This window comes from Arachis stenosperma, chromosome 10, assembly GCF_014773155.1.
Source record: "Arachis stenosperma cultivar V10309 chromosome 10, arast.V10309.gnm1.PFL2, whole genome shotgun sequence".
Classification (NCBI taxonomy): domain Eukaryota; kingdom Viridiplantae; phylum Streptophyta; class Magnoliopsida; order Fabales; family Fabaceae; genus Arachis; species Arachis stenosperma.
In genome coordinates, this window is record NC_080386.1 from 114,039,680 (window position 1) to 114,111,768 (window position 72,089).

General features: G+C 41.5%; 1 non-coding gene across 1 annotated transcript; it reads right to left on the minus strand.

Moving 5' to 3' along the window:
* Nucleotides 1-37,067: 37,067 nt before the first annotated feature.
* On the minus strand, nucleotides 37,068-37,171 carry LOC130958411 (small nucleolar RNA R71). Its single transcript, XR_009077534.1, has one exon. It is a non-coding gene; the product is annotated as a small nucleolar RNA R71 (small nucleolar RNA).
* Nucleotides 37,172-72,089: the final 34,918 nt, after the last annotated feature.

Below are 72,089 nucleotides of genomic sequence, written 5' to 3' on the forward strand. Positions count from 1 at the left end.
TAATATACTCAATCAACTAAAAAAGAAGAAATTATCACTATATATTTGAATGATAAGTAGAATCTACTACACTACAACAAATTTAAACAACAATAATCCAAAAAGGCAGACATGATTTACTTATACAAATCAAATAATTTCAAAACAGAACACTTATACTGATCTAGGTAGAATATTTGAAATTGATACTTCATTGACCAAAGAATCCTTATCAAAAGCATTTGATGTTGGCTCTTCTTTGATTTCTCTTCCAACTGAAAATACAGGATGATTAGGAATAGGAGGTGTCATTGTTTCACTTGCTAGCATAACAACTACTGTGGACATTGTTGGCCGATCTACTGCATCTTCTTGTACACACAATAAACCAATATGTAACCTTAGATTTTCAAAACCAACTAAGCTCTCAATCCACATCTATAATCTAATTATATTACAAACTCTACATGAACATAAAAGTTTTCTTCTTTTCCTCCTAAATCCATCTGAATTCTGAAGCATTCATCTTTCATAAAATTCTCCTTCTTTTTCTCCTAAATCCATTGACTCCCCAGGGACATCCTCATGCTTAGAAGGCTTCTCCTTCCCACCCACCAACCTCCCCGGGTTCCCAACTGCGGTAGTCTATGGTGGCAATCACTGCAGTCTCTCTAACCACCAAATTTAAACACAAGCAGAAAACTGGAATATAAATATATATACCAAATTTGAATAATTGATGATAAAAATAGAAAACTCTAAAAGTAAAGCAGAAATGAAGAACAAATTCACAATTTGAGAAACAAATAGAAGTTGCAAACAATTAAGCAAAATTGAAACTGAACTACAAATTCACACAACTTAAGAATTCACAGCTTGAGGGACGGGAGCTGAAAACAACTAAAAAAAACTGAAAAAAAATACAATACGAATAGAACATCCTTAAAATATTTAGCTTTCCCTTATTCCCAATCTCAGTCAATCAATTCTACCTCAAATTCAACTCTCTTCATCACAAGTTCAACTCTCTTCATCACATTCTGTTTTACATTTTTCTTGGAGTAAACAAATTTGCCAAAGTTTATTTTGTCACAACAAGCTCATGGATAAGATGGATGTTATAGAAACTAGTGGTTCAAAAAGTTCAATACGTTCAATAATGGTAAGATTAAAATGTTTCTATGCAGAAAAAGCTCAAAACTATATAAGCATACAAAATTGACATATAAACTCATTTCGCACAACCTCACAAACTGTCCCCTTTCAAAAACCAAGAGATTAAAATGGGACGCCAAGATGAAGAGGCAAGGTTAGAATATCATCATATCTAAAATATCATTAACTATGTTGATCAATTAACAGGCTACTTAAAAGATAAGAAAATATAACAAACACCACAAATAATAAGCAATTACAGCTAATTCTTAAATACTTGATATTAGTCCTTTGAAGATCTTACCTGTTCTCTGACCCATCAGCCAAATAAGCTCCATAGCTCCCCACTGAACCTGAGATTAGAATAGGGTGTTTTTCTTGAGGATTCTACCATCAGCATCGATACCCGAAGAGCAGAGCAGCAAGGTAAGGTGCGGCCATACGAGGTGTGGTGCGGCAACGCGATGCGCGGCACGGCGATCCACGGCGAGGGAACGTGACGGAAGCGATGGCTAGGGACGACGACAAACAAGAGCTGCCTAGCTAGGGTTCTTCAGTTTTGGAACAAAATGCTAAGGGTTAGTTTTGGTATTTTAAAAAAATGGGGGTGGATTTAATTAGTAATTCTAATCTAGTTAGGAGAATATTCAATTTTTAAACAAAATATTCTGTTATCTCAAACGTTTTTGTCACGGCAGGGACTAAGTTGAAAAAAAATTAACGTCTAAGGACCCAATTGAAAAGAAAAAATGTATAGGGACCTAATTAAAAATTCGATGAAACTATAGGGACCTGCAGAGTAATTAAACCTTGTTGTTGTTGTTGTTGTTGTTATTATCATCATAGCCCAAAATAATTTTTTATCAATGGTTCACCTTTCGAATAACTTGGTCCAACTACAAAATAAAAACAGCATGTCCATGTCCAATGACAACAAAAAATAACAAAAAAGCTATTTTTATTAAACTATTAACAACTACTTAATATTTCCAACACAACTTCTGCCACCACTGTTACTCCACAGTTTGTGTCTACTCCTACAACAATAATGCCAACACATGTCCAACTCTTCTTGTTACCACCTCGATTCAGTAGGTGCTGAAAAAATCTTATTTTAGCACCGTAGCACCGCCTTTGTTTAAAAGTGGGTGCAAGAACTAAAAGAAAACAGTTATTTTATTAGGCTCATTAGGCATGAGCCTCTGATCACAAGAGAAGTAGTTGATGAAATGAAAATTAATTCTTTGTGTTTTTATGTATTTAATTTAAAAAAAAATAAATTGAAAACAATCCTTTTTTATTGGAGTTATCCACGGTTTTTTTAAAAGAAGAGATTCATTTAGTAATTTCATCTATTACCAATAATTAAAAGAATTGATTTTCATTAATTAGAATATGTAAAATATATCTTTTTTGTGGTTTTTAATTGAAATGATTGGTTGCAATATAAGATAAGGTTATCAATATTAGAATATCATAATTAGGGAACAAAATCAGGAAAATATCAAAGAGGATCATATAAAATCAATGTAATTTATTAGGATATTATTTCATAATTAGCGTACTCATTAGCGTACTCTTGGTCTATATATTGGTAAGAACCTTGTAATCACAAAAGAAATATAACAAATGATACTTTTTTAAATAATTCTTCTTTTCTTTCCTAAACCCTTTGTACCATGATAACATGGTATCAGACCAGAGTTAGGTTCTAGGAACTGAAAATCAACCATTTCTGACGAATTGACATTACAAATTGCAAATATGCTACGCAATATGATAATCACAAACCAATTCTAACAATTTTTCAATTGGTTTCAAATGAAATGGAGATAATTATCCATTATGGGCAATTCTGATGTAAAAAGTAATTGGTGGAAGAAGAAAGAAGAAACACATCAAAGAAAACTGTTTTAAGATTGTGTGTTATCCAGATTGGTGGAAAAACAATCCCAAGTCATCGAGAAATCAGAGTAAGAGAGTTGCCGCTGTGAGCATCCCAGAGGTTACCAGCAGCAGTGGCGAGGCCAGAAGAGAGGAAGCAAGTCACGATGGCAAGGCAACAACGGTGGTAAGGACAAGGACTATTGAACTCCTTGGCTGCTCAACCAGGCCACGACTCAATATGAAAGGGAGATCCAAAATCAGAATCCAATTAAAAAAAATAAATGAATGATTTTTTATTGTGGGGCTACCGATACTATGACTCGTGACTTCCATGATTTTAACAGCTTGACTATACCCTCAAAAGCCCATATTGAAATAATTAGTGGAGAATTAATTGATGTTAAAGGAGGATGCTCCATTACTTTTTTAGAAAAATTGAAACTAAAAAATTGCCTCTATGTCCTTGTACTATCATCAAAATTATTGTCTGTTAGTCAAGTAAAAAAGGAACTAAATTGTGTGGTACTCATGTACTCTACCTTTTTCTTTTACAGGACATTCTTACGAAGGAGATCATTGGGTGTGGTACTAAGCGAGAAAGCTTTTACTAGGTTGATGAAGTAGCACACCAGGGTCATGCCATGCTCGCTCACGAAACGGTGACTAGGCAACTTTGGTTATGGCACAGGCATCTCGAACATCCTTTATTTGGGTACCTCAAGTTTTTATTTCCTAGTCTTTTTACAAGTAGCACTGAACCCCTCAAATGTGAAATTTGTATTCGTGCAAAAAATCATAGAGTTTCTTTTACTCCAACCAACACTAGAGTCAATTCTAGTTTTTCTCTAATACACTCTGATGTGTGGGGTCCAGCCCCTATTTCCCATAATAATTTTCATATTTTGTGTTATTTGTGGATGATTTCTCTTGCATGACTTGGGTATATTTTTTAAAACACAAATCTGAAGTGCCTGGTAAATTTTTTGCTTTCTACCAAATGATCCAAACTCAACTTAACAAGAAAATCCAAGTACTTCGCTCAGATAATGGTGAAAAATATATAAACCAATCAATGCGCGATATTTTTATACAAAATGGTCTTATCCATCAAACTTTCTACCCAAATACATCCCAACAAAATGGTGTGGCTGAGCGGCAAAATCGTAAGTTATTTAAGATAACCCGAGTCATGCTTTTTGATGCACAAGTTCCAAAAACTTTTTGGCCTGAAACTATAGCGACCTCTGCCTACTTACTGAATCACCTACCTACCCAAGTTCTCCACCACAAAATACCCTTACAAGTCTTGGCTACTCAGACTCCAATCCCGCCTATTCTAACCTTACCACCTCGAGTATTTAGATGTTCCGTCTTTGTCCATATCCCCAAATTCAATAAAACCAAACTTGATGCTTGTGCAGAAAAATGTATTTTTTGTTGCGTATGCTACACACTAAAAGGGGTATAGGTACTACAATCCAATCACTCGTCGTATTCATGTGACCATGGATTGTGATTTTTTAGAATCCAAATTTTACTTCAGCCACCAACATGGGATTTAGGGGGAGAGCAATAATAAACCACCAAGTTGGCTAAATAACCTTTGTTGCCCAGAAACTGTTCAAATAGAGCAAGTAGATGGAGCCTGATGAGCGGATAATTTATACGCTTTTTGACATTATTTTTACATAGTTTTTAGTATGTTTTAGTTAGTTTTTATTATATTTTTATTAGTTTTTATGCAAAATTCACATTTATGGACTTTACTATGAGTTTGTGTGTTTTTCTGTGATTTCAAATATTTTCTGGCTGAAATTGAGGGACCTGAGCAAAAATCTGATTCAGAGGCTGAAAAAGGACTGCAGATGCTGTTGGATTCTGACCCTTCTGTACGCGAAATGGATTTTCTGGAGCTACAGAAGCCCAATCGGCACGCGCTCAATTGCGTTGGAAAGTAGACATCTTGGGCTTTCCAGCAATGGATAATAGTCCATACTTTGCCTGATATTTGATGGTACCAAAGCTGGAGTAAAACGCCCAAACTGGCACCAAATTTGGCGTTTAACTCCAAGAAAAGCCTATGCACGTGAAAGCTTCAATGCTCAGCCCAAGCACACACCAAATGGGCCCCGAAAGTGGATTTCTGCACTATCTACTTATTTTTGTAAACCCTAGTAACTAGTACTATAAATAGGACTTTTTACTATTGTATTCATATCTTTACATCACTTTTGAAACTATCTTTGGATCATTTTTGATCTCTTGATCACGTTTTGGGGGCTGGCCATTCGACCATTCCTGGACCTTCATCACTTTTGTATTTTTAACGGTAGAGTTTCTACACCTCATAGATTAAGGTGTGGAGCTCTACTGTTCCTCATGAATCAATGCAAAGTACTATTATTTTTCTATTCAATTCACGCTTATTCTTATTCTAAGATATTCACTCGTACTTCAACCTGATGGATGTGATGATCCGTGACACTCATCATCATTCTCCCTTATGAACTCGTGCCTGACAATCACTTCCGTTCTATCTATGAGAGCTTGAGTGTGTATCTCTTGGGTTCCTGGTTCACGACGCATGATTGCCTCTCCTGACAACAGAGCCTTTCAATTTCGTGAAATCAAAGTCTTCGTGGTATAAGCTAGAACCAATTGGCAGCATTCTTGAGATTCGGAAAGTCTAAACCTTGTCTGTGGTATTCCGAGTAGAATCTAGGATGGAATGATTGTGACGAGCTTCAAACTCATGACTATTGGGCGCAGTGACAGTGCGCAAAAGGATCATTGGATTTTATTCTAACACAAGTGAGAACCGACAGATGATTAGCCTTACGTAACCCGTAGCCAGACCATTTTCACTGAGAGGACGGACGGTAGCCATTGACAACGGTGATCCCCAACATACAGCTTGCCATGGAAAGGAGTATGAATGATTGGATGAAGACAATAGGAAAGCAGAAGTTCAGGAGCAACAAAGCATCTCCATATGCTTATCTGAAATTCCCACCAATGAATTACATAAGTATCCCTATCTTATTTTCCGCTTTATTTATCTTTTAATTATCAAAACCTCATAACCATTTGAATCCGCCTGACTGAGATTTACAAGATGATCATAGCTTGCTTGAAGCCGACAATCTCCGTGGGATCGACCCTTACTTACGTAAGGTATTACTTGGACGACTGGTGCACGAAAATCACACTCACACTATGTAATTCTGCTCAACTAAGCAGCAAGTGCACTGGGTCGTCCAAGTAATACCTTACGTGAGTAAGGGTCGTTCCCACGGAGATTGTTGGCTTGAAGCAAGCTATGGTTATCTTATTATTCTTAGTCAGGATACCAATAGGGTTCTTTAGTTTCAATTGTAAGAAGTAAAAGAGCATGAAATTAGTAATTGTTACGCAATAATGGAGAATGTGTTGGAGTTTTGGAGATGCTTTGTCTTCTGAATCTCTGCTTTCCTACTGTCATCTTCTTCACGCACGCAAGGTTCCTTCTATGGCAAGCTGTGTGTTGGTGGATCACTGTTGTCAATGGCTACCATCCGTCCTCTCAGTGAAAATGGTCCAAATGCTCTGTCACAACACAGCTAATCATCTGTCAGTTCTCGATCATATCGGAATAGAAAACAGTGATTCTTTTGTGTCTGTCACTACGCCCAACACTCGCGAGTTTGAAGCTCGTCACAGTCATTCAATCCCTGAATCATACTCGGAATACCACAGACAAAGTTTAGACTTTCCGGATTCTCAAGAATGCTGCCAATGGATTCTAGCTTATACCACGAAGATTCTGATTAAGGAATCCAAGAGATATTCATTCAATCGAAGGTAGAATAGAGGTGGTTGTCAGGCACACGTTCATAGATTGAGAATGGTGATGAGTGTCACGGATCATCACCTTCATCATGGTTAAGTACGAATGAACATCTTAGAGAGAAACAAGCCTGTTTGAATAGAAAACAGAAATAATTGCATTAATTCATCGAGACGCTGCAGAGCTCCTCACCCCCAACAATGGAGTTTAGAGATTCATGTCATCAGAAAATACAAAGTTCAGATCTAAAATGTCATGAGGTATAAAATAAGTCTCTAAAAGTTGTTTAAATACTAAACTAGTAACCTAGGTTTATAGAAAATGAGTAAACTAAGATAGATAGTGCAGAAATCCACTTCTGGGGACCACTTGGTGTGTGCTGGGGCTGAGACTTGAGCTTCTCACGTGCCTGGGCTGTTTCTGGGGTTAAACGTCAGGTTGTAACCTGTTTCTGGCGTTTAACTCCAACTTGCAACCTGTTTCTGGCGTTCAATGCCAGAATGCAACATGGAACTGGCGTTAACCGCCAATTTACGTCATTTATCTTCAAGAAAAGTATAGACTATTATATATTGCTGGAAAGCCCTGGATGTCTACTTTTCAACCCAATTGAAAGCGTGCCAATTGGACTTCTATAGCTCCAAAAAATCCATTCCGAGTACAGGGAGGTCAGAATCCAACAACATCAGCAGTCCTTTTTCAACCTGAATCAGATTTTTGCTCAGCTCCCTCAATTTCAGCCAAAAAATACCTGAAATAAAAAAAATACACAAACTCATAGTAAAATCCAGAAATATGAATTTTGCCTAAAAACTAATAAAAATATACTAAAAACTAACTAAAACATACTAAAAACTACATGAAATTACCCCCAAAAAGCGTATAAAATATCTGCTCATCACAACACCAAACTCAAACTATTGCTTGTCCCCAAGCAACTAGATAAATAAAATAGGATAAAAAGAAATCAAGAAGCAATAGTATCTCAGAGTTTTAAGTGAAGCTCAGATTCTAATTAGATAAGCGGGACTAGTAGCTTTTTGCTTCCGAATAGTTTTGGCATCTTACTTTATCCTTTGAAAATTAGAATGATTGGCATCCATAGGAACTCAGAATTCAGATAGTATTATTGATTCTTCTAGTTTAGTATGTTGATTCTTGAACACAGCTACTTTATGAGTCTTGGCCGTGGCCATAAGCACTTTGTTTTCCAGTATTACCACCGGATACATAAATGCCACAGACACATAACTGGGTGAACCTTTTCATATTGTGACTTAGCTTTGCTAAAGTCCCCAATTAGAGGTGTCCAGAGTTCTTAAGCACACTCTTTTGCTTTGGATCATGACTTTAACCACTCAGTCTCAAGCTTTTCACTTGGACCTGCATGCTACAAGCACATGGTTAGGGACAGCTTGATTTAGCCGCTTAGGCCTGGATTTATTTCCTTGGGCCCTCCTATCCATTGATGCTCAAAGCCTTGGATCCTTTTTACCCTTGCCTTTTGGTTTAAAGGGCTATTAGCTTTTTCTACTGCTCCTTCTCTCTTTTTTTCACTACTTTTTCTTGCTTCAAGAATCAATTTCATGATTTTTCAGATCAACAATAATATTTCTCTTGTTCATCATTCTTTCAAGAGCCAACAATTTTAACATTGATAAAATTCAATATAAAAAATACGCACTGTTCAGGCATTCATTCAGAAGACAAAAAGTATTGCCACCACATATAAATAATTAGAATTTTCCTTATTAAAAGCTCGAAAAAAATTATCGCCTCCTTATTCTAAAAATCTGCTATTTTATTTATGTTTAATGATGATAAGAAAAATAAATTATAGCTTAATTGGAGATAAAATCAAAATAGATATACTAATTACTACTACTAATATATAACTTCTAAGGTAAATTCCTAATAAGAACAATTATCACAGAGTTAAGACAAAGATTAGGACTCAACAACCTTTAATCTGTGGAATGCTTGGCCCTTCAAGAGACAGCTTCTGATGCTTCAGTTGATTCAGTTCACACCCTTGCTCTTCTTGTTCCCTAAGCAGTTTGCAAAGCATGCTACTTTGATTTTGCTGTTCTTCCTTTAGTTGCTCCATAGCTTCTTGTAACTTGGTGATAGATACTTCAAGATGCTCCCAGTATTCAATTTGAGGGATTTCCGGGAGGAACTCCCGTGCTTTCCTCTTGATGGGGTCGTCCTGCACTTGTTGTCCTTCCATTGACTTTTTGGTGATTAGTCGCTCAACTGAGATATACTCAGTTACTCCCATCTTCACCCCAGCATCTTTACATAGCATAGAGATTAAGCTTGGATAAGCCAATTTGGCATCTTTGGAGTTCTTGTTTGCAATTGTGTAAAGTTCACAAGAGATCAGCTGATGAACTTCCATTTCTTTTCCCAACATAATGCAATGGATCATTACTGCTCTTTTGATGGTGACTTCAGAGCGGTTGCTAGTGGGTAGTATAGAACGCCCAATGAAGTCCAGCCAGCCTCTGGCGACTAGTTTGAGATCTTCTCTCTTGAGTTGATTTGGGACACCCTTCGTGCTGGCTGTCCACTTGGTTCCAGAGAGGCATATGTCCTCTAGAATTTCGTCCAAGCCCTTATTTGTTCTCATCATTCTCCTATTAAAGGAGTCTGGGTCATCTTTCATCTGAGGTAGCTTAAAGATCTCCCTGATTTTGTTAGGGTGGAGGTGAACAATTTTCCCTCTGACCAAAGTCTGATAGTCATAGAAGGTGGTTCCAGTTATTCTCTTCCTGTCTATTTGCCACAGATTAGAGTAAAATTTCTGAACCATGTTTCTTTCCTCCTTTGTTTCAGGATTAGCTAGGATTTCCCAGCTCCTGTTTTGAATTTGCTCTTGGATCTCCGGATATTCGTCTTCTTTTAGATCGAATTTAACTTCCAAGATCACTGACCTTAGACCCATTATTTTGTAGTAATGGTCTGAATGTTCTTTGGTTAAGAACTTCCCTTGATTCCAAAGTGGTTTTGGAATATTCTCTTTCTTGCCTCTTGGAGTGGTTTGTTTTCCCTTAGGAGCCATGATCTTAGTGGGTATTAGTTTAGTGATCACGGATAAACACACCAAACTTAGAGGTTTGCTTGTCCTCAAGCAAAAGAAAGGAAATGAGAGGGATAGAAGGAGAGCCAATTTTGAATTGTGGAGGAAAGGAGGGAGGCCGAACGTGGATTTAAAGGGAAGGGGGGTGGGTTTTCGAAAATTTTGAAAAAGATAAGATAGAAGATATGATTTGTAAAAGATAAGTATGATAGGAAAAAGATGTAATTTAAAATTGAAAAGTTAAGAAAGATATTTGAAAAAGATAAATCTGAATTTTGGAAAGAAGATATGATGAGTTTAAAAAGATTTGAGAAGAAATTAAAAAGATTTGAAAAGAATTCAAAAAGATAATTGAGTTTTGAAAAAGGTTTGAAAAGATTTTGAAAAAATTAAGAAACATGTTTAGGATTAAAAATTTTTGGAATTGAAGTTGAAAGATGAGAGTTTGTAACATGTTTATGCAAGAAATCATGAATTGAAACATGAAAAATAGAAAAAATTTAAAGTGAAAACGAATTTACCTCCTCCCCACAATCCTGGCGTTAAACGCCCAAACGCTGCATGTTTTGGGCGTTTAACGCCCATTTGTAGCTTCTCCTGGGCGTTTAATGCCCAGCTGTATCAACTGGCTGGCCTTAAACGCCAGAAAATCCTTTATCATTGGGCATTTTTCTGAACGCCCAGGATGCTGCAAATCTGGCATTAAACGCCCAGAAGTTGCTTCTTTCTGGCGTTTAACGCCCAGATGGCTATCTCTACTGGCGTCAAACGCCCAGTATATGCTTCTTTTGGGCGTTTAACGCCCAAAACAGCTCTTACTGGCTTTTTCGCACCATTGAGCTTCTTTTTGCTGTTTTATCCTCTGAATCCTTCTGTAACTCTGTGAACTCATGCAATTGTTATTTTACTTTGAAGATATTTAATATGAACCAGTAAAATTCAATTAATTAACAAATAAGCTTTGTTAATGGCTAGGTTGCCTCCCAGCAAGCACTTCTTTATTGTCTTTAGCTGGACTATTACTGAGCTTTAATCAAGTCTCAGTTTTGAGAATTCTTGCTCAAAATTGCTTTCAAGATAATGTTTGACTCTCTATCCATTAACAATGAACTTTTTGTTAGAATCATTATCCTGAAGCTCTACGTATCCATATGGTGACACACCTGTAATCACATATGGTCCTCTCCACTGGGATTTCAATTTTCTGGGGAATAATCTGAGCCTAGAATTAAACAGCAGAACTTTCTGTCCTAGCTCAAAGACTCTGGATGACAGCTTCTTATCATGCCATCTTTTTGCTTTCTCTTTGTAAATTTTTGCATTTTCGAAAGCATTGAGTCTGAATTCCTCTAGCTCATTTAACTGGAGCAATCGTTTTTCTCCAGCTAACTTGGCATCAAGGTTTAGGAATCTGGTTGCCCAGTAGGCCTTATGTTCCAGTTCCAGTGGCAAGTGACAGGCTTTTCCATATACAAGCTGGTATGGAGAGGTCCCTATTAGGAGTCTTGAATGCCGTTCTGTATGCCCACAGAGCATCATCCAAGCTTCTTGCCCAATCCCTTCTACAGTTAATCACAGTCCATTTCAGGATTCTTTTAAGTTCTCTATTAGAGACTTCAGCTTGCCCATTTGTCTGTGGATGATATGGAGTTGCCACCCTGTGGCTGACTCCATATCAAACCATAGCAGAGTAAAGCTGTTTATTACAGAAATGAGCGCCCCCATCACTGATTAGTACTCTAGGGACACTAAATCTGTTGAAGATATGTTTCTGGAGGAATTTCAGTACTGTCTTAGTATCATTAGTGGGTGTTGCAATAGCTTCCACCCATTTGGATACATAATCCACTGCCACCAGAATATTAGTGTTTGAGTATGATGGTGGGAAAGGCCCCATGAAGTTAATACCCCATACATCAAACAACTCAATCTCTAAGATCCCTTGTTAAGGCATGGCATAACTATGAGGCAGATTGCCAGATCTTTGGCAACTGTCACAATTAAGTACAAACTCTCGGGAGTCTTTATGGAGAGTAGGCCAATAGAAGCCACATTGGAGGACTCTTGTGGCTGTTCGCTCACTTCCAAAATGTCCTCCATATTGTGATCCATGGCAATGCCATAGGATCTTCTGTGCTTCTTCTTTAGGCACACATCTACGGATTACTCCGTCCGCACATCTCTTGAAGAGATATGGTTCATCCCAAAGATAGTACTTTGCATCTGTGATTAATTTCTTTGATTGCTGCCTACTATACTCTTTGGGTATTGTTCCGAGGGTTACCTGAAACTAGAGGTCGATCTCTAACGAGATCTTCTGTACTGGTCGGTGCTAACGTGTCCGGCTGGTGGAAGACGGCCGGAGCTGTCGTGTTCGACTTGTTGGACTGGCTGCACTGCTGATCCCTTGTCACCGAAGGGTGGGGGGTACCTGCAAGGGACTCCGATGCTAAAGTTAGCAAGGGTATTAAACAGGTATTGAGTAGAATCAGAGTATGAGTTATACCTGGGTGCTCCAGTGTATTTATAATGGTGTGGAGTGACCTTTTTAGATAAGATAAGTTAGTTATCTTATCTTCTAGGTGAGGTCAGCTTATCTTTTATGGGAACCGCCCTTCCCTCTGTAGGCTTGAGCTGCCTTAGGATTTGGGGCGTGTTCCTCTATTTGGGCCCTTCTTTGGGCTTTTCTGATGACTTGGCCGAGCTCTTTGGAAAGAAGTTAGGTTGTCCTGTCCTGAAGAGGTCGGTCGCTTTGTCTGTCGAACATCCCGGGTCGGATAGCTCGACCCAGGGTATGAACAGTGCCCCTGCTTGAGCTCGGTCTTCTTTTTTGAGGTCGAGTCCTTGACTTCGGTCCTTCTTTGGTGAAGCCGAACTCAAGCATCTTGTCGATTCCTTTGTAGTAGTTTTTGAATGTAGAACGTTTCCTCTAAAAGAGCGCGCTTTTATATCGGCACTTTTTGGGAACGTGCGAGGGTTTAATGTTTTCATTAATTTTAGCATTAATTGCCCCGTTTCCCTTTGGCTCTTTACTTTGATTTTGAAAACCCAGAAACGGTTTCTCTCCTTCGCCCTTTTCGTAACTTCTTTTCTCCGCTCCCTTCGCTCTCTGTTTTTCGTTTGCGCTTCTACTTTCTCGTGTTGCGGTGTCGCTTGGCGTTTTTTCTGGAGCTTCTATTTTAGCCTGGAGTTTTGCAGTTTTGCATTTCTCCCTGTGACATTGCTCTTGTTCGCGTTCTTTCTTTTGCTTGTGAGAGGGCGTTTCCAGATTTCGTCTTCCATCTTCAATTTCTTTGAAGCTTGCCGCTTTTTCAGGTTGGTACTAGCTTTCTTGCTTCTTTTATAGCTTCGTCTTCAGTTTTTAGGTGAAGCTTTGATTTTGCATGTTTGAAAGTTTGAATCTTTTCGTGGTCTTGTATTTGCTTGTCACTGTAACATGTTTTTCCTGTCTTTCTTTTATGCATTCTCTTGGCATTTCCGTCGAGGCTTTCTAGGATTTTATTGTTACTTCTGGTTGTTTCCTGTCTGATACTGATAGAAAATCTGCATCTGTTCTTCGCTTTGTTTGGAGATTACTTTTTGTCTGATTCTAAAAAAGTTCGCACCTTTGATGATTTCTACTTGGCGTGCTTTGATTTTTGGGAATGCTTTTTGCTTGCTAGACTGTAATGATGCTTGGTTTGCTGTTTTGAATTCTTTTTGAGAAATGCTAGGGTGTGAGCTGTAGATCTTGCCTGGAAACCTTGCTTTGTTACTGCCTCCAAAGGATACCCCAGGACTTTTGGTTTGAGTCTTGGGGTTTTTCTTTTCTTGTTTCTTCGCCTGTATCGTACTGACCGGGTTGTTTTCTCCCTTTGTCTGGGATGTTTTTAGTAACCCCATCTTCTTTTTTTACTTGTAGAATTAGTTGGCCTCATGTCTTCTCGCAATAACATTGTAGAGATGTCTTCCAGAGTTCCCGAGGGGATGTCCGATTGGCTGGACTCCCTTGTTTTGTTGTGTGTTTCTGTTGTGGATGCTGAATTTTGTACAGAGCTGAGGAAGCGCCATAGGATTTGTGGTAATAATGCCCGTGAGGAGGATTACGAGCTTGTTGCTCCTAATTCTGATGAGAGAGTTTGTTTTCCGACTTCCATTGAGAGGGAGCGTCCCTTGTTCTATGACTATGAATACTTCTTCAGCCAGTTGAACGTTACTTTTCTTTTTACTGCTTTTGAGACCGACCTGTTGTGGTCGTGTAATATTGCCCCATCCCAGCTTCACCCAAATTTCTGGGGTTTTATTAAAATTTTTCAACTTCTCTGCCGAGAATTAGATGTAACACCCTCCCAGACTCTTTTCCTTTATTTGTTTGTTTCCGCAAGCCTGGCGGTTCTTCAAAAAAGAAAGCTTCCTGGGTTTCCTTCAGGTCCGCCCAAGGCCACAAAGTTTTTGCTATGTATGATGAGTCCTTTAAGGACTTCAAGAATGACTTCTTTAAGGTTCGTGCTGTCGAGGGGGCCCGCCCCTTTTTTCTTGATGAAAATGATGAGCCTTCTTTCCCTCTAGAGTGGCAGAGGGATGTGAGAGTGTCTCGCTATACATGGGAGATGCTTGATGATGTTGAGCGTGCCTTTGTTGTTGTTCTTGAGGATCTATGGGGGAAACCACCCCATCTTGATATAAAAAGGCTTTTGAATGACCCGTCCTTGGTTTGGACTATTTTGGGTACTTATCTGACTTGTCTCTTATACTTGTTTCTTAATTTTTTCTTCCTCTTATTGAGATTGTAACTCTTTGCTGTGGCTGATTCTGTATTTGTAGAGATGTCAAAGAACAATGACCCTATGACCTCCTTTAAAGGGCAAAGAAGGCAACTGCTGCTCTGAACATCTCGGCCAAGGTGGCCGGCGAGAGATCTTCACAGATCCCAGTGAAGCCTCCTGTGCCGAGTTCCCTTGGGCCGAGGAAAGTAATTCCTACTCCTCGGTTTCATCAGGTCGATCCTCCTCAGACTTCTGCCGTTGCTTCTAGTGTCCCTCCCTTGAAAAAGCAAAAAACATCTGAACCTTTTAACCTAGATGCCCCGGACTTTGATGCTATCGAGTTTGTTGACCAGCAAATTGCCCCCTATGGTGGGCTTTCCATGGACGACGTGTCTCTTCTTCAGCATTTGGATTTTATCACCAAAAGTAGTGTGAAGATGGCTCATATGGGTGCGGCTATTTTCCGAACAGTTCAGGGGATTCCGATTCATGCCACAAAATCCTTCATGGAAGAGGCCAAGTCAGAATTTGATCGTATCAAGGGTCTGAAGGAGGAGTTGGAGGTGAAGTTGGCAAAGGTGGAGAAGGAGCTTGAGGGTGAGAAGGCCAGTTCTATTGCCTTGGCTGCTTCTTTGAAGTTGGCTGAGGACATGGCACTGAAACATAAGGATAGCTATGTCTCGGCTTATAGGGAGTTGATGCATCTCTGGGCTGATTTGGAAGCTGCTCGGGTTAATTATGGTGAGCTTCAGGGTCACCTTGTGGGCAGCGTAACTGCCGCCTCCGAGAACCTGATGGAGCAGTTCCGAATTGTTGCTCCTGATGCCGACTTGACTTTCATCAGCCTGGACAATGTTGTGAGGGATGGTAAGATTGTCCCTGATGACCAGGATGATGATGAGGCTGATCCTCCCCCAGTGCCTTCTCTTAAAGTGTCGACCTCCTCGGTTCCTCCCGTTACGTCTGATCCGGATTGCCAGATTCTGAACCGGAATGATGGAACTGTAGATGCTGTGCCCCTTCAGACTCGCCCTCCTTCTCCCGGTACTGATGTTGCCGGGAACGCTCCCGATCTTAGCTGATCTTCTTTCTGAATATTTGTGTAAATAGCTCAATTTGTGGGCTTTTGAACTTGTTTTATTTGTTCTTCTTTAACTACTGACGCTTTTAGTTGTCTGCCTGGCAACTTTTATTTTGAAAAACAAAGGTAGCTTTCTGAGGTTGATTTTGGTGGCCTCTTGAAGCTTTTATCGTACTATGCTTTTATTATGGTATCCGTTGAGATCTTGCTACTTTGGCCTCTTTAGATTGCTTTCGTATTTATTGTTTATAGCTTGGATCCTTTTGAGGCCGTGACTGTGGGGGGCCCGACTTGTTTCTCGGTTTCCTCGCTTTTTGTTCGTATTTTTAGCGCCTCATAACTGATTTCTATATGTTGGTCCCCTTCTAAGTTATTTCTATAATCCTCTTTTTGGACCATTGTTAGGTCTTCTTTTAGGGATTACTTTTATAACTTATCTTCGTAGGAGACCGACTTTGTTAGGTCGGTCTCTTCAAAGTTATTTTTGTAATCCTCTTTTTTGGACCTTTGTTAGGTCTCTTTCAGGGATTATTTTTGCAACTTGTCTTTGTAGGAGACCGACTTCGTTAGGTCGATCTCTTCTAAGTTGTTTTTGTAATCCTCTTTCTTGGACCTTTATTAGGTCTCCTTCAGGGATTATTTTTACAACTTGTCTTTGTAGGAGACCGACTTCGTTAGGTCGATCTCTTCTAAGTTGTTTTTGTAATCCTCTTTCTTGGACCCTTATTAGGTCTCTTTCAGGGATTATTTTTACAACTAGTCTTTGTAGGAGACCGACTTCATTAGGTCGATCTCTTCAAAGTTGTTTTTGTAATCCTCTTTCTTGGACTTTGTCGGGTCTCTTTCAGGGATTACTTTTACAACTTGTCTTTGTAGGAGACCGACTTCGTTAGGTCGATCTCTTCTAAGTTGTTTTTGTAAACCTCTTTCTTGGACCTTTGTCAGGTCTCTTTCAGGGATTACTTTTACAACTTGTTTTGTAGGAGATCGACTTCGTTAGGTCGATCTCTTCTAAGTTGTTTTTGTAATCCTCTTTCTTGGACCTTTGTCAGGTCTCTTTCAGGAATTACTTTTACAACTTGCTTTGTAGGAGACCGACTTCGTTAGGTCAATCTCTTCTAAGTTATAGCAATTCCTCTTTAATAGGGTTGGCCAGACCTCTTTCCAGGAATTTGCTGATAACTTGGGTTGACTTGGTCCGACTTTTTGGTGTCGGCCAGTCTTTTTAAGTTATTATATAGCAATCCATAAGACCTCGTCAGGTTCTTTTTGGGATCACTTTCGATAACTTATTGCATTATTCTGTGTTCATCTTTTGCCGATTTGTATATGGTGGTTTCTGTCCTGGTTTAATCGACTTTTAGGAGAATCGTGTTTTCACCTTTGTTGGTCGATTATTCCTATCAAGATCATACAGTGAATCTATTTTTCACTTTCTGTTCGACCCGTTGCTTTATAATCGGACGATGAATGCTTTAGATTAATGCATTTTGAGAACTTGTAGAATATCTGAAATGCATTTTATTTAAAAGAAGTGCAAATATATACAGGTGGGAGTTTTTCATACCCTTAAGTCGGATTAAATCTCAATGTTGACGCCTCATTAAAAAACCTTTTCAAGAAAAAGAGTGCATCTTGAGATCTTTTACCTTTTCTAGCTATAGTACCTTCTTAGGTTACAGGCGTGCCATGATCTGGGGAGTTCTCGTCCCTCGAGTTTGGACAGTCTGTAGTAGCCCTTCCCAAGTACTTCTGTGACTCGATAGGGTCCTTTCCAGTTAGCTGCCAGCTTTCCTTCTCCAGGTCGAGTTGTTCTAATATCATTTCGAATTAAGATGAGATCGTTCTCCATGAAATCTCTTGGCACTACCTTTTGATTATACCTAGAAGCCATTCGCCGCTTTAGTGCTTCTTCTCTGATCCGAGCTCTTTCTTGGATTCCCGGAAGTAGGTCAAGCTCTTCTCTTTGAAGTTGAGAGTTGGTTTGTTCATTGTAGTGGACTACTCGGGGAGACCTGATGAGCGGATAATTTATACGCTTTTTGGCATTATTTTTAGTATGTTTTAGTTAGTTTTTATTATGTTTTTATTAGTTTTTAATTAAAAATCACATTTCTAGACTTTACTATCAGTTTGTGTGTTTTTCTGTGATTTCAGGTATTTTCTGGCTGAAATTGAGGGACTTGAGCAAAAATCTGATTCAGAGGCTGAAAAAGGACTGCAGATGTTGTTGGATTCAGACCTCCCTGAACTCGAAGTGAATTTTCTGGAGCTACAGAAGCCCAATTGGCGCGCTCTTAATTGTGTTGGAAAGTAGACATCCTAAGCTTTCCAGCAATATATAATAGTCCATATTTTTCCCAAGAATTGATGGCCCAAACCGGCGTTCCAAATCAGCTTAAGAATTCCCGGCGTTTAACGCCGGAACTGGCACAAAAGTTGGAGTTAAACGCCCAAACTGGCACAAAAGCTGGCATTTAACTCCAGGAAAAGTCTCTACACATGAAAGCTTCAATGCTCAGCCCAAGCACACACCAAGTGGACCCCGGAAGTGGATTTTTACGTCATTTACTCATTCTTGTAAACCCTAGGTCACTAGTTCACTATAAATAGGACTTTTTGCTATTGTATCTTCACCTCATGACACTTTACACGTTTCATATTGTATCTTCTATGGCATGAGTCTCTAAACCCCATGGTTGGGGGTGAGGAGCTCTGTTGTGTCTTGATGAATTAATGCAATTACTACTGTTTTTCATTCAATCACGCTTGCTTCTATTCTAAGATACCACTTGTTCTTCAACCTGATGAATGTGATGATCCGTGACACTCATCACCATTCTCACCTATGAACGTGTGCCTGACAACCACCTTCGTTCTACCTTCGATTGAGTGTGTATCTCTTGGATTCCTTAATCAGAATCTTCGTGGTATAAGCTAGAATCCATTGGCGGCCATTCTTGAGAATCCGGAAAGTCTAAACCTTGTCTGTGGTATTCCGAGTAGGATTCAGGGATTGAATGGCTGTGACGAGCTTCAAACTCGTGAGTGTTGGGCGTAGTGACAGACGCAAAAGGATCAATGGATCCTATTCCAGCATGATCGAGAACCGATAGATGATTAGCCGTGCGGTGACAGCGTGCGTTGAACATTTTCACTGAGAGGACGGGAGGTAGCCATTGACAACGGTGAAACCCAACATACAGCTTGCCATGGAAGGAGCCTTGCGTGCATGAAGAAGAAGATAGTAGGAAAGCAGAGATTCAGAAGATAGAACATCTCCAAAACCTCAACCTGTTCTCCATTACTGCAAAACAAGTATTTATTTCATGTTCTTTTACTTTTTACAATTAAATCTGAGAATTATTGATATCCTAACTAAGAGTTACAAGATAACCATAGCTTGCTTCAAGCCGACAATCTCCGTGGGATCGACCCTTACTCACGTAAGGTATTACTTGGACGACCCAGTGCACTTGCTGGTTAGTTGTGCGGAATTACAAAAGTTTTCTTGTTTGTTCTCTTTGTTTTGATCTAAAATTTCTAAGTTTAGTGTCGTTTTGTTGTTTTTCTCTTTCCTCATTAAAATTTAAAAATAAAAAATATCCTTTCCTTATTTTACTCATAATTTTCAAAATTTTGCATTAAATTAGTCAAAGATTTTTAAAATCATATCTTTTTTTTAGTCAAGTCAAAATTCTAATTTCAAAAATTGATCTTTTCAAATCTTTTTAATTTCTTCAATCATATCTTTTCAATCATTTTTTTAATTGCAATCATATCTTCTCAATCATATCTTTTTCAAAATAATTTTTCAATCATATCTTTTTAATTGCTAATTCCAAAATCTTTTTAATTAATTAATTAATTTAGTTTTCAATTTGCTTTGATTTTATTTTCTTTTAGTTTTCAAAATTTTATTTTATTTTATATTTATTTTATTTTATTATTTTCGGTCACTTTTAATTAAATAAAATAAAAAAATAAAAAATAAAAATATAATTTTCTTGCAATCCACATCATCTTCCTTTCTCCATCATGGACCTAAGTGGAATTGAGCAGTCCAGAAGGACTCTGGGGTCATATGCTAACCCCATTACAGCTGCATATGGGAGTAGCATCTATATACCTCCCATCAAAGCTAGCAGTTTTGAGCTAAATCCTCAACTCATTATCATGGTGCAGCAAAATTGCTAGTATTCCGGTCTTCCACAGGAAGAACCTACTGAGTTTCTGGCACAGTTCTTACAAATTGCTGACACAGTACGTGATAAAGAAGTGGATTAGGATGTCTACAGATTATTACTGTTTCCATTTGCTGTAAAAGATCAAGCTAAGAGGTGGTTAAATAACCAACCCACAGCAAGCATAAAAACATGGAGACAGTTATCAGACAAATTCCTGAATCAATTTTACCCTCCAAAAAGGATGACACAGCTGAGGCTGGACATCCAAGGCTTTAGACAAGAGGATAATGAATCCCTTTATAATGCCTGGGAGAGGTACAGAGGTATGCTAAGGAAATGCCCCTCTGAAATGTTTTCAGAGTGGGTACAGTTAGACATCTTCTACTATGGGCTTACAGAAAAAGCTCAGATATCTTTAGACCACTCAGCTGGTGGATCTATACACATGAGAAAGACAATTGAAGAGGCTCAAGAACTCATAGATACTGTTGCTAGAAATCAACATTTGTACTCTAGCAGTGAGTCCTACATAAAGGAAGAGGACAGGGCAGTAATTACTGATCCTAATCCTCAAGAATAGATTATTGAGATTAATCAACAATTACTCCTTATGACAAAATAATTAGCAGAATTTAAAGAGATGCTCCAAGACTCTAAAAATGCTAACAAGAATATGGAAGCACAATTGAATCAGACAAGACAGCAACTATCTAAACAGATAACAGAAGAATGCCAAGCTGTTAAATTAAGGAGTGGGAAGACATTGAATGTATCAACTCAAAGCAGCAGAAAGCTAAGAAAGGAACAACTGACAGAGGATGACCAACCAACTACCCAAAATCCCTCTGAGGACAGTAAGAGCCCAGAGAGGAATGATTCTGGCGTTCAAACGCCAGAAAAGGGTAAGAAAGTGGCGTTAAACGCCTAATGGGTAGCCAATTCTGGCGTTCAAATGCGAGAAAAGGGTTGCAATCTGGCGTTAAACGCCCAAAAAGCACCCAATCCTGGCGTTCAAACGCCACAAAGGGGTCAGACACTTGCAAGTGCTGATAACAACCCCCTTAAGCAGGCTTCTCCAACCACTTCTGTAGGAAATAAACCTGCAGCAACTAAGGTTGAAGAGTATAAAGCCAAGATGCCTTATCCTCAGAAACTCCGCCAAGCGGAACAAGACAAACAATTTACCCGCTTTGCAAACTATATCAGGACTCTTGAAATAAAGATTCCGTTTGCAGAGGCACTTGAGCAAATACCCTCTTATGCTAAGTTCATGAAAGAGATCTTAAGTCCTAAGAAGGATTGGAGAAAAACTGAAAAAGTTTTCCTCACTGAAGAATGCAGTGCAGTCATTTTAAAGAGCTTACCAGAGAAGCTTAAAGATCCTGGAAGCTTTATGATACCATGCACATTAGAGGCTACTTGTACCAAGAAAGCTCTATGTGATCTTGGGGCAAGTATCAACCTAATACCTGCATCCACTATCAGAAAGCTTGGCTTGGCTGAAGAAGTCAAACCAACCCGAATATGCCTCCAACTTGCTGATGGCTCCATTAAATATCCATCAGGCATAATTGAGGACATGATTGTCAAGGTTGGGCCATTTGCCTTTCCCACTGACTTTGTAGTACTGGAAATGGAGGAGCACAAGAGTGCAACTCTCATTCTAGGAAGACCTTTCCTAGCAACTGGACGAACCCTCATTGACGTCCAAAAAGGGGAATTGACCCTGAGAGTCAATGAGGATGAGTTTAAGTTGAATGTTGTCAAAGCTATGCAGCATCCAGACACCTCAAATGACTGCATGAGCGCTGATATCATTGACTCTTTGGTGGAGGAGGTCAATATGACTGAAAGTCTCGAATCAGAACTAGAGGACATTTTTAAAGATGTTCAGCCTGAGGAATCAGAGGAAATAAAAGAACCTCTAAAAATCCCTCAGGAAGAGAATAAGCCTCCTAAACCCGAGCTCAAACCACTACCACCATCCCTGAAATATGCATTTCTGGGAGAGGGTGACACTTTTCCAGTGATCATAAGCTCTGCTTTAAATCCACAGGAAGAGAAAGCACTAATTGAAGTGCTAAGGACACACAAGACAACTCTTGGGTGGTCCATAGGTGATCTTAAGGGCATTAGCCCAGCAAGATGCATGCACAAGATCCTATTGGAGGAAGATGTTAAGCCAGTGGTTCAACCACAGAAGCGGCTAAATCCAGCCATAAAGGAGGTGGTGCAGAAAGAGGTCACTAAGTTACTAGAGGCTGGGATTATTTATCCTATTTCTGATAGCCCCTGGGTGAGCCCTGTCCACGTTGTCCCCAAGAAGGGAGGCATGACAGTAGTTCATAACGAAAAGAATGAACTGGTTCCTACAAGAACAGTTACAGGGTGGCGTATGTGTATTGACTACAGAAGGCTCAATACAGCCACCAAGAAGGATCATTTTCATTTACCATTCATAGACCAGATGCTAGAGAGACTAACAGGTCATGAATATTATTGCTTTTTGGATGGCTATTCAGGTTACAACCAAATTGCAATAGATCCTCAGGACCAAGAGAAAACAGCATTCACATGTTCTTCTGGAGTGTTTGCCTACAGAAGGATGCCTTTTGGTCTGTGTAATGCAGCTGCAACCTTTCAGAGGTGCATGCTCTCTATCTTCTCAGATATGGTAGAGAAATTTCTGGAAGTTTTCATGGATGACTTTTCAGTATTTGGAGACTCATTCAGCTCCTGCCTTAACCATCTAGCACTTGTTCTGAAAAAGATGCCAAGAGACCAACCTAGTTTTAAACTGGGAAAAATGTCACTTTATGGTGACTGAAGGGATTGTCCTTGGGCATAAAATTCCAAACAAGGGAATAGAGGTGGATCAAGCTAAAGTTGAAGTAATTGAAAAATTACCACCACCTACCAATGTTAAGGCAATCAGAAGCTTTCTGGGGCATGCAGGATTCTACAGAAGGTTTATAAAGGATTTTTCAAAAATTGCAAAACCTTTGAGTAATCTGCTAGCTGCAGACACGCCATTTATCTTTGATAAGGAGTGTCTGTAGGCGTTTGACCTTCTGAAAGCTAAGCTGGTCACAGCACCAGTTATCTCTGCACCAGACTGGACACTGCCATTCGAACTAATGTGTGATGCCGGTGACCATGCCATTGGTGCAGTATTGGGACAGAGGCACAACAAGCAACTACATGTCATTTATTATGGCATCCGTATTCTAAATAATGCACAGAAGAACTACACAACTACAGAAAAAGAGTTACAGTGGTTTATGCCATTGACAAGTTCAGATCTTATTTAGTAGGATCAAAAGTGATTGTATACACTGACCATGCTGCTCTTAAATATTTACTCACAAAGCAGGATTCAAAACCCAGGCTCATAAGATGGGTGTTGCTTCTGCAAGAGTTTGATATAGAAATAAGAGACAGAAAGGGGACAGAGAATCAAGTAGCTGATCACCTGTCCTGGATAGAACCAGTAGCAGGAGCATCCCTCCCTCCTACTGAGATCTCTGAAACCTTTTTGGATGAGCAATTGTTTGTTATTCAGGAAGCTCCGTGGCTTGCAGACATTGTAAACTATAAGACTCAAGGTTCTCCGATGAGCGGATAATTTGTACGCTTTTTGGCATTGTTTTTAGTATGTTTTTAGTAGTTTTAGTTGAGTTCTTAGTATATTTTTATTAGTTTTTAGTTAAAATTCACTTTTTTGGACTTTACTATGAGTTTGTGTGTTTTTCTGTGATTTCAGGTATTTTCTGGCTGAAATTGAGGGACCTGAGCAAAAATCTAATTCAGAGACTGAAAAGGACTGCAGATGCTGTTGGATTCTGACCTCCCTGCACTCGAAGTGGATTTTCTGGAGCTACAGAAGCCCAATTGGCGCGCTCTCAACGGCGTTGGAAAGTAGACATTTTGGGCTTTCCAGCAATATATGATAGTCCATACTTTGCCCAAGATTTGATGGCCCAAACCGGCGTTCAAAGTCACCTTCAGAATTCCCAGCGTTAAACACCGGAACTGGCACCTAAATGGGAGTTAAACGCCCAAACTGGCATAAAAGCTGGCGTTTAACTCCAAGAAGAGTCTCTACACGAAAATGCTTCATTGCTCAGCCCAAGCACACACCAAGTGGGCCCGGAAGTGGATTTTTATGTCATTTACTCATCTCTGTACACCTTAGGCTACTAGTTTTCTATATATAGGACCTTGTACTATTGTATTTTCATCTTCTGATCTTTGGAATCTTTTGATCTTTAGATCTTTTGATCACTTTGGGAGGCTGGCCATTCGGCCATGCCTAGACCTTGTTCTTATGTATTTTCAACGGTGGAGTTTCTACACACCATAGATTAAGGTGTGGAGCTCTGCTGTACCTCGAGTATTAATGCAATTACTATTGTTCTTCTATTCAATTCCGCTTGTTCTTATTCTAAGATATTCATTCGCACTCAAGAACTTGATGAATGTGATGATTATGTGACGCTCATCATCATTCTCACTTATGAACAAAGTGACTGACAACCACTCTTGTTCTACAAGCAAACGAGGCTCTAATGTTTATCTCTTGGATTCCTGATACACGATGCATGGTTGATCGCCTGGCAACCGAGTGCTCGCCTGACAAACGAGCCAGCCATTCCGTGAGATCAGAGTCTTCGTGGTATAGGCAAGAACTGATGGCGGCATTCAAGAGAATCCGGAAGGTCTAACCTTGTCTGTGGTATTCTGAGTAGGATTCAATGATTGAATGACTGTGACGTGCTTCAAACTCCTGAAGGCGGGGCGTTAGTGACAGACGCAAAAGAATCACTGGATTCTATTCCAGCCTGATTGAGAACCGACAGATGGATAGCCGTGCCGTGACAGGGTGCGTTGAACATTTCCAATGAGAGGATGGGAGGTAGCCACTGACAACGGTGAAACCCTTGCATAAGCTTGCCATGGAAAGGAGTAAGAAGGATTGGATGAAGACAGTAGGAAAGCAGAGAGACGGAAGGGACAGCATCTTCATACGCTTATCTGAAGCTCTCACCAATGAAATACATAAGTATCTCTATCTTTATCTTTATGTTTTATTCATCATCTATACCCATTTGAGTGCCTGACTAAGATTTACAAGGTGACCATAGCTTGCTTCATACAACAATCTCCGTGGGATCGACCTTACTCGCGTAAGGTTTATTACTTGGACGACCCAGTGCACTTGCTGGTTAGTTGTGCAAAGTTGTGTAGTGATCACAATTTCGCGCACCAAGTTTTTGGCGCCGTTGCCGGGGATTGTTTTGAGTATGGACAACTGACGGTTCATCTTGTTGCTTAGATTAGGTATTTTTCTTCAGAGTTCTTAAGAATAAACTCTAGTGTTTCATGATGATCTGTTGAAGTCTGGCTGGCTGAGAAGCCATGTCTAATCTTATTGGACCGAGGTTTCAACTTATCATCACAAGAGCTTGTTGATTTCTATCAATCTTGCTGTTGGAGCAATGATCTGCTAAGGCTTGGCTGGCCATTGGCCATGTCTAGTGTTTTGGACCGAAGCTTTCTTTGAAAGCTTGGCTGGCTGTGAAGCCATGTCTAATTCCTGGACCGGAGTCTTAAACTAACATTGCAATGATTCCTGGAGTCCAAATTGAGAATCCTGAAACCTTTATTTTTTATTTTCATATAATTTTCGAAAAATCCAAAAAAAAAATTATAAAAATCATAAAAACCAAAAAGATTTTATGTTTCTTGTTTGAGTCTAGTGTCTGATTTTAAGTTTGGTGTCTTGCATGCATTGTTTATTTGATCTTGGTTCTATTTTTTCAAGTCAATAGTACAGGGAACTGAAGATTCAAAACATGCAGCAGAGGAATTACACAGAAAAAGCTGGGCGTTCAGAACGCCCAGTGAAGAAGGACAGACTGGCGTTTAAACGCCAGCCAGGGTGCCTGGTTGGGCGTTTAACGCCCAAAAAGGTAGTGCATTGGGCGTTAAACGCCAGAATGTGCACCATTCTGGGCGTTTAACGCCAGGATGGCACAAGGGGGAGGATTTTGTTTTCAAAATCAATTCTTTCAAGTTTTCAAAGTTTTTCAAAATCAAATCTTTTTCAAATCATATCTTTTCAATCAAATGTTTTCAAAATCAATTTCTTTCCTTTTTCAAAGATACTTACTAACAATTAATGATTTGATTGAACATTTTAAGTATGTTGCCTTTTCTGTTGAGAAAGGTTTAATGTTTGAATCATATCTTTTCTTGTTAGGCAAGTCATTAATTTTTAAAATCAAATCTTTTTAAAATTATTTTCAAATCATATCTTTTCAATCATATCTTTTTAAAAGCATAATTTTTTATCATATCTTTTTAATCACATCTTTTTCAAAACAGTTTTTAATCATATCTTTTTTATTTCTAATTTCAAAAATCTTTTTCAAAAATTACTTGATTTCTTTCCCACTCTTGATTTTCGAAAATTAATTAAATTTTTTCAAAAATGTTTTCAAAATATTTCACTTGATTTTCGAAAATTTCTTCCTCTCTTCCTGTAACACCCTAATATTCAAATCCTTATGCTCGAGTCATAAGTCAGTGATATTACGGTGGTACGACTCTCAGGTGGATTTTTAATATATAAATATAGGTAATTTTGAAAGGAGTATTAATCGAGAAGCTTGAAAAGAGTAGAAATAAAATCGCGAAGACGTATCACTCACGTTTCGACAACGAAAAGTTAAACCGCGGAGTCGAAAGCGATATACGGGCAAGGCATAAAAGAGATTAAGAGATAGATAACAGATAGATATATATATAACATAAGTAAATAGCCACTAGTCGCGACCCGCGAAGTTTAGGTCGGCTAGGGTACAGTATGAAAGTAGCTGACAACAATATATCCTAATCTCTCCCAAGGAAAACATAAAAGCCTCTATAGGCAAGTTCCAAAAGAGTTCAACACATAATATAATCTCTTCAAAACAAAGGTGGAGAGATTCTAAGCGAAACACAAAGTAGAGAAAATAAATATCTTCGCCGTCTCTCAGACGAACCGCAGCTCACTTCTGAGCACCTGAACCTGTATCTGAAAAACAAGAGATATATACGGAATGAGAACCCCGGGCCCATGGGTTTCCAGTACGGTAAAAGTGCCAAATAAATACAATGCACTGCAATAAAAACTCACAAAGCATCCTAAACTCCTTTTCTCCAAGTATCCAGCCTAGATTCTCACTAATCCATGAATAGACATCTGTCGTAAGGGGATACTAAATCTAGCTCATATTACACATGTTTTTCCCAATCCGCTGATTCTTTCACGAATCAGACTCAGAATCATAGGCAAAATCATTACCAGTTGCTCTGCCTCAGCAGTTCTATATCAATACATCATACCCTCGCTTGGAGCTAATGAAATCACATCACTGCGTCTACCCAGGGGGCCCAAATGATCTCATTCAAAAATCATCATCATTATGCAATCGCATTATCAATTCATCTCATCAAGAACAGCCCCAACATCCACCAACACCATCATGAGGGATCTCTCAGTTGTACAAACACAAGCAATACAGTCAAGTAATACACAAATAAGGTACAAGTAGAACAGGTAGCATGTAATCAGGTAACATAGCATATATGATATAGAAATCCAAAACAAATAGGCAAACCCAAACAATTCAAACATATGCAGATGATGTATGCCTGCCCTATGGCTGATGATATCATCTGTCGGTTATATAGCCAACCCGACACGTCCTGGTAGCTAACCATGGACAGAAACACCCCTTGCGGAGCAAGTAGGTTTGAGCTACAACCCCCTTGCTACTACCCGCTCAGCCCAGAGCCAGTGGAACAACCACTACTGCGGCTACTACCCAGGCGGGTGTTTAACAGCTCAACCTGGAGCGAGTGGATTCACCACTACTACCGCTACTACCCAGGCGTCACAATCTCTAACCTGGAGCAAGTGGGACGAACCACAACCCTTGCTACTGCCCAGGTATCTCAAGCATTGACCCGGAGCAAGCGGGACGAACCACAACCCTTGCTACTACCCAGGTATCTCATGCATATATTCATTCAATCTCAATTCATATTATCAATCCTCATTGTTATCAAATCTCAAACATTAACCTGGAGTAAGTGGGACGAACCCCAACCCTTACTACTACCCAGGTATCAGAGTTACATTCATTCAAAACTCCATAATTAACTCATTTATCATAAACATCATTTTTCGTCTCATACCCGGAGCAAGTAGACTAGCCACTGCTACTACCCAGGGAAACTCGCATCTCAGATAGTGAAAGTGCAAATCACAATTATCAATAATTCAGCATAAACATGCATGAATTCTCATCCATGGATCAACATCCATATCAGCCATCCGGCTCACGGTTAAATCCATAACCAGCCAATATTCATAGCATACACAGCTATTCCGGCTCACGGTTCAATCCAGAACCAGCCAATTCATAAACAATCACGGCCCTTCGGCCAATAGCATAACAAGCACTTCCACCACCATCCTCCACATCTCACATAATCATCAATGATCCTCATTGATTATTCATTTTCCCCTTGCTTCACTCGCAAGTTACCTCATTCACTAGCCCTTTTCTAATAGCTAGGCATATCATAATGATTTAAGATATAAGTGGTGAGATCGGAGGCTTAGAAGTATGAGATTTGGCTTTCAAAACTCAAAAATCAACTTTGGGATGAAAACAGGGCCGCGCGTACGCGCACTCCACGCGCACGCGTGGATGGCCTTAAAAACTCATCGACGCGTAAGCGTCATGCACGCTAACGCGTGGATACCAAACTTGCCCATCGGCGCGCACGCGTCAACCACGCGTACGCGCGGGTGTTCTCGTGCCCCAGGCACAACACCGGCACAGTTCTGGCATAACTCTCGGGAAAATGGCTGGGCATTGGGTGCAGCACTATCGGCGCGCCCGCGCACACCACGCGTACGCGTGGATGGCACTTTTCGGAAGATCGGCGCGTACGCGCCAGGTGCGCCCACGCGCAAGGGGTTATTCTGCTAAAAATTTTCTAAGTTAAAAGCTGCAGAATTTCACAGATTTTTACCCCAATCTTCCAACGGACATAACTTCCTCATTTTAAATCATTTTTCAACCGTTCTTCGAACGGCATGGACATCCCGGATCAAATTTCATTTCTAAACAGATTTGGTACAAAACAGAGATCCGTAGTCCAAGTTATGTTCCGCCAAAGTATGCCCAAAAATCATATTTTTATACAAAACCACAATATGCCATTTTCAAAACAAACCATTTTCAACTCTTTTCAAAATCAATCAAAACATGCCAATTTCATCCCTTTTCTTTGAAATCAATCAAATGTATCAAATTCAACATCAAGCCTCCTCAACTCACACATTGACACATAACCACAATATACCAAATCACTAACTCATCATTTAGCCCACTTCACCCAAGTGGCTCAAACTCAAACATATTGACATATCATATACTCCTCATGCCAATTCTCAACAACATCAATTCCAATAAATCACCCTTGTACATAATCAATATCATATTCACTGTCACGTGGTTTCACCCCCAAATCAACCTTAATCATTCCTCAAGCATATATCACAACATACATATCTCTCACGCATTATCATACCATCAAGGCATCAATAATCATACTCACATATATGACCACATAATATATCTCAACCAAAATCAAACATACCCCATCTATACTATTTCACCCAAAGTTTACCAATTTCCACACTTCAACTCCTCAAACCTCATTATCCAATAACCAACCCAATCATTCATACATTCATTATATGAAATTCATCCAATCACTTGTGTCATCATACAATGCACACATCAACTTACCTTCCTTACCTCTTTCCGGCCTCCGGCCCAAAATTTACGGCCTCCGGCCCAATTTCACAATTTTAATGCATAAATCGCAAATCAATACTCATTACCCAAAACATCAAATTTTCAATACGCCAAGCATACAAGGCCACACAATTCTCAACCCAATCATCAATTCACATTACATACCAACTATGCATATTAGCATCAACCATTTACACAATCCAAACTTAATCCTAGGGGCATCTAGCCTAGGAATTCTCATCACACCACACGGTACTTAAATGAAACTTAAACCGTACCTCTTGTAGCCAAATCAATTGAGCCTCTTCTTTGGAAGTCTCCACCAACCTTAGCCCTAAGCCTCACCAAAGCTCCTCAAGCAACACCAATCTCCCAATTGTGCACCAAAACCATCATATGCACTAACATAACCAATATCACATACATACATCAACCTAGGGCTCATAAAAATGATAAATCACAAGGGTTTGAGCACTTCTTACCTCAGCCCATATGAAGTAGGGATAGAACTCACTTAGAATCCATGTTGGAGTATCCCTAAACACCCAAAATCACAAGATTTCAACACTAACTTCCCAAAAACGTGTAACAGTGGGGAATTTCGAAAAATGGGCAGAGATGAATGGAATACTCACCACAAAACTTAGATAGAAATGTAGAGGATGAGAAGAGCGACGCGTGGCCGCAAACGGCTCGTCAATCGGAGCTCCGTAGCTCAAGTTATGGTGGTTTGAAGATCAAAGAGAGTTAGGTTTTCCCTCTTCTCTTCCCTCTTCTCAATTTCAGCGCCCCAACCCTCTTTTAGGGTAAAAATGAGCTGAAATGCTCATAACTAATGTTTATATTGTGGGTCTTGGGCCCACTTAGGCCCAGTTCACTTATTTTTGTCCGTTGGTCCAATTTTGGACCAAAACCTTTAAGATTAGCGCTCTAAATCGCACTTCAAATATTTCTACCTCCCCTAATTATAATTCCTCATTTCTTAATCTTATTTACCCATAATCAATTTTCTCAGCTGTAGTACCAGACAAATCTCAGCCGGTACTTCCGGTCAAAATTCCACTGCGCGCTTTTACGCAGAAAACTATGTTTTCCGACTCGGAAAAATTCACTGAATCCAAATATCATATTTAAATCATCAAATTCCGATTGCAAAATCTTCCAACCATATTCGCTCCTACTTACTCATTATTTAATTAATTTCGGTTAGACCGGGTATTACATTCTACCCCCCTAACAGAAATTTTCGCCCTCGAAAATTCCATCCATCACTATGAGTACGCGAGCGTAGTCTGCCGTTATATCCAACGCATAACAGTTCCAAGGCCCTTTTACTCTGCGCGCTTCCGTTGCCGCGCTCTGATTTTCTCTATTTCTGAGGATCTCGGTCATTCGTTCCTTACTTTTACCGTCTCATCAACCCACACCCTATTAAATCTCAAATCATGACATCAATAATATTGCCATCATTGTTGATCATAGCCATCACTCCATATCACTATAATCAATCAAAGATCATTCTCGAAACTATAACCAACACATCCTCGAATTATTGAAAAAAAAAAAAAACTCGACAGTACCTCTCCTAAAAACTGGAGTCTACCACCCGTCACGGGTTTCCTCAAACCAATCTAAGTACCACATCAGCATTTCAATTTAGTGGTTTTCACATTCGCCTTTCGAAACCGATCATTATAAACCTCAATCTAATCCAAGGTCACCATGACCAAACATCATAGCACTCATCTCTCGAACACGACAACTTGCACTCAATCATCATCTAAATCCGACTATGCATCAATGGTAATTTCCTCATCCATTTCGGAACCATTAAGGCTCACCGTCGCAATTAACTCCAATTATCGAGAATCAGTATCTGTATAAGCTCACTAAACTTTTAAGTACTCAAAGCATAAAGCATTTTTAATCATATCCCACTTTTCCTTATTATTACCATACTATGCTAACGCTTTTAGCAAGCTTCCGCTATGCCACTTTGATTTCTCGTCAAGTATTAGCTCCATCACTTATTTTCTCAAGTACCCAACCACAACTTAGCATGATTGGCATTTCAGATCAACGTTTCCAAATCCATCATTTAGGACCATTTCTTATCTATTTAAATCAAAGGAACTAAAAGTCACGGGTCAATCTGTTTTACCAAAAATCTAGAATTCATCCAACCACATAACAAACACAACACATCATTCTCAACAGAAAATCATTTACATCATAGGCATTTATCCATTTGTATTAAGGTAAATCCTTACTCGGACCATCCGGTTTACTTCTCAGTCTAATATTAAGTTCGACAGTCCCAATTCTACTGTACAGGCGGTATTATAAAATCATGCACTGTCCTTTAAGTTTGATGATAATAATTACCTCAATCTTACTGTCGCAATCGGCCCGTATCCTGACTCCCTCATTGTTGGCAATTTCTTGATACATGCCCTGGTAACCCGCACTTGTAACATACGCCTAACCCCAATCGGCAAGGCCTATTCGGGTGATGACTTCCACACCTCTGACAGCTCAGAACATTAGAAGCAGCCGCTGCTCGTTTTCCCTTACCATCCCTTTGGGACTCCTCACTCGTCGCAAGGTCATTTCGCCTTTGAGGAAAACGTTGTGGGCATCCTCTTCTCTTAAACTCTTGACCCCTTGTTGGGTATTCTTGATTGTGCTCCCTGCAGTGGGACTCCCGACGGTCATTCTTCGCCTCAACAGCCTTCCTCACACATTCTTCAGCAATACGGCTCTTGTTCACAAGTTCAGAGAAGACCCTAATCTCCATCGGTCCAACGGAGCTCAGGATTTCACTTCGAAGTCCTCCTTCATACTTAATACACTTCCATTCCTCAGAGTCTCCCGGAGTTCCTTGACACATACGGGAAAACCTAAATAGCTCCTCAAATTTGTCTGTATACTCATATACGGACATAGCACCTTGCTTCAGCTGTAGTAACTCCAATTCCTTGGCCGTCCTGGCGGAATTTGGAAAGTACTTCTTATAGAATTCCACCTGGAAGGCACCCCAGGTGATAGGATCATTCCCCTGCTGCAGGAGACGTCGAGTCCCTTGCCACCAATGCGATGCTTCCCCCGTGAGCAGATAGGTAGCAAATTCAACACGCTGCTCTTCAGGCACCAACTGCACTTGCAGTGCTCGCTCCATGGCCTGAAACCAAGTATCAGCTTCAGTCGGATTGGTGGTTCCCTTGAACTTAGGTGGATTAACCTTTAAGAAAGTTGCCAGTGTCATCGGGCCCTGAGCTTCCCTTCTGCCATTGCCATTATTGTTTATCTGTTGCCCAAGAGCCTCCGCAGTGGCTTGCATAGCAGCAGCCATATTCTCCAACGCCGCCATAAGGTTTACCGGGTTATTCGAGTTGATTTCTGGTTCCTGTGTGCTAGTACGATCTCTCTCACGTCCCCGACCGGGTCCACGAGGCGCCATCTGGTTCCTATACACACCAAACAATCGATATCAAGTTGATCAGTCTCAATATCAGAAGTATAGTGCTTCAAAGTACCAAAGGTACACTCATGGACTTCATGCTAGATGTATCAGTTAGATACCCTAACTAGCACAGGCACAGACTCAGAGTATGCATTGAAGCATAAGCAGTTCCATCCCTCAGGCTCACGAGGACGAACTGCTCTGATACCATAATGTAACACCCTAATATTCAAATCCTTATGCTCGAGTCATAAGTCAGTGATATTACGGTGGTACGACTCTCAGGTGGATTTTTAATATATAAATATAGGTAATTTTGAAAGGAGTATTAATCGAGAAGCCTGAAAAGAGTAGAAATAAAATCGCGAAGACGTATCACTCACGTTTCGACAACGAAAAGTTAAACCGCGGAGTCGAAAGCGATATACGGGCAAGGCATAAAAGAGATTAAGAGATAGATAACAGATAGATATATATATATATATAACATAAGTAAATAGCCACTAGTCGCGACCCGCGAAGTTTAGGTCGGCTAGGGTACAGTATGAAAGTAGCTGACAACAATATATCCTAATCTCTCCCAAGGAAAACATAAAAGCCTCTATAGGCAAGTTCCAAAAGAGTTCAACACATAATATAATCTCTTCAAAACAAAGGTGGAGAGATTCTAAGCGAAACACAAAGTAGAGAAAATAAATATCTTCGCCGTCTCTCAGACGAACCGCAGCTCACTTCTGAGCACCTGAACCTGTATCTGAAAAACAAGAGATATATACGGAATGAGAACCCCGGGCCCATGGGTTCCCAGTACGCGCGGGTGTTCTCGTGCCCCAGGCACAACACCGGCACAGTTCTGGCATAACTCTCGGGAAAATGGCTGGGCATTGGGTGCAGCACTATCGGCGCGCCCGCGCACACCACGCGTACGCGTGGATGGCACTTTTCGGAAGATCGGCGCGTACGCGCCAGGTGCGCCCACGCGCAAGGGGTTATTCTGCTAAAAATTTTCTAAGTTAAAAGCTGCAGAATTTCACAGATTTTTACCCCAATCTTCCAACGGACATAACTTCCTCATTTTAAATCATTTTTCAACCGTTCTTCGAACGGCATGGACATCCCGGATCAAATTTCATTTCTAAACAGATTTGGTACAAAACAGAGATCCGTAGTCCAAGTTATGTTCCGCCAAAGTATGCCCAAAAATCATATTTTTATACAAAACCACAATATGCCATTTTCAAAACAAACCATTTTCAACTCTTTTCAAAATCAATCAAAACATGCCAATTTCATCCCTTTTCTTTGAAATCAATCAAATGTATCAAATTCAACATCAAGCCTCCTCAACTCACACATTGACACATAACCACAATATACCAAATCACTAACTCATCATTTAGCCCACTTCACCCAAGTGGCTCAAACTCAAATATATTGACATATCATATACTACTCCTCATGCCAATTCTCAACAACATCAATTCCAATAAATCACCCTTGTACATAATCAATATCATATTCACTGTCACGTGGTTTCACCCCCAAATCAACCTTAATCATTCCTCAAGCATATCACAACATACATATCTCTCACGCATTATCATACCATCAAGGCATCAATAATCATACTCACATATATGACCACATAATATATCTCAACCAAAATCAAACATACCCCATCTATACTATTTCACCCAAAGTTTACCAATTTCCACACTTCAACTCCTCAAACCTCATTATCCAATAACCAACCCAATCATTCATACATTCATTATATGAAATTCATCCAATCACTTGTGTCATCATACAATGCACACATCAACTTACCTTCCTTACCTCTTTCCGGCCTCCGGCCCAAAATTTACGGCCTCCGGCCCAATTTCACAATTTTAATGCATAAATCGCAAATCAATACTCATTACCCAAAACATCAAATTTTCAATACGCCAAGCATACAAGGCCACACAATTCTCAACCCAATCATCAATTCACATTACATACCAACTATGCATTAGCATCAACCATTTACACAATCCAAACTTAATCCTAGGGGCATCTAGCCTAGGAATTCTCATCACACCACACGGTACTTAAATGAAACTTAAACCGTACCTCTTGTAGCCAAATCAATTGAGCCTCTTCTTTGGAAGTCTCCACCAACCTTAGCCCTAAGCCTCACCAAAGCTCCTCAAGCAACACCAATCTCCCAATTGTGCACCAAAACCATCATATGCACTAACATAACCAATATCACATACATACATCAACCTAGGGCTCATAAAAATGATAAATCACAAGGGTTTGAGCACTTCTTACCTCAGCCCATATGAAGTAGGGATAGAACTCACTTAGAATCCATGTTGGAGTATCCCTAAACACCCAAAATCACAAGATTTCAACACTAACTTCCCAAAAACGTGTAACAGTGGGGAATTTCGAAAACTGGGCAGAGATGAATGGAATACTCACCACAAAACTTAGATAGAAATGTAGAGGATGAGAAGAGCGACGCGTGGCCGCAAACGGCTCGTCAATCGGAGCTCCGTAGCTCAAGTTATGGTGGTTTGAAGATCAAAGAGAGTTAGGTTTTCCCTCTTCTCTTCCCTCTTCTCAATTTCAGCGCCCCAACCCTCTTTTAGGGTAAAAATGAGCTGAAATGCTCATAACTAATGTTTATATATGTTGGGTCTTGGGCCCACTTAGGCCCAGTTCACTTATTTTTGTCTGTTGGTCCAATTTTGGACCAAAACCTTTAAGATTAGCGCTCTAAATCGCACTTCAAATATTTCTACCTCTCCTAATTATAATTCCTCATTTCTTAATCTTATTTACCCATAATCAATTTTCTCAGCTGTAGTACCAGACAAATCTCAGCCGGTACTTCCGGTCAAAATTCCACTGCGCGCTTTTACGCAGAAAACTATGTTTTCCGACTCGGAAAAATTCACTGAATCCAAATATCATATTTAAATCATCAAATTCCGATTGCAAAATCTTCCAACCATATTCGCTCCTACTTACTCATTATTTAATTAATTTCGGTTAGACCGGGTATTACACTTCCCACATCCTTCTATTTATGGAGTACCACTCCTTCTCAATGCACAATTCGAACTCTATCTAATTAAGTTCGAATTCTTCTACCTCTTCTTTCTATTTTTCTGTTCCTCTGACACTTCAAGGAATCTCTATACTGTGACATAGAGGATTCCATATTTTCTTGTTCTCTTCTCTTTCATATGAGTAGGAACAAAGACAAAGGCATTCTTGTTGAAGCTGACCCTGAACCTGAAAGGACCTTGAACCGAAAGCTAAGAGAAGCTAAGGCACAACTCTCTGTAGAGGACCTGACAGAAATCTTCAAAGAAGAAGAAACCATGGCAGCCGAAAACAACAACAACAACAACAATGCAAGGAAGGTGCTGGGTGACTTTACTGCACCTACTCCCGACTTCTATGGGAGAAGCATCTCTATCCCTGCCATTGGAGCAAACAACTTTGAGCTTAAGCCTCAATTAGTTTCTCTAATGCAACAGAATTGCAAGTTCCATGGACTTCCATTGGAAGATCCTCATCAGTTCTTAGCTGAATTCTTGCAAATCTGTGACACTGTCAAGACTAATGGGGTTGACCCTGAGGTCTACAGACTTATGCTATTCCTTTTACTGTAAGAGATAAAGCTAGGACATGGTTGGACTCACAACCTAAAGAAAGCCTGGACTCATGGGAAAAGCTAGTCAATGCCTTCTTGGCAAAGTTCTTTCCACCTCAAAAATTGAGTAAGCTTAGAGTGGAAGTCCAAACCTTCAGACAGAAGGATGGAGAATCCCTCTATGAAGCTTGGGAAAGATACAAACAATTGATCAGAAAATGTCCATCTGACATGCTTTCTGAATGGAGCATCATAGGTATTTTCTATGATGGTCTCTCTGAACTGTCCAAGATGTCTTTGGATAGCTCGGCTGGAGGATCTCTTCATCTAAAGAAGACGCCTGCAGAAGCTCAAGAGCTCATTGAAATGGTTGCAAATAACCAATTCATGTACACTTCTGAAAGGAATCCTGTGAACAATGGGACTAATCAGAAGAAAGGAGTTCTTGAGATTGATACTCTGAATGCCATATTGGCTCAGAACAAAATATTGACTCAACAAGTTAATTTGATTTCTCAAAGTCTGTCTGGAATGCAAAATGCACCAAGCAGTACTAAGGATGCTTCATCTGAAGAAGAAGCTTATGATCCTGAGAACCCTTCAATGGAAGAGGTGAATTACCTAGGAGAACCCTATGGAAACACCTATAATTCTTCATGGAGAAATCACCCAAATTTCTCATGGAAGAATCAAGAGAGACCTCAACAAGGTTTCAACAATAATGGTGGAAGAAACAGGTTTAGCAATGGCAAGCCTTTTCCATCATCTTCTCAGCAACAGACAGAGAGTTCTAAGCAGAACACCTCTGACTTAGCAACCATGGTCTCTGATCTAATCAAAACCACTCAAAGTTTCATGACTGAAACAAGATCCTCCATTAGGAATTTGGAGGCACAAGTGGGACAGCTGAGCAAGAAAGTTACTGAACTCCCTCCTAGTACTCTCCCAAGCAATACAGAAGAAAACCCAAAAGGAGAGTGCAAGGCCATCAACATGGCCGAATTTGGAGAGGAGGGAGAGGAAGTGAACGCCACTGAGGAAGACCTCAATGAGAGTGCACTGACCTCCAATGAGTTCCCTAATGAGGAACCATGGGAATCTGAGGCTCAAAATGAGACCATAGAGATTCCATTGGACTTACTTCTGCCTTTCATGAGCTCTGATGAGTATTCTTCCTCTGAAGAGGATGAGTATGTCACTGAAGAGCAAGTTGCTAAATACCTTGGAGCAATCATGAAGCTAAATGACAAGTTATTTGGAAATGAGACTTGGGAGGATGAACCTCCTTTGCTCACCAAAGAACTGGATGACTTGTCTAGGCAGAAATTACCTCAAAAGAGACAAGATCCTGGGAAGTTTTCCATACCTTGCACCATAGGCACCATGACCTTCAAGAAGGCTCTGTGTGACTTAGGGTCAAGTGTAAACCTCATGCCTCTCTCTGTAATGGAGAAGCTAGGGATCTTTGAGGTACAAGCTGCAAGAATCTCACTAGAGATGGCAGACAACTCAAGAAAACAAGCTTATGGACTTGTAGAGGATGTTCTGGTAAAAGTTGAAGACCATTACATCCCTACTGATTTCATAGTCCTAGAGACTGGGAAATGCATGGATGAATCCATCATCCTTGGCAGACCCTTCTGGTGCGCGAAATTGTGATCACTACAACTTCTGGTGCCCAGTCTGTCCTTCTTCACTGGGCGTTTTGAACGCCCAGCTTTTCTGTGTAATTCCTCTGCTGCATGTTCTGAATCTTCAGTCCCCTGTACTATTGACTTGAAAATAGAACCAAGATCAAATAAACAAGGCATGCAAGACACCAAACTTAAATTTAGACACTAGACTCAAACAAGAAAAAGAAGAAATAGAAAATACTTTATGTTTCTTGTTTCTTGAAAGAAAATTTTTTTTTTTTTGGTTTTTATGATTTTGTAAAATTTTTTTGTGCTTTTTTTTCGAAAATTATATGAAACTAGAAAATAAAAGTTTCAGAATTCTCAATTTGAATTTCCAGGAATCATTGCAATGCTAGTCTAAGACTCCGGTCCAGGAATTAGACATGGCTTCACAGCCAGCCAAGCTTTCAAAGAAAGCTTCGGTCCAAAACACTAGACATGGCCAATGGCCAGTCAAGCCTTAGCAGACCATTGCTCCAATAGCAAGATTGATAGAGATCAACAAGCTATTGTGATGATCAGTTGAAACCTCGGTCCAATAAGATTAGACATGGCTTCACAGCCAGCCAGATTTCAACAGATCACCATGAAACACTAGAATTCATTCTTAAGACTCTGAAGAAAAAATACCTAATCTAAGCAACAAGATGAACCGTCAGTTGTCCATACTCAAGAACAATCCCCGGCAACGGCGCCAAAAACTTGGTGCGCGAAATTGTGATCACTACAACTTCGCACAACTAACCAGCAAGTGCACTGGGTCGTCCAAGTAATACCTTACGTGAGTAAGGGTCGATCCCACGGAGATTGTTGGTATGAAGCAAGCTATGGTCACCTTGTAAATCTCAGTCAGGCAGACTCAAATGGGTATAGTGATAAACGAATAAAGCATAAAGATAAAGATAGAGATACTTATGTATATCATTGGTGAGAGCTTCAGATAAGTGTATGAAGATGCCTTCCCTTCCGTCTCTCTGCTTTCCTACAGTCTTCATCCAATCCTTCTTACTCCTTTCCATGGCAAGCTCATGTAGGGTTTCACCGTTGTCAGTGGCTACCTCCCATCCTCTCAGTGAAAATGTTCCTATGCTCTGTCACAGCATATGGCTAATCAGCTGTCGGTTCTCGGTCAGGCCGGAATAAAATCCATCGATTCTTTTGCGTCTGTCACTAACGCCCCGCCTGCTAGGAGTTTGAAGCACGTCACAGTCATTCAATCATTGAATCCTACTCAGAATACCACAGACAAGGTTTAGACCTTCCGGATTCTCTTGAATGCTGCCATCAGTTCTCGCCTATACCACGAAGACTCTGATCTCACGGAATGGCTGGCTCGTTTGTCAGGCGAGCACTCGGTTGTCAGGCGATCAACCATGCATCGTGTATCAGGAATCCAAGAGATATTCACTAAGCCTCATATGCTTGTAGAACAAGAGTGGTTGTCAGTCACTTTATTCATAAGTGAGAATGATGATGAGTGTCACGGATCATCACATTCATCAAGTTGAAGAACAGGTGATATCTTGGAACAAGAACAAGCGGAATTGAATAGAAGAACAATAGTAATTGCATTAATACTCGAGGTACAGCAGAGCTCCACACCTTAATCTATGGTGTGTAGAAACTCCACCGTTGAAAATACATAAGAACAAGGTCTAGGCATGGCCGTGAGGCCAGCCTCCCAAATGATCTAAGAACTAGATGTCCAAAGATGATCAAAGGATCTAAAATTAATCCAAAGATGAAAATACAATAGTAAAAGGTCCTACTTATAGAAAACTAGTAGCCTAAGGTGTACATAGATGAGTAAATGACATAAAAATCCACTTCCGGGCCCACTTGGTGTGTGCTTGGGCTGAGCAATGAAGCATTTTTCGTGTAGAGACTCTTCTTGGAGTTAAACGCCAGCTTTTATGCCAGTTTGGGCGTTTAACTCCCATTTAGGTGCCAGTTCCGGCGTTTAACGCTGGAATTTCTATAGGTGACTTTGAACGCCGGTTTGGGCCATCAAATCTTGGGCAAAGTATGGACTATCATATATTGCTGGAAAGCCCAGGATGTCTACTTTCCAACGCCGTTGAGAGCGCGCCAATTGGGCTTCTGTAGCTCCAGAAAATCCACTTCGAGTGCAGGGAGGTCAGAATCCAACAGCATCTGCAGTCCTTTTCAGTCTCTGGATCAGATTTTTGCTCAGGTCCCTCAATTTCAGCCAGAAAATACCTGAAATCACAGAAAAATACACAAACTCATAGTAAAGTCCAGAAAAGTGAATTTAACTAAAAACTAATAAAATATACTAAAAACTAACTAGATCATACTAAAACATACTAAAAACAATGCCAAAAAGCGTATAAATTATCCGCTCATCACAACACCAAACTTAAATTGTTGCTTGTCCTCAAGCAACTGAAAATCAAATAAGATAAAAAGAAGAGAATATACTATAGACTCCAAATTATCAATGAAACTTAGCTCCAAATTAGATGAGCGGGACTAGTAGCTTTTTGCCTCCGAACAGTTTTGGCATCTCACTCTATCCTTTGAAATTCAGAATGATTGGCTTCTTTAGGAACTCAGAATCCAGATAGTGTTATTGATTCTCCTAGTTAGGTATGATGATTCTTGAACACAGCTATTTTATGAGTCTTGGCCGTGGCCCAAAGCACTCTGTTTTCCAGTATTACCACCGGATACATACATGCCACAGACACATAATTGGTGAACCTTTTCAGATTGTGACTCAGCTTTGCTAGAGTCCCCAATTAGAGGTGTCCAGGGTTCTTAAGCACACTCTTTTTGCCTTGGATCACAACTTTATTTCTTTCTTTTTCTTTCTTTTTCTTTTTTTTTCTTTTTTTTCGTTTTTTTTTGTATTCACTGCTTTTTCTTGCTTCAAGAATCATTTTTATGATTTTTCAGATCCTCAGTAACATGTATCCTTTTTCAACATTCTTTCAAGAGCCAACAATTTTAACATTCATGAACCACAAATTCAAAAGACATATGCACTGTTCAAGCATACATTCGGAGAACAAAAGTGTTGCCACCACATCAAAATAATTAAACTGCTATAAAATTCAAAATTCATGCAATTCTATTCTTTTTCAATTAAGAACAATCTCTAAGAAAGGTGATGGATTCATAGGACATTCATAACTTTAAGGCATAGACACTAAGACACTAATGATCATAAGACACAAACATAGATAAACACAAGCAAATAAAGAACAAGGAGATTAAAGAACGGGTCCACCTCAGTGATGGCGGCTTGTTCTTCCTCTTGAAGATCCTATGGAGTGCTTGAGCTCCTCAATGTCTCTTCCTTGTCTTTGTTGCTCCTCTCTCATGATGAGAGGGGTCTCTTGTTTGCTCCATCCTTTTCTTAGTGATGGGCTTGAGGTCATGCCTTCTCAGTTGAACCGGCTTCCCTCTTGAATCTCTCTTTCATTGAACGCCCTCTTCACAAATGTCTATGAGGACTTGGTCCAACCTTTGATCAAAGTTGACCCTTCTTCATGGCCACAACTTCATAGAAGTGGTCTTGATGCACCCTTGAGATGAATCTCTCCATCTCCCATGACTCGGAGGTGAAAGCTTTTGCCTTCCCTTTCCTCTTTCTAGAGGTTTCTCCGGCCTTGGATGCCATAAATGGTTATGGAAAAACAAAAAGCAATGCCTTTACCACACCAAACTTAAAAGGTTTGCTCGTCCTCGAGCAAAAGAAGAAAGAAGAGAGTAGAAGAAGAAGAAATGAGGAAGAAGGGAATGGCTTTGTGTTCGGCCAAAGAGGGGGAGAAGTGGTGTGAATTTGAATGGTGAGGTAGGTGGGGTTTTATGAAGGATGGAGGTGAGTGGTGAAGAGAAAGATGAGATTTGATAGGTGAAGGGTTTTTGGGGAAGAGGTATTGAGGTGATTGGTGAATGGGTGAAGAAGAAGAGAGAGAGTGGTGGGTTGGTGGGGATCCTGTGGGGTCCACAGATCCTGTGGTGTCAAGGAAAAGTCATCCCTGCACCAAATGGCATTCAAAATCACGTTTTGAGCCATTTCTGGCGTTAAACGCCGGGCTGGTGCCCATTCCTGGCGTTTAACGCCAGGTTCTTGCCCTTTTCTGGCGTTTAACGCCAGTCTGGTGCCCCTTTCTGGCGTTAAACGCCCAACTGCTAGCCTCACTGGCGTTTAAACGCCAGTGGGTTCTTCCTCCAGGGTGTGCTGTTTTTCATTCTGTTTTTGCTTTTTCAATTGATTTTGTGACTTCTTATGATCATCAACCTACAAAATAACAAAAAATAACAAAGAGAAATAGATAAAATATAACATTGGGTTGCCTCCCAACAAGCGCTTCTTTAATGTCAGTAGCTTGACAGAGGGCTCTCATGGAGCCTCACAGACACTCAGAGCAATGTTGGAACCTCCCAACACCAAACTTAGAGTTTGAATGTGGGGGTTCAACACCAAACTTAGAGTTTGGTTGTGGCCTCCCAACACCAAACTTAGAGTTTGACTGTGGGGGCTCTGTTTGACTCTGAATTGAGAGAAGCTCTTCATGCTTCTTCTCCATGGTGACAGAGGGATATCCTTGAGCCTTAAACACAAAGGATTCTTCATTCACTTGAATGATCAGTTCACCTCTATCAACATCAATCACAGCCTTTGCTGTGGCTAGGAAGGGTCTGCCAAGGATGATAGATTCATCCATGCACTTCCCAGTCTCTAGGACTATGAAATCAGTAGGGATGTAATGGTCCTCAATCTTCACCAATACATCCTCTACAAGTCCATGAGCTTGTTTTCTTGAGTTGTCTGCCATCTCTAGTGAGATTCTTGCAGCTTGTACCTCAAAGATCCTTAGCTTCTCCATTACAGAGAGAGGCATGAGGTTTACACTTGACCCTAAGTCACACAGCGCCTTCTTGAAGGTCATGGTGCCTATGGTACAAGGTATTGAAAACTTCCCAGGATCTTGTCTCTTTTGAGGTAATTTCTGCCTAGACAAGTCATCCAGTTCTTTGATGAGCAAAGGAGGTTCATTCTCCCAAGTCTCATTTCCAAATAACTTGTCATTTAGCTTCATGATTGCTCCAAGGTATTTAGCAACTTGCTCTTCAGTGACATACTCATCCTCTTCAGAGGAAGAATACTCATCAGAGCTCATGAATGGCAGAAGTAAATCCAATGGGATCTCTATGGTCTCATTTTGAGCCTCAGATTCCCATGGTTCCTCACTAGGGAACTCTGTGGAGGCTAGTGCACGCCCATTGAGGCCTTCCTCAGTGGCGTTCACTTCCTCCCCTTCCTCTCCATATTCGGCCATGTTGAGGGCCTTGCACTCTCCTTTTGGATTTTCTTCTGTATTACTTGGGAGAGTACTAGGAGGGAGTTCAGTAACTTTCTTGCTCAGCTGTCCCACTTGTGCCTCTAAATTCCTAATGGAGGATCTTGTTTCAGTCATGAAACTTTGAGTGGTTTTGATTAGATCAGAGACCATGGTTGCTAAGTCAGAGGGGTTCTGCTTAATATTCTCTGTCTGTTGCTGAGAAGATGATGGAAAAGGCTTGCCATTGCTAAACCTGTTTCTTCCACCATTATTGTTGTTGAAACCTTGTTGAGGTCTCTCTTGATTCTTCCATGAGAAATTTGGGTGATTTCTCCATGAAGAATTATAGGTGTTTCCATAGGGTTCTTCTAGGTAATTCACCTCTTCCATTGAAGGGTTCTCAGGATCATAGGCTTCTTCTTCAGATGAAGCATCCTTAGTACTGCTTGGTGCATTTTGCATTCCAGACAGACTTTGAGAAATCAAATTGACTTGTTGAGTCAATATTTTATTCTGAGCCAATATGGCATTCAGAGTATCAATCTCAAGAACTCCTTTCTTCTGACTTGTCCCATTGTTCACAGGATTCCTTTCAGAAGTGTACATGAATTGGTTATTTGCAACCATTTCAATTAGCTCTTGAGCTTCTGTAGGCGTCTTCTTCAGATGAAGAGATCCTCCAGCAGAGCTATCCAAAGACATCTTGGATAGTTCAGAGAGACCATCATAGAAAATACCTATGATGCTCCATTCAGAAAGCATGTCTGAGGGACACTTTCTGATTAATTGTCTGTATCTTTCCCAAGCTTCATAGAGGGATTCACCATCCTTCTGTCTGAAGGTTTGGACTTTCACTCTAAGCTTACTCAATTTTTGAGGTGGAAAGAACTTTGCCAAGAAGGCATTGACTAGCTTTTCCCAAGAGTCCAGGCTTTCTTTAGGTTGTGAGTCCAACCATATTCTAGCTCTGTCTCTTACAGCAAAAGGGAATAGCATCAGTCTGTAGACCTCAGGGTCAACCCCATTAGTCTTGACTGTGTCACAGATTTGCAAGAACTCAGCTAAAAACTGATGAGGATCTTCCAATGGAAGTCCATGGAACTTGCAATTCTGTTGCATTAGAGAAACTAACTGAGGCTTAAGCTCAAAGTTGTTTGCTCCAATGGCAGGGATAGAGATGCTTCTCCCATAGAAGTCGGGAGTAGGTGCAGTAAAGTCACCCAGCACCTTCCTTGCATTGTTGGCATTGTTGTTGTTTTCGGCTGCCATGGGTTCTTCTTCTTTGAAGAATTCGGTCAGGTCCTCCACAGAGAGTTGTGCCTTAGCTTCTCTTAGCTTTCGCTTCAAGGTCCTTTCAGGTTCAGGGTCAGCTTCAACAAGAATGCCTTTGTCTCTGCTCCTGCTCATATGAAAGAGAAGAGAACAAGAAAATGTGGAATCCTCTATGTCACAGTATAGAGATTCCTTGATGTGTCAGAGAAAAAGAAAAATAGAAGAAGGAGATAGGAGAATTCGAACTTGATTAGATAAAGTTCGAATTGTGCATTAAGAAGGAGTGATACTCCATAAATAGAAGGATGTGGGAAGAGAGGAAGAAATTTTCGAAAATCAAGTGAAATATTTTGAAAACATTTTTGAAAAACTCTAATTGATTTTCGAAAATTAAGAGTGGAAAATGAATCAAGTAATTTTTTGAAAAAGATTTTTGAAATTAGAAATAAAAAAGATATGATTTGAAAACTGTTCATACCCTGACCGGGCTCCTCCATCTCGGCAAATCCATGAAAAGGTCCGACCTCGCCCTAAGGCCCACGCCTAAAGGTCGGACCTCGGACAAATCAAGCAAAGGAAGGCCCATCAAAAGGAACGCAGCCCAAAACCTAAAGGCCGAAAGGGCCTAGAAAAGGCGGTTCCACAAAGATAGAGATAAAACTCCCAAAGATAAGATAAGATAAGAATATCTTATCCAGGGAAGATCACGGCCAACTACTATAAATACACTGGAGCACCCAGGTATTTCATTCATTCCACATTCTACACTTATCTGCTTGGACCCATGCTAACTTAAGCATCGGAGTGTCATTGCAGGTACAACCACCAACCACTCTACATATCAAGCTCGGGTCCCTGACCCCCACCTCGGGCCTCTCCAGACGACCGAGCTACACGTTTCAGGTAACCCTCGGAACATTGGCGCCGTTGCCGGGGACCTGGAAGTCATCCCTCTACCATGGCGGACGAACCTCACAACAATGACCGCGCTGCATCTGAACAAGAGGAAGAAATTGACACCGGAGAACGTCCGGACAGCCCTCTGTCACCACGCACTCCAGGAGGAAACAAACAGAATCACCCAAAGACATCACTCCCAAACAAAGATCCACAAAATCCCGAAAAAGAAAAGAGCTCGGAAATTCTAGAAGCTGTCCAGGCACAACAAAACCGACTGAAACGACTCGAAGAGGACATAAAGAAACAGAAAGAAACTGAACAAGATCTGAGGAGGGAGACTCGAAAGCGCAGAGAATTAGAAGAAAAACTGCGGAAAATAGAGGCCAACCTGAAAGGCCGGACAGAACGCGGCACCACCCCCGAAGGCAACCATGATCCCTTCACGCAAGAGATCATGAAGGAGAAGGTACCGCGAAACTTCAAACCACCCGATATGGATCTCTACGACGGCACCACCGATCCAAGTCACCACCTCAGCAATTTCAGAAGCAGAATGTACCTAGTCGACGCCTCCGACGCGATTCGGTGCAAAGCCTTCCCCACCACTCTCACCAAGTCAGCCATGAAGTGGTTCGAAAACCTGCCACCAAGATCAATCACCAGCTTCGAAGACCTGACCAAAAAATTCCTAACAAGGTTCTCTATTCAAAAGGACAAGACGAAACATGCCCCCAGTCTACTCGGGATCAAACAAGGTAACCAAGAAACCCTCCGAGAATACATGGAACGATTCAACAAAGCCTGCCTGGACATACAACACTTACCCACTGAAGCAGCCATCATGGGACTAGCAAACGGCCTAAAAGAGGGACCGTTTAGCCAATCCCTATCCAAACGATACCCGACCTCCCTATACGAGGTGCAGGAGCGGGCAGAAAAATATATCAACATGGAGGAAACCTCCCAGCTAAAAGACTCTTCTAGGAAGGAATCAACTTACCCACTCCGAGATCGAGATCGGGAACAGAAGAAGAAAGAAGAACCCAACTCGGACAAGCCACGGAAGTACCACAACTACACCCCCCTCCGAGTCTCCCTGGTAGACGTCTACAGAGAAGTATGCCACACCGAAAAGATCCCCCCGCCCCGACCTCTAAAACACAAGAGAGCGGGGAGAGATCGGTCTGAGTACTGTGAATATCACAAACTCTACGGTCATCCTACTAACGACTGCTACGACCTAAAAAATGTTATAGAAAAGCTAGCCAGAGAAGGAAAACTCGACAGATACATAGCAGAGAAAGGAGAAGAGACCAGGAAGAGAAGGCGGGGAGATAACGAAGGTCGGGCCGAACAAACCCCGCGAACCCCCGAAAGGCACGTACACATGATAAATGGAGGTTTTGCGGGCGGTGGAACATCCAGGTCCTCACGAAAAAGACACCTCAAAGAAGTCTATCATGTCCGAGAAGACAGTCCCCTGCCCGAATTACCTACTATCTCATTTACCCGAGAAGATGCTCAAGGGATAATACCCGGGCACGACGATCCAATGGTAATCACCATTATTCTAGCCAACGCCAACTTACATCGAACCTTGATTGACCAGGGAAGTTCAGCAGATATCCTGTTCAAAACGGCCTTCGACAAGCTCGGACTTGAAGAAAAAGAGCTAAAGGCCTACCCCACCGACCTATTCGGGCTAGGGGACGCCCCGATCCATCCCTTAGGATACATCTCGCTACACACTACCTTTGGAAGAGGCGAGCAATCCAAAACATTAAGCATCGACTACATTATAGTCGACGTCACTTCAGCATACAATGCCCTCATTGGGCGACCAACCCTAAACAGATTGGCAGCAATAGTCTCGACCCCACACCTCTGTATGAAGTTCCCTACCGCAAAAGGAATCGCTACCCTAAAAGGTGACCAAAAACTAGCGCGGCGATGCTACAACGAAAGCCTGAGCCTAAAAGGGAAAGAGATCAACACAATAGAACTTGGACGAGTTCAAGCTCGAGAAGATCTTCGGCCACAACCAGAGGGAGAAACCGAAAAGGTCCAGATTGGGAACACACCTGAAAAAATAACAAACATAGGAGCAAACCTTGAGGCAGGCCTAAAAGAGGAACTCATAACCCTCTTAAAGGGGAATTCCGACCTCTTCGCCTGGAAAGCCTCCGACATGCCAGGCATAAGCCCCGACCTAATGTGCCATAAACTATCAGTATACCCGGGATCCAGACCTGTCCAACAAAGACGCCGGAAGCTCGGACCCGAACGCATGCAAGCGATAGAAGAACAAGTACAAGCACTGCTAGATGCCGGGTTCATTAGGGAGGTAAAATACCCCCTATGGCTCGCAAACGTGGTCCTGGTAAAAAAGCCTAACGGAAAATGGAGGATGTGCGTCGATTACACGGATCTCAACAAAGCCTGCCCCAAAGACCCATATCCACTACCAAGCATCGACACCTTAGTAGACGCAGCCTCAGGCTACAGATATCTCTCCTTCATGGACGCATACTCGGGATACAATCAAATCCCGATGTACGAACCCGACCAAGAAAAGACCTCGTTCATAACCCCAAAGGCAAACTACTGCTACGTAGTAATGCCCTTCGGGCTGAAGAACGCAGGGGCAACCTACCAGAGGCTAATGAACAAAGTGTTCTCAGAACACATCGGACTACAGCTGGAAGTGTACGTCGACGACATGCTGGTAAAGACACAAGAAGACAGAAACTTGCTGACCGACCTCACCAGTGTCTTCGGCACCCTCAGAAAACACAACATGAGACTTAACCCGACAAAGTGCACCTTCGCCGCAGAAGCCGGAAAGTTCTTAGGCTTCATGCTGACTCAAAGGGGCATCGAAGCGAACCCAGACAAATGCCAAGCAATACTCAATATGAAAAGCCCGACGTGTGTCAAAGAAGTACAGCAACTGAATGGAAGGCTAGCCGCCCTATCAAGATTCTTGGCAGGATCAGTAATAAAATCACTACCTCTCTACTCACTCCTGAAGAAAGGGAAACCCTTCTCATGGACCCCGGAGTGCGAAAAAGCCTTTCAAGAATTCAAGGAATTCCTCGGACAGCCACCAATCCTAACCCGACCTCTAAAAGGAGAAGAACTCGTACTATACCTCTCGGTTGGAAATCGAGCAGTCGCTTCAGCGTTAATACGAGAAAATGACCAAGGACAACGCCCCATATACTTTGTAAGCAAAGCACTACAAGGGGCCGAATTAAACTATCAGAAGATAGAAAAATTCGCCTACGCCCTAGTGTTCACAGCTCAGAGGCTCCGTCCCTACTTTCAAGCCCACACCATCAAAATCCGGACAAACCAACCCATGAGACACATCCTGCAAAAAACAGACCTGGCAGGACGAATACTACAATGGGCGGTGGAGCTGTCCGAGTTCGACCTCCACTATGAAGCCCGGACTGCCATAAAATCTCAGTATCTAGCCGACTTCATCGCAGAATACACTGAAACCCCTGGAACCCCACTCTCATGGAACCTGTATGTCGACGGGTCCTCAAACAAAACAGGAAGCGGAGCCGGGGTTATACTCGAAAGCGACCAAGGAACGCGGATAGAACTATCCCTAAAATTCGAGTTCCAGGCTTCAAACAACCAAGCCGAATACGAGGCCCTACTGGCAGGTCTAAAGCTAGCTGAAGAGGTCGGAGCCCAGAAAATCACGATCTTCAGTGACTCCCAGGTCGTCACGTCACAAGTAAATAGAAGCTACCAGGCCAAAGACCCAACTATGAAGAAATACCTGGACCAAACACAGGCACAATTACGCCACTTTTCAGAAATATAGATCCAGCACATACCTCGGGAACAAAACGCCCGGGCAGACGCCCTCTCAAAGCTCGCCAGCACCAAACCCGGAGGCAACAACAGAAGTCTCCTCCAGGAAACCTTACAATCTCCCTCCGTGCTAAGAGGGGAAGAAACGCTAAATATATCCAGCCAACAGCAAGGATGGATGACCCCCATACTCAACTACCTGAAGTCGGGAACTCTTCCCGCCGAATGAAAGGAAGCTAAAAGACTCACGAAAGACGCCCAGAATTATACGCTAATTCACGACGTATTATACAGAAGAGGATTCTCAAATCCCCTCCTTAGGTGCGTCCCGACCTCAGAAACAAAGAACGTCCTCGAAGAAGTCCACGGAGGCATGTGTGGGAACCATCTCGGAGCTCGGGCATTGTCCAAAAAAGTAGTCCGAGCCGGGTTCTACTGGCCGACCTTGCAAAGAGACGCAACGGAATTTGTGAAAATATGCCCCCCTGCCAAAAACACGCCAATTTTCACAAGGCACCACCCGAAGACCTTATCAGCATCACCGCACCGTGGCCCTTCGCAAAATGGGGACTTGACCTACTCGGCCCGTTCCCCCAAGGACCGGGGCAAGTCAAATACCTCATAGTAGGGGTCGACTACTTCACAAAGTGGATCGAAGCTGAACCCTTAGCCACCATTACGGCTCAGAAAAGTCGCAAATTCCTATACAAAACATTGTCACAAGGTTCGGAGTCCCCTACTCCATCACAACAGACAATGGAACACAGTTCACAGACACAAGTTTTCAGAACTTGGTGGCCGAACTAAAAATCAAACAGCAATTCACCTCAGTCGAGCACCCACAAGCCAATGGACAAGCAGAGGCCGCAAATAAAGTTATCTTGGCCGGGTTAAAACGGAGACTCCAAGAAGCCAAAGGGGCATGGGCCGAAGAGCTTCCCCAGGTGCTATGGGCATATCGGACAACTCCACACTCTACAACGGGAGAATCACCATTCCGACTAGCCTACGGGATGGAGGCAATGATTCCTATCGAAATAGAGGAAGGGTCACCTAGAACCATCTTCTACAACGAAAGAGGTAACCCGCAGGCACAAAGGGAAGAACTCGACCTCCTCCCCGAGGTCCGAAAGAGCCCGAATCCAAGAAGAAGCCTTAAAACGGCGAACGGCACTCAGATACAATCAGAAAGTAATAAAGCGAAGCTTCTCCATTCACGACCTGATTCTAATCCGAAATGACATCGGAACACAAAAGTCGGGAGAAGGAAAGCTAGCTGCAAATTGGAAAGGACCCTACAAAGTAACAGAAGTCTTAGGGACAGGCTACTACAAAGTGTCCGACCTAGAAGGCAATGAGCTGCCCAGGGCCTGGCACGCCTGCAATCTAAGACGGTACTACAGCTAGAAAAATTTAACCCGAGGTGTACTCTTTTTCCCTACAAGGGTTTTTTAATGAGACACCCGGTTAAATAAAGACACCCGACCTAGTCAAGGGTAAACACTCTGTAAATATTCCTTCTTTTTTTTAATATTAATCAAATTTTTCTATCTTCTTTTCTCCTTCCTCATGAATGAAACAAGTCCTAGAAAGTACCCCGCCAAGGCGCATTAATTTATGCTCGGCAAAACGCAAAAAATCATTTGCCAAGAGACCACACAAGGTCGGCAAAGATAAAGCGACGAGGTTCAAATTAATGTGAGAAGTTATAAAGCAACTCTGAAAACGCTCAAAAAGCCAAATAAAAAGAGATTACAAAAATAACTTAAAAGGCCGACCAAACAAGGTCGGACCCAACAAAGGGAGGTACTCGAACGCCCGAGGTCCGAGAAAAAGCCCGGATCCAAGAAAGAAAGCCTTAAAAACGGCAAAAGCCAAGATTTCGAAAACGCTTACTAAAAAGTTGTTATCCAAAAACAACTAAAAAAGTACAAGCGAAGAAAACGAAATCGAAGGAAAGGATAAAACGAAGTTTCGAAAACGCTTACTAAAAAGTTGTTATCCAAAAACAACTAAAAAAGTACAAGCGAAGAAACGAAATCGAAGGAAAGGATAAAACGAAGTTTCGAAAACGCTTACTAAAAAAGTTGTTATCCAAAAAACAACTAAAAAAGTACAAGCGAAGAAACAAAATCAGGATAAAAACGAAGTTTCAAGCGCTAGCTAAAAAGTTGTTATCCAAAAAACAACTAAAAAGCATAAAAGCGGAACAAAAAGTCAAAGCAAAACACCGCATAATAAGCTAAAAAGTTACTACAAGTAGCTAATAGCAGAAAAGCGTCCAAAGCGTTCACAGAAACCATCCAAAAACAAAAGAGCCCACAGGCCGGGCAAAGAACCAAAAATAAAAGATTACAGAGGATCAAGGTCCTTTCCGGATTCCACATCGGTAGAAGGCTGCGGAGGAAGAACCATAGAAATCGGGACAGCCTTGACAGCACCATCATCTCGGTTTGAAACCTCCACACCAGATCCATCCCCGGCCAAAGGTGAAGTCGGGTTCGCAACCGGAACATTAAGGTCGGACACCGGAACCTCATCCTCGTTGGGAGCAGGAACAATCTTTCCCTCCACAACAACGTTATCCGTACTAAACAAACTCAGATCCAGGTCAGGAGCAAGAACCCGGACCTGATCCTTCAAATTTCCAAACATAGCATCCATACCCTTGGCCACATGACCCTCTAGCTCGTAAAAATCATCCCGAGCAGATTGCAACTTCTCCTTTGTCTCTACAAGCTCGGCGTATACCCGAGTATAATTCTCCGTCGCCGCCTTCGCCATCTCCTCAGATGCTTTCGCTGCCGCCACAGTCGCAGTAGCTTTAGCTTTCTCTTTCTCCAGAGAGGCCTCCAGCTCAGTAATCCTAGCAGCCTTCAGCTCATTAATCCTCTCAAACTCAGACTGAGCCTTCTCAAGTCGGGAGCTGGTCGCACCAATGGGGGATTTCTTGAACTCCCGGGCAATAGCAGCATGAAGACTGGCCATCCGAACACAACTCCGCGCCATATACTGAAAATGGTGCTCCATAGACACGTCATCAGTAGAAATAAAAGTTTGAGGGAGAATATGCTGTTCAATCCAACCAAGAGCATCGAAATCCTTATCGTTAAAACCCGCAAGCTCTTGAGAGGTCTTCTGCTTCTTGGGAGGAGGACCCGAGAACGGGGGAGGAGAAGAGGTAGCAGGCCCGGAGGTCGGAGGGTCTTGATTTATAGCTCGGAACTGTGGAGTCGGAATAGTCTTCGACCGAGTCTGAACACCCACGGTAGTCTTCTGCGGAGAAGATCGGGCAGAAGCCTCCCCAGCCTCGATATTTCGAGCAGCCACAGACTTCTTCGTCCGACGAAGGAACTTCATGGAATCCGCTTGAGAAGACATCTCTGCAGAAATAAACAGAAAAGGATTACCACAACAGAAATTCCACCAAAAACAAGCAAAACCAAAATACTGAAAAAGAAGAATCTCGGAGAGGTCGGGAAACTACCTAACTCGGAACGGAGAAGGCTTGGATCTCCCAACATTTTCTTCGCATCCAAGTGAGGTGCCCGACCCCATAAACTGCTCACCACACCCACAAAAGCCTGCTCAACCTCATCTAGACTCTCAAAAGTATACTTAGCAGACACTACATTCTCTTGCCAACAAAGAGGAAAAGAAGGCTCCCCACTCTCATCCAGAAAGAAAGGTCGGACGTCTCCAGTAGCCCGAACCTTGAAATAAAAGTTCTTGAAATCGTGAAAGGACTCATCATAAAGGGTACAAAACTTCCTTCCCTGGTTAGCCCTAAAAGAGACCCAAGACACCTTCCCTCCACCCGACCCCGGCTTCGTCAACACAAACAAGTAGGAAAAAAGAGAAATAGAGGGAGCGACGCCCAAAAACTGACACAAGAGTTGAAACAGCTTTAAAAACGCCCAAGAATTTGGATGGAGCTGCGTAGGGGCAAGGTTACAAGACCACAACACCTCGGACTCCAGGTCGGTAAAAGGAAGTCGGACACTCAGCTTAGAGAAAAAACAATCATAAGCATAAAAGAAGAGCTTCTCGGAACTATCTAAAGGTGGGAAACAAACTCTCTCCTCGGAATCCGGGGCTACTAGTTCATAATCCCTCTCAGACTCTCTATTCTCACATATACTACAGTGCCTACGGAACCTAGCCAAATATTCAAAATCTACCACAGAAGGGACTTTTAGAGGAAGAGGGTCTACCCAACCAAGACCACTTGGAATCTTGGTCGACATCGCCTGAAGAACCTTTCGAGACATAAAACTCTTACCTACAAAGAAGAAATACAACAGCAAGCAAAAATCACATAAAGCAGACAGCGAAAAACCCGTTCAGCCAAGCAAGAAACAAAAACCCAACAAAGAAAATGCGGCAACCCGGAACAAAGTACCAGAAAAACAAAAAGAGCCCCCCCCATATACAAACAAAGCAATGACGGCGCCTCTTTTCGGGGCAACCCAGGCATAAAGAAAAAGAAACAAACAAGAGCCACACAAAGAACAGAAGCATATGATCACAAGAAAATAGAAACAGGAGAACAAACCTGGAAGAAAGAAAACGAAGGCGAAGAGCTCCGAAGCAGGGAGAACGAAGCGGCGGCGCAGAGGAAACCCCGGAAAGACACACGGAAAGATTCGGGGAAGAAGAAACAAAGAAAGAGAAGCGGTGCTCGAAAAAAGGAGATGGCGAAACTTAGAAAAACAGGAAAGGAACAGAATAAACGAAGAAAAAGGAAGGGAGCAAATAAATAATGCCTTCACAGAGCCCGAACGGAAATCGAGGAGAAACGGTAAAATGCAATAAATGCAGAAACGGCCATTTTTGAATTTTGAAAAACTACTATGCCCGAGCTCGACCTCCCAAAAAGGACGAACTCGGGCAGGGGTACTGTTCATACCCTGACCGGGCTCCTCCATCTCGGCAAATCCATGAAAAGGTCCGACCTCGCCCTAAGGCCCACGCCTAAAGGTCGGACCTCAGACAAATCAAGCAAAGGAAGGCCCATCAAAAGGAACGCAGCCCAAAACCTAAAGGCCGAAAGGGCCTAGAAAAGGCGGTTCCACAAAGATAGAGATAAAACTCCCAAAGATAAGATAAGATAAGAATATCTTATCCAGGGAAGATCACGGCCAACTACTATAAATACACTGGAGCACCCAGGTATTTCATTCATTCCACATTCTACACTTATCTGCTTGGACCCATGCTAACTTAAGCATCGGAGTGTCATTGCAGGTACAACCACCAACCACACTCTACATATCAAGCTCGGGTCCCTGACCCCCACCTCGGGCCTCTCCAGACGACCGAGCTACACGTTTCAGGTAACCCTCGGAACAAAAACTATTTTGAAAAAGATGTGAAAAAAAAGATATGATTGGTTTTAAAAAAAAAAGATGTGATTGAGAAGATATGATTTGAAAAACATTTTAAAAAGATTTGATTTTAAAAATTAATGACTTGCCTAACAAGAAAAGATATGATTCAAACATTAAACCTTTCTCAACAGAAAAGGCAACATACTTGAAATGTTCAATCAAATCATTAATTGTTAGCAAGTATCTTTGAAAAAGGAAAGAAATTGATTTTGAAAACATTTGATTGAAAAGATATGATTTGAAAAAGATTTGATTTTGAAAACTTGAAAAAAAATTGATTTTGAAAACAAAATCCTCCCCCTGGTGCCATCCTGGCGTTAAACGCCTAGAATGGTATCCATTCTGGCGTTTAACGCCCAAAATGCTACCTTTTTGGGCGTTAAACGCCCCAACCAGGTACCCTGGCTGGCGTTTAAACGCCAGTCTGTCCTTCTTCACTGGGCGTTTTGAACGCCCAGCTTTTCTGTGTAATTCCTCTGCTGCATGTTCTGAATCTTCAGTCCCCTGTACTATTGACTTGAAAATAGAACCAAGATCAAATAAACAAGGCATGCAAGACACCAAACTTAAATTTAGACACTAGACTCAAACAAGAAAAAGAAGAAATAGAAAATACTTTATGTTTCTTGTTTCTTGAAAGAAAAAAATTTTTTTTTTTGGTTTTTATGATTTTGTAAAATTTTTTTGTGCTTTTTTTCGAAAATTATATGAAACTAGAAAATAAAAGTTTCAGAATTCTCAATTTGAATTTCCAGGAATCATTGCAATGCTAGTCTAAGACTCCGGTCCAGGAATTAGACATGGCTTCACAGCTAGCCAAGCTTTCAAAGAAAGCTTCGGTCCAAAACACTAGACATGGCCAATGGCCAGTCAAGCCTTAGCAGACCATTGCTCCAATAGCAAGATTGATAGAGATCAACAAGCTATTGTGATGATCAGTTGAAACCTCGGTCCAATAAGATTAGACATGGCTTCACAGCCAGCCAGATTTCAACAGATCACCATGAAACACTAGAATTCATTCTTAAGACTCTGAAGAAAAAATACCTAATCTAAGCAACAAGATGAACCGTCAGTTGTCCATACTCAAGAACAATCCCCGGCAACGGCGCCAAAAACTTGGTGCGCGAAATTGTGATCACTACAACTTCGCACAACTAACCAGCAAGTGCACTGGGTCGTCCAAGTAATACCTTACGTGAGTAAGGGTCGATCCCACGGAGATTGTTGGTATGAAGCAAGCTATGGTCACCTTGTAAATCTCAGTCAGGCAGACTCAAATGGGTATAGTGATAAACGAATAAGCATAAAGATAAAGATAGAGATACTTATGTATATCATTGGTGAGAGCTTCAGATAAGTGTATGAAGATGCCTTCCCTTCCGTCTCTCTGCTTTCCTACAGTCTTCATCCAATCCTTCTTACTCCTTTCCATGGCAAGCTCATGTAGGGTTTCACCGTTGTCAGTGGCTACCTCCCATCCTCTCAGTGAAAATGTTCCTATGCTCTGTCACAGCATATGGCTAATCAGCTGTCGTTTTCGGTCAGGCCGGAATAAAATCCATCGATTCTTTGCGTCTGTCACTAACGCCCGCCTGCTAGGAGTTTGAAGCACGTCACAGTCATTCAATCATTGAATCCTACTCAGAATACCACAGACAGGTTTAGACCTTCCGGATTCTCTTGATGCTGCCATCAGTTCTCGCCTATACCACGAAACTCTGATCTCACGGAATGGCTGGCTCGTTTGTCAGGCGGGCACTCGGTTGTCAGGCGATCAACCATGCATCGTGTATCAGGAATCCAAGAGATATTCACTAAGCCTCATATGCTTGTAGAACAAGAGTGGTTGTCAGTCACTTTGTTCATAAGTGAGAATGATGATGAGTGTCACGGATCATCACATTCATCAAGTTGAAGAACAGGTGATATCTTGGAACAAGAACAAGCGGAATTGAATAGAAGAACAATAGTAATTGCATTAATACTCGAGGTACAGCAGAGCTCCACACCTTAATCTATGGTGTGTAGAAACTCCACCGTTGAAAATACATAAGAACAAGGTCTAGGCATGGCCGTGAGGCCAGCTTCCCAAATGATCTAAGAACTAGATGTCCAAAGATGATCAAAGGATCTAAAATTAATCCAAAGATGAAAATACAATAGTAAAAGGTCCTACTTATAGAAAACTAGTAGCCTAAGGTGTACATAGATGATAAATGAAATAAAATCCACTTCCGGGCCCACTTGGTGTGTGCTTGGGCTGAGCAATGAGCATTTTCGTGTAGAGACTCTTCTTGGAGTTAAACGCCAGCTTTTATGCCAGTTTGGGCGTTTAACTCCCATTTAGGTGCCAGTTCCGGCGTTTAACGCTGGAATTTCTGTAGGTGACTTTGAACGCCGGTTTGGGCCATCAAATCTTGGGCAAAGTATGGACTATCATATATTGCTGGAAAGCCCAGGATGTCTACTTTCCAACGCCGTTGAGAGCGCGCCAATTGGGCTTCTGTAGCTCCAGAAAATCCACTTCGAGGGCAGGGAGGTCAGAATCCAACAGCATCTGCAGTCCTTTTCAGTCTCTGGATCAGATTGTTGCTCAGGTCCCTCAATTTCAGCCAGAAAATACCTGAAATCACAGAAAAACACACAAACTCATAGTAAAGTCCAGAAAAGTGAATTTTAACTAAAAACTAATAAAAATATACTAAAAACTAACTAGATCATACTAAAAATATACTAAAAACAATGCCAAAAAGCGTATAAATTATCCGCTCATCACCTTCCTAGCCACAGCTAAGGCTGTGATTGATGTTGATGGAGGTGAACTGATCATTCAAGTGAATGAAGAATCCTTTGTGTTTAAGGCTCAAGGATACCCCTCTGTCACCATGGAGAGGAAGCATGAAGAGCTTCTCTCAAATCAGAGTCAAACAGAGCCCCCACAGTCAAACTCTAAGTTTGGTGTTGGGAGGCCACAACCAAACTCTAAGTTTGGTGTTGAACCCCCACATTCAAACTCTAAGTTTGGTGTTGGGAGGTTCCAACATTGCTCTGAGTATCTGTGAGGCTCCATGAGAGCCCTCTGTCAAGCTACTGACATTAAAGATGCGCTTGTTGGGAGGCAACCCAATGTTATATTTTATCTATTTTCTTTTGTTATTTTATTTTTTTTTTAGGTTGGTGATCATAAGAAGTCACAAATCAATTGAAAAAGCGAAAACAGAATGAAAAACAGGAAGAAAAACACACCCTGGAGGAAGAACCTACTGGCGTTTTTAAAACGCCAGTAAGGCTAGCAGTTGGGCGTTTAACGCCCAGTCTGGCACCATTCTGGGCGTTTAACGCCAGAAAAGGGCACCAGACTGGCGTTAAACGCCAGGAAAGGGCAAGAACCTGGCGTTAAACGCCAGAAATGGGCACCAGCCCGGCGTTTAACGCCAAATTTGGCACAAAACGCGTTTTTGCATGCCATTTGGTGCAGGGATGACTTTTCCTTGACACCTCAGGATCTGTGGACCCCACAGGATCCCCACCAACCCCACCACTCTCTCTCTTCTTCTTCACCCATTCACCAATCACCTCAACACCTCTTCCCCAAAAACCCTTCACCTATCAAATCCCATCTTTCTCTTCACCACTCACATCCATCCTTCATAAAACCCCACCTACCTCACCCTTCAAATTCAAACCACATTCCCTCCCAAACCCACCCATACATGACCGAACCATAAGCCCCTCCTATCCTATATAAACCCTTCTTCACCCCTTCATTTTCACACAACCTAAACACCACTTCTCCCCCTCTTTGGCCGAACACAAAGCCATTCCCTTCTTCCTCATTTCTTCTTCTTCTATTCTCTTCTTTCTCTTTTGCTTGAGGACGAGCAACCTTTTTAAGTTTGGTGTGGTTTAAAAGCATTGCTTTTTGTTTTTCCATAACCATTTATGGCATCCAAGGCCGGAGAAACTCTAGAAAGAGGAAAGGGAAGCAAAAGCTTCCACCACCGAGTCATGGAGATGGAGAGATTCATCTCAAGGGTGCATCAAGACCACTTCTATGAAGTTGTGACCTTGAAGAAGGTGATCCCCGAGGTCCCTTTTTCACTCAAAAAGAGTGAATATCCGGAGATCCGACATGAGATCCGAAGAAGAGGTTGGGAAGTTCTTACCACCCCATTCAAAAGTCGGAATCTTAATGGTTCAAGTTCTATGCCAATGCATGGATCTATGCCAATGCATGGATCACCAAGAACCATGATCAAAGTGTGAACCCAGATCCAAAGAATTGGCTTACTATGGTTCGGGGGAGATACTTGGATTTTAGTCTGGAAAATGCGAGGTTGGCATTCAACTTGCCTATGATGCAAGGAGATGAACATCCTTACACAAGAAGGGTCAACTTTGATCAAGGGTTGGACCAAGTCCTCACTGACATTTGTGAAGAGGGCGCCCAATGGAAGAGAGATTCAAGAGGGAAGCCGGTTCAATTGAGAAGGCATGACCTCAAGCCCGTGGCTAGAGGATGGTTGGAATTTATCCAACGCTCAATCATTCCCACTAGCAACCGGTCCAAAGTTACTCTAGACCGGGCCATCATGATCCATAGCATCATGATTGGAGAAGAAGTGGAAGTTCATGAGGTTATAGCCCAAGAACTTTATAAGGTGGCGGACAAGTCCTCTACCTTGGCAAGGTTAGCCTTTCCTCATCTCATTTGTCACCTCTGTTATTCAGTTGGAGTTGACATAGAGGGAGACATCCCCATTGATGAGGACAAGCCCATCACTAAGAAAAGGATGGAGCAAACAAGAGACCCCTCCCATCATGAGATCCCTGAGATGCCTCAAGGGATGCACTTTCCTCCACAAGACTATTGGGAGCAAATTAACACCTCCCTAGGAGAGTTGAGTTCCAACATGGGACAACTAAGAGTAGAGCACCAAGAACACTCCATTCTCCTCCATGAAATTAGAGAAGATCAAAGAATCATGAGAGAGGAGCAACAAAGACAAGGAAGAGACATTGAGGAGCTCAAGCACTCCATAAGGCCTTCAAGAGGAAGGACAAGCCGCCATCACTAAGGTGGACCCGTTCTTTAATCTCCTTATTCTTTATTTTCTTGTTTTTTCGAAAATTTATGCTTTATGTTTGTCCATGTTTGTGTCTTATGATCATTAGTGTTTTAGTGTCTATGCCTTAAAGTTATGAATGTCCTATGAATCCATCACCTTTCTTAAATAAACAAATGTTCTTAATTGAAAAAGAGAAGAATTGCATGAATTTTGAATTTTATAGCAGATTATTTATTTTGATGTGGTGGCAACACTTTTGTTTTCTGAATGTATGCTTAAACAGTGCATATGTCTTTTGAATTTGTGGTTCATGAATGTTGGATCTTGAAAGAATGATGAAAAAGGAGACATGTTACTGAGGATCTGAAAAATCATAAAAATGGTTCTTGAAGCAAGAAAAAGCAGTGAATACAAAAAAAAAGAGAGAACGAAAAAAAAAAGAAAAAAAAGAAAAAGAAAAAGAAAGAAATAAAGTTGTGATCCAAGGCAAAAAGAGTGTGCTTAAGAACCCTGGACACCTCTAATTGGGGACTCTAGCAAAGCTGAGTCACAATCTGAAAAGGTTCACCCAATTATGTGTCTGTGGCATGTATGTATCCGGTGGTAATACTGGAAGACAGAGTGCTTTGGGCCACGGCCAAGACTCAATAAGTAGCTGTGTTCAAGAATCATCATACTTAACTAGGAGAATCAATAACACTATCTGGATTCTGAGTTCCTAAAGAAGCCAATCATTCTGAATTTCAAAGGATAGAGTGAGATGCCAAAACTATTCAGAGGCAAAAAGCTAAAAGTCCCGCTCATCTAATTGATACTGATCTTCATAGATGTTTTTGGAGTTCATTGCATATTCTCTTCTTTTTTTATCTTATTTGATTTTCAGTTGCTTGAGGACAAGCAACGATTTAAGTTTGGTGTTGTGATGAGCGGATAATTTGTACGCTTTTTGGCATTGTTTTTAGTATGTTTTTAGTAGTTTTAGTTGAGTTCTTAGTATATTTTTATTAGTTTTTAGTTAAAATTCACTTTTCTGGACTTTACTATGAGTTTGTGTGTTTTTCTGTGATTTCAGGTATTTTCTGGCTGAAATTGAGGGACCTGAGCAAAAATCTAATTCAGAGACTGAAAAGGACTGCAGATGCTGTTGGATTCTGACCTCCCTGCACTCGAAGTAGATTTTCTAGAGCTACAGAAGCCCAATTGGCGCGCTCTCAACGGCGTTGGAAAGTAGACATCCTGGGCTTTCCAGCAATATATGATAGTCCATACTTTGCCCAAGATTTGATGGCCCAAACCGGCGTTCAAAGTCACCTTCAGAATTCCCAGCGTTAAACGCCGGAACTGGCACCTAAATGGGAGTTAAACGCCCAAACTGGCATAAAAGCTGGCGTTTAACTCCAAGAAGAGTCTCTACACGAAATGCTTCATTGCTCAGCCCAAGCACACACCAAGTGGGCCCGGAAGGGATTTTTATGTCATTTACTCATCTCTGTACACCTTAGGCTACTAGTTTTCTATATAGGACCTTGTACTATTGTATTTTCATCTTCGATCTTTGGAATCTTTTGATCTTTAGATCTTTTGATCACTTTGGGAGGCTGGCCATTCGGCCATGCCTAGACCTTGTTCTTATGTATTTTCAACGGTGGAGTTTCTACACACCATAGATTAAGGTGTGGAGCTCTGCTGTACCTCGAGTATTAATGCAATTACTATTGTTCTTCTATTCAATTCCGCTTGTTCTTATTCTAAGATATTCATTCGCACTCAAGAACTTGATGAATGTGATGATTATGTGACGCTCATCATCATTCTCACTTATGAACAAAGTGACTGACAACCACTCTTGTTCTACAAGCAAACGAGGCTCTAATGTTTATCTCTTGGATTCCTGATACACGATGCATGGTTGATCGCCTGACAACCGAGTGCTCGCCTGACAAAGGAGCCAGCCATTCCGTGAGATCAGAGTCTTCGTGGTATAGGCAAGAACTGATGGCGGCATTCAAGAGAATCCGGAAGGTCTAACCTTGTCTGTGGTATTCTGAGTAGGATTCAATGATTGAATGACTGTGACGTGCTTCAAACTCCTGAAGGCGGGGCGTTAGTGACAGACGCAAAAGAATCACTAGATTCTATTCCGGCCTGATTGAGAACCGACAAATGGATAGCCGTGCCGTGACAGGGTGCGTTGAACATTTCCAATGAGAGGATGGGAGGTAGCCACTGACAACGGTGAAACCCTTGCATAAGCTTGCCATGGAAAGGAGTAAGAAGGATTGGATGAAGACAGTAGGAAAGCAGAGAGACGGAAGGGACAGCATCTTCATACGCTTATCTGAAGCTCTCACCAATGAAATACATAAGTATCTCTATCTTTATCTTTATGTTTTATTCATCATCTATACCCATTTGAGTCTGCCTGACTAAGATTTACAAGGTGACCATAGCTTGCTTCATACCAACAATCTCCGTGGGATCGACCCTTACTCGCGTAAGGTTTATTACTTGGACGACCCAGTGCACTTGCTGGTTAGTTGTGCAAAGTTGTGTAGTGATCACAATTTCGCGCACCATTCTCCTTCCACCACCATGGAGAGGAAGCATGAAAAGCTTCTCTCAATACAGAGTCAAACAAAACCCCCACATTCATACTCTAAGTTTGGTGTTGGGAGGCCACAACCAAACTCCAAGTTTGGTATTGAGAGGCCACAACCAAACTTTAAGTTTGGTGTTGAAAGGCCCCAATCATGCTCTGAGTATCTGTGAGGCTCCATGAGAGCACACTGTCAAGCTACTGACATTAAAGAAGCGCTTGTTGGGAGGCAACCCAATTTTATCTATTTATTTTCCATTGTTATTTCATGTTTTTTGTAGGTTGATGATCATGTGAAGTCACAAAAACAATTGAAAAAGCAAAAATAGAATGAAAAACAGCACACCCAGGAGGAGAAACTCGCTGGCGTTTTAAACGCCAGTAAGGGTAGCAAAATGGGCGTTAAACGCCCAGTCTGGCACCATTCTGGGCGTTTAACGCCAGAAATGGGCACCAGACTGGCGTTTAACGCCAGAAAAGGGCAAGAAGCTGGCGTTAAATGCCAGAAATGGGCAGCAGCCTGGCGTTTAACGCCAGGATTGGCAGCAAGGGGCGTTTTGCACGCCACATGGTGAAGGGATGAGAAATCCTTTGACACCTCATGATCTGTGGACCCTACAGGATCCCACCTACCTCACCTCTTCTTCTCTCCTCTTCACACCCTTCCATAACACTCTTCCCCAAAATAACCTCACCCAATCACCTCCAGTACCCCTCCAAAACCTTCATACAAACCACCTACACCCACCCACTCAAATTCAAACCATCACTCCTTCCTTTTCCCATATCATAACCACCTAAAACTCCCCTTGGCCGAACCACTCACACCTCTTCATCTCATCTATTTTCTTCTTCTTCTACTCCCTCTTCTCTTCTTTTGCTCGAGGACGAGCAAACCTTCTAAGTTTGGTGTGGTAAAAGCATTGCTTTTTTGTTTTTCCATAACCATGTATGACACTTAAGGCCAGAGAAACCTCAAGAAAGAGGAAAGGGAAGGCAAAAGCTTCCACCTCTGAGTCTGGGAGATGGAGAGATTCATTCCAAAAGCTCATCACTAAGAAAATGATGGAGCAAACAAGAGCTTGAGCAAATTCCTCATCATGAAATCCCTGAGATTAGAAAAGATCAAAAAGCTATGAGGAAAGAGCAACAAAGACAAGGAAGAGACATAGATGAGCTCAAAAGCACTCCATAAGATCTTTAAGAGGAAGAACAAGCCGCCATCACTAAGGTGGACCCGTTCTTTAATTTTCTTGTTCTTTATTTTCTGTTTTTCAAATTTTTATGCTTTATGTTTATCTATGTTTGTGTCTTTATTACATGATCATTAGTGTCTTAGTGTCTATGCCTTAAAGTTATAAATGTCCTATGAATCCATCACCTTTCTTAGATGAAAAATGTTTTTAATCACAAAAGAACAAGAAGTACAGGATTTCAAATTCATCTTTGAAACTAGTTGAATTAGTTTGATGTGGTGACAATACTTTTGTTTTCGAATGAATGCTGAACAGTGCATATGTCTTTGAATTTGTTGTTTTAAGAATGTTAAAATTGTTGGCTCTGAAAGAATGATGGAAAAGGAAAATGTTATTGAGGATCTGAAAAATCATCAAATTGATTCTTGAAGCAAGAAAAAGCAGTGAATACAAAAAAAAAAGAAAGAAAAAAAAAAGAAAAAGCAAGCAGAAAAAGCCATAGCCCTTTAAACCAAAAGGCAAGGGTAAAAATAAAAAGGATCCAAGGCTTTGAGCATCAGTGGATAGGAGGGCCTACAAGAATAATATCCTGGCCTAAGCGCCTAACCCAAGCTGTCCCTAACCATGTGCTTGTGGCATGAAGGTGTCAAGTGAAAACTTGAGACTGAGCGGTTAAAGTCGTGATCCAAAGCAAAAAGAGTGTGCTTAAGAACCCTGGACACCTCTAATTGGGGACTCTAACAAAGCTGAGTCACAATCTGAAAAGGTTCACCCAGTTATGTATCTGTGGCATGTATGTATCCGGTGGTAATACTGGAAAACAGAGTGCTTTGGGCCACGGCCAAGACTCATAAAGTAGCTGTGTTCAAGAATCAACATACTATACTAGGAGAATCAATAACACTATCTGAATTCTGAGTTCCTATGGATGCCAGTCATTCTAAACTTCAAAGGATAAAGTGAGATGCCAAAACTGCTCAGAGGCAAAAAGCTACTAGTCTCGCTCATCTAATTGGAGCTAAGTTTCATTGATAATTTAGAATTTATAGTATATTCTCTTCTTTTTATCCTGTTTGATTTTCAGTTGTTTGGGGACAACCAACAATTTAAGTTTGGTTTGTGATGAGCGGATAATTTATACGCTTTTTGGCATTATTTTTAGTATATTTTTAGTATGTTTTAGTTAGTTTTTATTATATTTTTAATAGTTTTTAATTAAAAATCACATTTCTGGAATTTACTATGAGTTTGTGTATTTTTTTGTGATTTCAGGTATTTTCTGGCTGAAATTGAGGGACCTGAGCAAAAATCTGATTCAGAGGCTGAAAAAGGACTGCAGATGTTGTTGGATTCTGACCTCCCTACACTCAAAGTGAATTTTCTGGAGCTACAGAAGCTCAATTGGCACGCTCTCAATTGCGTTGGAAAGTAGACATCCTGGGCTTTCCAGAAATATATAATAGTCCATACTTTGCCCAAAAATTGATGGCCCAAACCGGTGTTCCAAATCAGCTTAAGAATTCCCGGCGTTTAACACTGGAACTGGCACAAAAGTTGGAGTTAAACGCCCAAACTGGCACAAAAGCTGGCGTTTAACTCCAGGAAAAGTCTCTACACATGAAAGCTTCAATGCTCAGCCCAAGCACGCACCAAGTGGACCCCAGAAGTGGATTTTTACGTCATTTACTCATTCTTGTAAACCCTAGGTCACTAGTTCACTATAAATAGGACTTTTTGCTATTGTATCTTCACCTCATGACACTTTACACGTTTCATATTGTATCTTCTATGGCATGAGTCTCTAAACCCCATGGTTGGGGGTGAGGAGCTCTGCTGTGTCTTGATGAATTAATGCAATTACTACTGTTTTTCATTCAATCACGCTTGCTTCTATTCTAAAATACCACTTGTTCTTCAACCTGATGAATGTGATGATCCGTGACACTCATCACCATTCTCACCTATGAACGTGTGCCTGACAACCACCTCTGTTCTACCATCGATTGAGTGTGTATCTCTTGGATTCCTTAATCAGAATCTTCGTGGTATAAGCTAGAATCCATTGGCGGCCATTCTTGAGAATCCGGAAAGTCTAAACCTTGTCTGTGGTATTTCGAGTAGGATTCAGGGATTGAATAGCTGTGACGAGCTTCAAACTCGCGAGTGTGGGCGTAGTGACAGACACAAAAGGATCAATGGATCCTATTCCAGCATGATCGAGAACCGACAGATGATTAGCCGTGCGGTGACAGCGTGCGTTGAATATTTTCACTGAGAGAACGGGAGGTAGCCATTGACAACGGTGAAACCCAACATACAGCTTGCCATGGAAGGAGCCTTGCGTGCATGAAGAAGAAGATAGTAGGAAAGCAGAGATTCAGAAGATAGAGCATCTCCAAAACCTCAACCTGTTCTCCATTACTGCAAAACAAGTATTTATTTCATGTTCTTTTACTTTTTACAATTAAATCTGAGAATTATTGATATCCTGACTAAGAGTTACAAGATAACCATAGCTTGCTTCAAGCCGACAATCTCCGTGGGATCGACCCTTACTCACGTAAGGTATTACTTGGACGACCCAGTGCACTTGCTGGTTAGTTGTGCGGAATTACAAAAGTGTGATTGTGATTTCGTGCACCAAGACCCTTCCTCAACTTCTATTGGAATCATTGCCTCCACTCCGTATGCTAGTTGAAATGGGGATTCGTTTGTAGTGGAATGTGGAGTTGTTCGATATGCCCATAGGACTTGTGGAAGTTCCTCGGCCCAAGCTCCCTTTGCTTCTTGTAATCTCCGTTTCAGCCCGACCAATATGACTTTGTTGGCTGCTTCGGCTTGTCCATTGGCTTGGGGGTGCTCGACGGAGGTGAACTGGTGTTTTATGTTTAAGTCGGCCACTAGTTTTCTGAAGCCTGCATCTGTGAATTGGGTGCCATTATCCGTGGTGATGGAGTATGGAACCCCGAACCTTGTAATAATGTTCCTATATAGGAATTTCTGACTTCTTTGAGCAGTGGCGTTGGCTAGGGGTTGGTGTGCGAAATTGTGATCACTACACAACTTTGCACAACTAACCAGCAAGTGCACTGGGTCGTCCAAGTAATACCTTACGTGAGTAAGGGTCGATCCCACGGAGATTGTTGGTATGAAGCAAGCTATGGTCACCTTGTAAATCTCAGTCAGGCAGACTCAAATGGGTATAGATGATGAATAAAGTATAAAGATAAAGATAGAGATACTTATGTATATCATTGGTGAAAGCTTCAGATAAGCGTATGAAGATGCCTTCCCTTCCGTCTCTCTGCTTTCCTACTGTCTTCATCCAATCCTTCTTACTCCTTTCCATGGCAAGCTTATGCAAGGGTTTCACCGTTGTCAGTGGCTACCTCCCATCCTCTCAGTGAAAATGTTCCTATACTCTGTCACAGCATATGGCTAATCAGCTGTCAGTTCTCGGTCAGGCCGGAATAGAATCCAGCGATTCTTTTGCGTCTGTCACTAACGCCCCGCCTGCTAGGAGTTTGAAGCACGTCACAGTCATTCAATCATTGAATCCTACTCAGAATACCACAGACAAGGTTAGACCTTCCGGATTCTCTTGAATGCCGCCATCAGTTCTCGCCTATACCACGAAGATTCCGGTTAAAGAATCCAAGAGATAAACACTAGAGCCTCGTATGCTTGTAGAACAAGAGTGGTTGTCAGTCACTTTGTTCATGAGTGAGAACGGTGATGAGTGTCACGGATCATCACATCCATCAAGTTGAAGAACAAGTGATATCTTGGACAAAGAACAAGCGGAATTGAATAGAAGAACAATAGTAATTGCATTAATACTCGAGGTACAGCAGAGCTCCACACCTTAATCTATGGTGTGTAGAAACTCCACCGTTGAAAATACATAAGAACAAGGTCTAGGCATGGCCGTGAGGCCAGCCTCCCAATGATCTAAGATAGCATAAAACTCAAAGATAGCTACCAAGATGTCTAATACAATAGTAAAAGGTCCTACTTATAGAAAACTAGTAGCCTAAGGTGTACAAAGATGAGTAAATGACATAAAAATCCACTTCCGGGCCCACTTGGTGTGTGCTTGGGCTGAGCAATGAAGCATTTTCGTGTAGAGACTCTTCTTGGAGTTAAACGCCAGCTTTTATGCCAGTTTGGGCGTTTAACTCCCATTTTGGTGCCAGTTCCGGCGTTTAACGCTGGAATTCCTGAGGGTGACTTTGAACGCCGGTTTGGGCCATCAAATCTTGGGCAAAGTATGGACTATCATATATTGCTGGAAAGCCCAGGATGTCTACTTTCCAACGCCGTTGAGAGCACGCCAATTGGGCTTATGTAGCTCCAGAAAATCCACTTCGAGTGCAGGGAGGTCAGAATCCAACAGCATCTGTAGTCCTTTTCAGTCTCTGAATCAGATTTTTGCTCGGATCCCTCAATTTCAGCCAGAAAATACCTGAAATCACAGAAAAACACACAAACTCATAGTAAAGTCCAGAAAAGTGAATTTTAACTAAAAACTAATAAAAATATACTAAAAACTCAACTCAAACTACTAAAAACATACTAAAAACAATGCCAAAAAGGGTACAAATTATCCGCTCATCACAACACCAAACTTAAATTGTTGCTTGTCCCCAAGCAACTGAAGATCAAAATAGGATAAAAAGAAGAGAATATGCAATGAACTCCAAAAACGTCTATGAAGATCAGTATTAATTAGATGAGCGGGGCTTCTAGCTTTTTGCCTCTGAATAGTTTTGGCATCTCACTTTATCCTTTGGAATTCAGAATGATTGGCTTCTTTAGGAACTCAGAATCCAGATAGTGTTATTGATTCTCCTAGTTAAGTATGATGATTCTTGAACACAGCTACTTATTGAGTCTTGGCCGTGGCCCAAAGCACTCTGTCTTCCAGTATTACCACCGGATACATACATGCCACAGACACATAATTGGGTGAACCTTTTCAGATTGTGACTCAGCTTTGCTAAAGTCCCCAATTAGAGGTGTCCAGGGTTCTTAAGCACACTCTTATTGCCATGGATCACAACTTTATTTCTTTCTTTTTTTCTCTTTTTTTTTCTTTTTTTTTCGGTTTTTTTTTTGTATTCACTGCTTTTTCTTGCTTCAAGAATCATTTTTATGATTTTTCAGATCCTCAGTAACATGTCTCCTTTTTCATCATTCTTTCAAGAGCCAACATTCATGAACCACAAATTCAAAAGATATATGCACTGTTCAAGCATACATTCAGAGAACAAAAGTATTGCCACCACATCATGATAATTAAACTGTTATAAAATTCAAAATTCATGCAATTCTTATCTTCTTCGATTAAGAACAATGTTTATTTAAGAAAAGTGATGGATTCATAGGACATTCATAACTTTAAGGCATAGACACTAAGATACTAATGATCATAAGACACAAACATGGACAAACATAAAGCACTAAAATTCGAAAAACAGAAAATTAAAGAACAAGGAGATTAAAGAACGAGTCCACCTTAGTGATGGCGGCTTGTTCTTCCTCTTGAAGGTCTTATGGAGTGCTTGAGCTCCTCAATGTCTCTTCCTTGTCTTTGTTGCTCCTCTCTCATGATTCTTTGATCTTCTCTAATTTCATGGAGGAGAATGGAGTGTTCTTGGTGCTCCACCCTTAGTTGTCCCATGTTGGAACTCAATTCTCCTAGGGAGGTGTTTAGTTGCTCCCAATAGTCTTGTGGAGGAAAGTGCATCCCTTGAGGTATCTCAGGGATCTCATGATGAGAGGGGTCTCTTGTTTGCTCCATCCTTTTCTTAGTGATGGGCTTGTCCTCATCAATAAAGACGTCTCCCTCTATGTCAACTCCAACTGAATAACAGAGGTGACAAATGAGGTGAGGAAAGGTTAACCTTGCTAAGGTGGAGGACTTGTCCGCCACCTTGTAGAGTTCTTGGGCTATAACCTCATGAACTTCCACTTCTTCTCCAATCATGATGCTATGAATCATGATGGCCCGGTCTAGAGTAACTTCGGACCGGTGGCTAGTGGGAATGATTGAGCGTTGAATAAACTCCAACCATCCTCTAGCCACGGGCTTGAGGTCATGCCTTTTCAATTGAACCGGCTTTCCTCTTGAATCTCTCTTCCATTGGGCGCCCTCTTCACATATGACTGTGAGGACTTGGTCCAACCTTTGATCAAAGTTGACCCTTCTAGTGTAAGGATGTTCATCTCCTTGCATCATGGGCAAGTTGAATGCTAGCCTTACATTTTCCGGACTAAAATCCAAGTATTTCCCCCGAACCATAGTGAGCCAATTCTTTGGATCCGGGTTCACACTTTGATCATGGTTCTTGGTGATCCATGCATTGGCATAAAACTCTTGAACCATCAAGATTCTGACTTGTTGAATGGGGTTGGTAAGCACTTCCCAACCTCTTCTTCGGATCTCATGGCGGATCTCCGGATATTCACCCTTTTTGAATGAAAAGGGGACCTCGGGGATCACTTTCTTCAAGGCCACAACTTCATAGAAGTGGTCTTGATGCACCCTTGAGATGAATCTATCCGTCTCCCATGACTCGGAGGTGGAAGCTTTTGGCTTCCCTTTCCTCTTTCTAGAGGTTTCTCCGGCCTTGGATGCCATAAATGGTTATGGAAAAACAAAAAGCAATGCTTTTACCACACCAAACTTAAAAGGTTTGCTCGTCCTCGAGCAAAAGAAGAAAGAAGAGAGTAGAAGAAGAAGAAATGAGGAAGAAGGGGGGTGGCTTAGTGTTCGGCCAAAGAGGGGGAGAAGTGGTGAAGAGAAAGATGGGATTTGATAGGTGAAGGGTTTTTAGGGAAGAGGTATTGAGGTGATTGGTGAATGGGTGAAGAAGAAGAGAGAGTGTGGTGGGTTGGTGGGGATCCTGTGGGGTCCACAGATCCTGAGGTGTCAAGGAAAAGTCATCCCTGCACCAAATTGCACTCAAAATCACGTTTTGAGCCATTTCTGGCGTTTAACGCCAGGTTCTTGCCCTTTTCTGGCGTTTAACGCCAGTCTGGTGCCTCTTTCTGGCGTTAAACGCCCAGAATGGTGCCAGACTGGGCGTTAAACGCCCAACTGCTAGCCTCACTGGCGTTTAAACGCCAGTGGGTTCTTCCTCCAGGGTGTGCTGTTTTTCTTCCTGTTTTTCATTCTGTTTTTGCTTTTTCAATTGATTTTGTGTCTTCTTATGATCATCAACCTATAAAAAACATAAAATAACAAAGAGAAATAGATAAAATATAACATTGGGTTGCCTCCCAACAAGCGCTTCTTTAATGTCAGTAGCTTGACAGATGGCTCTCATGGAGCCTCACAGATACTCAGAGCAATGTTGGAACCTCCCAACACCAAACTTAGAGTTTGAATATGGGGGTTCAACACCAAACTTAGAGTTTGGTTGTGGCCTCCCAACACCAAACTTAGAGTTTGACTGTGGGAGCTCTGTTTGACTCTGATTTGAGAGAAGCTCTTCATGCTTCTTCTCCATGGTGACAGAGGGATATCCTTGAGCCTTAAACACAAAGGATTCTTCATTCACTTGAATGATCAGTTCACCTCCATCAACATCAATCACAGCCTTTGCTGTGGCTAGGAAGGGTCTGCCAAGGATGATGGAGTCATCCATGCACTTCCCAGTCTCTAGGACTATGAAATCAGTAGGGATGTAATGGTCCTCAATCTTTACCAAAACATCCTCTACAAGTCCATGAGCTTGTTTTCTTGAGTTGTCTGCCATCTCTAGTGAGATTCTTGCAGCTTGTACCTCAAAGATCCTTAGCTTCTCCATTACAGAGAGAGGCATGAGGTTTACACTTGACCCTAAGTCACACAGAGCCTTCTTGAAGGTCATGGTGCCTATGGTACAAGGTACTGAAA